We start from the raw sequence: 72,089 nt of genomic DNA on the forward strand, positions 1-72,089 counted from the left end.
GGTCATTTCCTGGTTCGCCTCCAGTTCTACATTTCTCATCATAGTCTCTTTCTATTTATTAATATCCTTTGTTAGATCATTGTCTTCTTCTTTCTCCTTCTCCACTAGATTTCCCTCCATTACCTGATCTACTTTTGTTATCTCTTCTTCTTCTTCGAGTACTTGGTACCTGTTCAGACTAGCCTGTAGCCCTTCTGTTTGATGTTGCTTTAGTCCCCTTTTGCCCCCTTTTCCTCTATGACCCATTTTTTGAAAGCTTTCAATATCTTTCATTGTGGTAGTTTTACTATCGTTCTCTATTTTACTGAGAGGGCAGTCCCTGAATAGGTGCCCATGCTCATGGCATCTGCGACATCTGAATGGAATATGTTCATAATCTACTGTTTGCACCCATTCTTCATCAAAAACTTCCAAGATGACCTCATCCAGTAGAGCTCCAGAGAGATCCATCTCCACACAAATTTCATGAAAAGGAAGTGTATTTTCCGCTTCTGGTGGCCTCAGAAGCTTTGACAAAACACCCTAATTTATTTCCTATGGAAGTTAACATTTCCGTTTTCCAGTAATCAAAAGGGAGGGAGTAGAGTCTTACCCAGTCCAGGACCGAAGAGAAAGTATCTCGCTCCGGGACAAAGTTCATCATCCACAGCCGCATGTAGAGGCCTGCTGCTGCATAGAAGTAGGGCCCTCCTTCAAACACCCTGTCTTTATCCTCAATATTTGTGAAGACCACAGTGAAGAATCCCTTTGACCCAAGATGTATGTCTATGCTTCCTTTAGGTTTCCAGTGATATTTAATCCATGTCTGTAATGCCTTTTTAGTGGGCCATAATCCCATGAATTTACAAATGATACCATATGTCTGCATGTGATCCTTGTGTGCCTGCAGAGTAGGATCATTCAGAACTACTCTGGGAATGGCCCTAGCTTTGGGTTTACATGGTCCCTTTTGTGCTTTCTTTTTTGCTCCCTGTTCCTTGTCTTCTTCCTCATTTTCTTTTGTGTTATTATTCTCCCTTGATTTGGTTCCCTCTTGCTCCTTTTCCATGCTCCTTTTCCCTTCTTTTGAAGGACATCTAACCTTTTCTATTGGTTTCTTACCTCGGTTGCCATGGCCTGCTTGTAGGAGGGAGTAGAGCTCCCTCCTTCGTGCCCTTCCATGGAGTTCAACACGTGCAAAAGCCTATAAACACTAGCTATTCATCCGCGTTTGCCCCCTCAACCCAACCTCCCCTGGTAGGATCCTTTATTATCATAACCAATAATGTTAATGTCATTAATAATAATATTATTATTAATTAAATTTTGTTAAATTTAATATTGTAACTTAAATGTTATTAATAATATTAATACTATTAGGTTAACAATTTCAAAAAATTATTATGATTAATAATATTACTAATATTAATTTTTTAAAGATAATTCACATTGTATATTAATACTTTTATTAATAATCATCACTATTAACATCGTTTAATGTTATTAATATTAATAATTAACATTAAGAATAATATTTATAAATATTAATACTAATAGAAGTAATATCAATATTCATATTTATATTAATTTATATTAATATTATTATTTAATATTTAAATTAGTATCAATTTTAATATATTGAATTAAAATTAAAATTAATATCAATAAATAATATTAAATCTTAATATTAAAATATTATGAATGTTAATAGTCATTAATAATGTTAACGTTTCAAATAATTGATATTACTTTCATATAATAATTAATATTAATATTTATGATATTTAATATTAAAATAAAACTAATGTTAATAGCCATTACTTATTAAATATAATGTTAAAATAATGTTAAAATAATAATGTTAGTAATAATCATTACTTAATATAAATATTGAATCTAGTACAAATTATATTAATTCTAATATTATTATAAACTCTAATATAAATTTTAATATAAATATATTATAATCATTAACCTCAATAAAAATATTAATATATATCTATTATTATTATTATTAAATTTCCTATTAAAATTTAATATTAAAAAAACGGAAAAACAAATATAAAAAATAAAACCAAACCTTAAAACCTAAAGTAATATAGAAACCTCTCTTAAGACCTTTATTGCAAAACCAAGCATGGATGAACTAAATAACTCATATTAACTCTAATATTATTAAACAATAAATGCTAATTATTCGAGATTCATTTTTTCTTAACCAAGTGAGATTTCAAAGCCTTTTAAGATTTTCCAGGTACAAATTGTAATTTTAATTTTACATGGTGAAAAAACAAAAAAATTAATTAGAAAATAAATTAAATATTTTGATATATAAATTTAAAATTTTAATCAAATTAATTTTTTTTTAAAGTAATATAGAAACCTCTCTTAAGACCTTTATTGCAAAACCAAGCATGGATGAACTAAATAACTCATATTAACTCTAATATTATTAAACAATAAATGCTAATTATTCGAGATTCATTTTTTCTTAACCAAGTGAGATTTCAAAGTCTTTTAAGATTTTCCAGGTACAAATTCTAATTTGAATTTTACATGGTGAAAAAAAAAAAAAAATATGTAATTAGAAAATAAATTATATATATGTAATTAGAAAATAAATTATATATTTTGATATATAAATTTAAAATTTTAATCAAATTAATTTTTTTTAAATTATGATTAATAAAATAAATAAAATATTTAATGTTTGAATTTAAAATTGTAATCAAATTAATTTATCTTTTTTCATATTTGTATGATAGGTATTTTTTTATTAATAACATTAAAGTTTTTTTTAAAGTTGATTACTAAAATATATTAAATTAAATTATTACATTTAACCGCTAGAAATTATTATATTAACTTATTAAAAATATATTATTATTATTATTATTATTATTATTATTAACCGAAACTTTAATAAACCTAATATAATATATTAGTAAATTTAATACTAAATTCAATATTAAAAAATAAAACCTCATATTAAAAAATAAACTTTGTAAATTTTTTTATATGCATGGTATATGTCAAATATTAGAGTGACATTTTAAATTTTGAAATATGTGATTTGTTTCAATGATGTAATTTATTAACTTTTTTTAAAGTTAATTGCTAAAATATATTAAATTTAAATTATTACATCAAATAATATTATTATCAAAAACATTCTTATACTAAATTCTTAAAAAAAATTATTATTATAATTATTATTAACCTATATTTTAATAAACATAAAATAATATATTAGTAAATCTAATAGTAAATCTTATATTAAAAAATAAACTTTGTAAATTGTTTACAAGCATGGTATATCTAAATATTAGCATGGCATTCTAAATTTTGCAATATCTAATTTGTTTAAATGGTGTAGCCTTACTTATTTTGTATTTTGAATTTAATTTATTGGGTTTGATATATTGCTAACATAAATAATTATTTCATTCAACTTATATTTTTTGTGTTGTTGTTGGTGTTCCCTAGACCATCCTCCTCCATAAAATTGAAAAATCAAAGAGTGACTAGATACATATTCATTTACAATACCAAGAACTTCAATATTTTTATGCCTTCCCCTCATAGTAATCAAAGATGTTTTTTCTATAACCATTTAGTTGAGCTATGACTTATTTGACAATTATTTATGTCACATATCTATCCTGTCTTAAGCATGTAAAAAAAATTTTTGTTATGATGTTTGTACCACCATTGACTTAATCGAATGCATTCATGCCATACATAGCATTTACTATATTATTTGCACCTTCCTAAGTTTAGTCTGGTGAACTTACGTTATTTGTATTTGGCATGTATATACCGCTGTTATCAAATCAATGGTTTAAGATATTGTGTAACCCATATGTCAATCACCATAATGATGACGGGTTGTATTATATTATATGTTTTAACATAAACCAACCAACATATACGCTGGCGCTTCCTCTGTTGGACATTTGGACTTACCTTTAATACTGCTGGACTGATCACGTGGTTTGAGCACGGCTCTACAGGCTGGATCCTTCCCGCGCCTTTACCTTGATCTTACCGCCATAATCGACAGTGTGAGATCTCATGGAAAGATCGAGGGCCGAGAGGATTCCACGTTTCAGGGTTGGACTTTATGTTTATAAACCCCTTGTTCCGGATTCTTTGCGATTTGGCTGGTCATTTGCAACGCTCCGACGCTCTGAGTATTCCTCCATTACCTCTGCATGTATGACTCTTTTCCCGGCGCCATTCCTCTGCCGCCGACTCTTGTCTACCTGCTTCATCTCCAAGGTGTCTTCGCTCCGTGGATGGAAACCTCTGAATTTGCGGGTAAGTTATACAGTTCTGATCGTTCTCATCGACTTTTCGAACAGTTTAGTTAATCTGTGAAATAACTATTGTATACCTGTTGTTTGACAGATGGTGGTAACCCTTTCAGGGTTCCTTTGGCGGTCTGCTCTTCTCGCCGGCGATAGTCTTCTGCTTAATCACAGGTACACCGCCATTTCCGCTTATCCTACAGTTATTACTCACGGTATACGTTTATCAGGTTATATTTGTCTATGGTTCACGTTTCCGGGTTTCTGTGTAAACCCCAGTCACCTTACACCTCCACCATTGACGCAGATGGCGGTCACAGGCCTTTGAGTTACGGGTCCATGCGTAGGGTTTGTCTTTTTATGGTGGAAGCTTTCTCTTTTCCACGGTGGTTGAGTCTGAGTCTCCAATCCATGAGACTGTACAGCTCGACTGGAACCGTGAAGCTACTGCACATTGATTTTGTAATGTTTCCTTTGTTTTGAGAGCGGATCTTCGCATACCCATCAAGTCTTCTAATGTAATAATCTGTGGACAGTAGACCATATGGGTTGACAGTCTTTAATATAGACTCGATGTCGGTTATCTATACAGTCTATTTTGCTTATTCATCATGAAATTTACTGTAAGGACTATCTTGGAACATTACACAGTTTGTGTACTTAAATTCCCATTCTGGGTTTTAGCTAATATTATTACATTTCGATGTATGACTGTATTTGTTCCTTTTATGGCCAGACATGAGAGTCTTCTTCATGTTTGCCCTGCATCTCGTTCTATAGATGTGAGGGCGAACACGGGGGTTAAGGCCTGATGCGAAAAGGCTTTCGGTTTTACTTTCAATTCTTGCATAGGTTTTATATACTATTTATTCATGATTGAGATATAGCTTCTGTGCGCCCTATGGAATCACTCTGTAGCTCTTGTTTACAATTTGTTATGAGTTATCCGGCTTATGTTTAGTTTCGCAACAGCTCTACTTTTCCCTCATGATTATACTATGCATACATATCGACCCGTATACTAGGGTACGATGGTTTCTCTGGTTGATATGGCTTGATTCCAACCGTTTGATTTTCAAGATACTGTCTGATGTTCATTAAAGGTCCTGTTTACAATATTATTGAAATGATGCTGTTAACTACAGCGGAAATAATACTGTTTGTTGTTAAAGATCGATTTCAGTCTATATACATATATATATATATATATATATATATATATATATATATATATATATATATATATATATATATATATATATATATATAGATATATATATATATCACGCTGTCACGTACTTAGCTTTTAAAGTTATGAAAAGTCTGTTCACAACGTCATCGCTCTGATTGATTATCATTTCTGCACACATGCACAGATTAGGCTAGGTTTCTTGGACTGTTAACCCTGAGGAATAATGGCAGAGTCCGGCTACGGCCTGCCGCGGAATTCTACTGAGTCATCCTTATCGCAGACTCGACTCGAAAGGAGTTTCTAGGGTTTGATACCGACTCTGGCGGCCCTCTGGCCTAATGACCTCGGAACTATCTACAGATATTCTTTTCTAATTACAGTTATAATGTCAAGAGTTCACTGACCCTCAAGGTTCTTTATATGGAAGAACCGGTCCTTCTACAGGACCTCGGGTCTGCTCGCAGGTTTACCCGACTTTTACATTTCAAACCTAGCTTAGCTATAATATATTCATACTATTTTAACAGCTATTTCCATAGTACAGTTTTGTGATTAACTATGGTATTTGTTAGCCATAACAGTCTGCCTTTCGATTCTTGTATAAACAGCTACAGCTATACTAACCTACCAGTAATTTAAAGACTCTGTTGCTATTAGCTATAGTTAACCATTTACCTGTACTGTATAAATAACTGCAGATACTTCAGGGTTTCAGTTACTTACCTATTTTCTCCTAGTAGGAAATCTCTTCAATAAGCCTCCTGTAAATTCCTGTATCAAGCTCGTTATCCACCCATCCGTGAGACTTGTCCTCCAGGACCTGAGTCTCCCCCCGAGCTTATGCTTACCGGATCCCAATTCTCAGTAAGACAGCACCTAGTGTCTTGACTATCTGGTCTCTACCAGACTTAGTCCAAAACCAGGTATGTTTTCTCTTTGTTTCTGTCTGTCACTACAGCACAGAAAGAAAACTCTCCACCCCTTTTCCTTTTTCCTCGAAATCCTTCCAGTTAAGGGAAGTGGTTATTTCCAGTTTCATTAACTGCTTTCCCTTTTGGGAGCCCCAATGTTTTTCTGAGTAATTCTTTTAAACACATTACTTTAATGCATACTTTAAAATTAACAGATTACTCTTTAAAAGAAAATAAGTTTCTCAATGTCATTCAGTTTTTACCACAGTAAACTTTTCAAATAATTACATTTACGGGGTCATCACATCTTCCCCCCCTGAGTTTGGACATCGTCCCGATGTCTCGTATTCTCAAACAGCTCCGGATAAGCCTTCCGAAAAAGCTCTTCATCTTCCCAAGTAGCCTCATCCGGCCCATAGTGCTGCCACTGCACTTTAATTTGGGTAATCACTCGCTTCCGCAGCTGCACTTCTCTCTTGTCGAGAATGTTCAGCGGCTTGACCAGGACCTCTCCTTCCGGTTCGACCTGCAAACAATAACAGTGTCAGTTTTCTATCTCTTGACACCTCTTCAATCAGTTCAATTGAAAGTAACTCTTACCCGTATATCTTGCCACTTGATCACATGCTTAGGGTCATAAATATACTTTTTAAGCATGGATACATGGAAGACATTATGAATTCTAATGTGGCTTGGTAAGGCTAGCTGATATGCTACTGGTCCAACTCTTGCCAAGACCTGAAAAGGTCCAAAATAACGAGGCGCGAGTTTGGCACAACTGCTCCATTGCAGAGTACTCTTCTTGGCTTGTATTCTTATATAAACGTGATCGCCCACCTGATACTCTTTAAACCTTCTTTTTCGATCTGCAAAGTTCTTTTGCCGATCCTGAGCGGCTTTCAAGTTAGCTCGCACTCTTTTGACCATGTCCTCCATTTCTTTGAGCATTTCAGGTCCCAACCTTAACTTATCCTCCAGGCCGCTCCAGTTTGAGGGCGTTCGAAATTTGCATCCATACAGGACTTCAAATGGAGACATTTGGACTGATGTATGATATCCGTTGTTATAAGCGAATTCCACCAGGTGTAGGTAATCTTCCCACTGAGTCGGTTTTTGCATTACACATGCTCTCAGCATGTCTTCCAACACCTGATTTACTCTCTCCGTCTGTCCATCAGTCTGGGGATGGTATGCTGTGCTAAAGTTCAACTGTGTACCCAGTTCTGCAAATAATGCTTTCCAGAAAGCGGATGTAAACTTTACATCCCGATCTGATATTATAGTCTTCGGAAGCCCGTGGAGTCTGAACACGTTCTGCATAAATATGTGTGCAATTTGGACTGCTTTGTAGGTCGATTGCACTGGAATGAAATGGGCTGCTTTACTCAGTTTATCAACTACCACCATAATAGAATCATTGTTCCTCTTTGTTCTAGGCAACCCAGTTATAAAATCCATGGATATAATTTCCCATTTCCATTCCGGAATTGGTAGGGGTTGCAATAGCCCAGCTGGATGCTGATGCTCTGTTTTGATTTGCTGGCATTCTAAACATCGCGCTAAATATTCAGCTACATGTCTTTTCATCCCTGGCTAGTAGTACTCCTTCCGAAGTGCAGCAAGCATTTTCTGGTATCCCGGATGACCTGAGTAGTGACTGGTATGAAACTCATTCAGAATTAAGTTTCTAAGATTATTGTCATTTGGTACAAACAGTCTTTGTTTGTAAAACAGCATTCCATCCTTGCTCACTTCATACCCTTGTTGGTTTTCCTGGCTGGAAAGCGACTTTTGTTGCTTCATTTGCTGATATTCGGCATCCAGGTTTGCTGCTGTTTTAATCTTTTCTTGCAAGGAGCTTTCCCACTTGCTGAGAGTGACTTCATATAAACATTGTACTTTTCGGCTTAAAGCGTCTGCTACGCGATTTTCCTTTCCCTTCAGATGCTTGATATCAAAATCGAATCCACTTAAGAAATCTGCCCAACGGGCTTGTCTTTCATTCAGAGTGGGCTGACTGAAATAGTTTATCAAGCTGTGATGGTCTGTTAATAACAGAAATTTCCTACCCAAAAGATAATGTCGCCACATTTTAAGGGCATGTATAACGGCTGCCAACTCCAAGTCATAGGCAGAATACTTCTGCTCATGTTCCTTCAGCTTCCTCGACTCATACGCGATAACTCTTCCTTCTTGCATTAGTACACCCCCAACGCCTTCCCGACTAGCATCAGTACATACAACATAATCCTTATTAGGATCAGCTATGCTTAGGACGGGAGCCGTAGTGAGTAGGTGTTTAAGTCGTTCAAAACTTTGCTGACATTCCAAAGTCCATTTGAATGCCCTTCCTTTCTTCTGTAAAGATGTGATAGGATATGCCACCCTCGAGAAACCCTCCACGAATCTTCTGTAGTACCCCGCTAACCCCATGAAAGATCTGATATCTGCCACATCTTTAGGCACAGGCCAATTCATTATGGTTTTAATTTTCTCAGGATCCACTGCAATCCCTTCCTTGGTGATCACATGGCCTAAATACTGAATCTCTTCTTTGTAGAAATCGCACTTGCTGAATTTAGCATACAGTTGATGCTCTCTCAGAGTCTGCAGCACTACTCGGAGGTGCTCCTCGTGTTCCTCCATGGAACGAGAATAGATCAGAATATCATCAATGAATATTAGTACAAACTTGTCTAAAAACTGATGGAACACGTTGTTCATCAAACACATGAACGTGGCGGGTGCGTTAGTCAATCCGAAAGGCAACACTACAGATTCGTAGTGTCCATATCAGGTTCTAAAAGCTGTTTTTGCAATATCTTCTTCTTTAATTCTGATCTGATGATAACCAGATCGCAGGTCGATTTTGGAGAATATTGTCACCCCCTTGACCTGGTCAAAAAGCTCATCAATTCGAGGTAAGGGGTATTTGTTTTTTATTGTAAGTTTGTTCAGCTGCCGGTAATCAATACACATTCGAAAGGTTCCATCTTTCTTCTTGACAAATAGCACCTGTGCTCCCCATGGAGACAAACTGGGACGGATATAATTTTTATCCAACAATTCTTGTAATTGCATTTTCAGCTCAGTCAACTCAGGTACACTCATCCTATAAGGTGTCCGCGAAACTGGGGCAGCACCTGGTACCAATTCAATGGTGAAGTCAATATCCCTTTTCGGAGGTAGTCCAGGAATCTCCTCCGGAAACACGTCCGCGAATTCCTTTATTATTAGAAGATGATCTAGCGGACTCCCTTTATCTTTTGTTTCTGCATAATTTACCTGAATGGCATACACTTGGCATCTTTTCCTAATGCATTTCACTAACTGGGATGCAGTGATAGGCCGGATCTGCACTGGCCGTTTAATTCCCTGCATCTCCTGTTCCATTCCCGAGTCATCCTTGAATCGTATAGCTTTCGTTTTGCAGTTCACTAAAGCCCAATGCTTTTCTAACCAATCCATCCCAATCAGAACGTCATAGGACCCAAGTGGAAGCATGTTCAGATCTGCTACCACCGGCTGTCCTGCCACCGTTATGGAACAGTTTCTGATTTTTGCCATTACTCGTCTTTTAGCCCCTGTAGCTAGCTGTACCAGCCACGGATTCTTGAATTTTTCAGGCTGCAATTTACACCTTTCAACTATCTTTGGACTAATGTAACTTAAAGTAGCTCCTGGGTCAATTAGAACAGAGATAGAAAGGTCTGAGATTTTACCTTCGAATTCTACCATGGTGGGCTGATATTCTGCCTGGCGGTCGTCCAAGGCTGCATTAATTTTGTGCACACTTCGTCCCACGTCGCCCACAGTTGATGCCTCGTGAATCTGAGAGATCTGATCAGTTCCCTTCCGCTGTGGGCAGTTCTTGACATAATGTGGTCCGCCATAGCCCCAACACTGTACTGGGGGTCTGGTTACTCCCTCATTATCCAATTTGATGGATGGCTCTCCCATCCTAGTTTCACTAACAGGCTTGGGCCTGAATGAGCTTCTTGGTGCTGCTCTGCCACTCTGGCCTTTGACACTTCCTTTAGCTCCACCAGCTCGGCCTCCTCTACCGTTTCCCACAATTTTACTACCTTTTTTCTCATTCCATTTCCTGTTGGAACTGTCCCCTTTCTGTTTGTTCTGTTGGTAGCACATTCTGGCTTTACGGATAGCTTCGTCCATGGTTCTGGGATTTTCAAATTCAATCCTTTCTCTCATATACATGGGCAAGCTGCTAACGAACCTCTGCACCTTTGCTTTTTCTTCCTTAAGGTAGGGTACATAGCGAAGCAAGGAGGTGAAACGATTAATGAACTCATCCATGGTCTGCTGTCCTAATCGCAGATCATGGAATTCTTTGGCTTTTTCATAATAAAAGCGCTCTGTCAGATATCTCTCTTTAAAATACTTTTGAAATTTTTCCCATGTTATGGTTCGCTCACTCACTCCCTTTACGATTTTCACTTCTTCCCACCACAATGTTGCCTTCCCTTGCAACTGAAAGATGGCCAATCTCGCCTTCAGGTTGTGGTCATATTCATATAGCTGAAAATATTTATTCATGTTGATCAGCCATGCTTCAGTTGCTTCCTCTTGCTCTCCATCGTAGTGTGGGGGTTTGATTTTCCGGAATTCTCCCTGCAATTCCACCTTCTGTCGCTTTGAAGTCTGTTGTTCAGAGGCATTATCAGATTGATCTTCTCCCTCTTCTGGAATCTCAGATTCTGCACGATAATGCTGCTCCTCCGTCATTCTCTGTTGCTCTGCACTAGGGTTGGCCAGTGGCGGGTTCTGTTTGTCAGACAAACTTTTTAATATCCTTTCCTGCTCCATTGTCAAACGTGCATTGTCTTCACGCAGCCGAGCCATTTCATTCTTCAGCTCTTGAACTGTTTCTAATATGGCCAGATTTGTACTACGGGTCTCCTCTCCCAGCTGCACCCACAATTCTGGGTTGTTTCCCGGATTCATTTTCCCTGTATTCACCTGGTCTGTTATAATCATAAAACAGTCAATCATTGTGAGCTTCTGGCACAATTTTTTTTTTTTTATCACCTTAATCATGAAATATCAATACTGTGAGGACTTTTCTTTTAAAGGAAAACATGCTATTCATATCCCAGAGGTCACAGTATAGCAACCCGGGCTCTGATACCAATTGTCACATATCTATCCTGTCTTAAGCATGTAAAAAAAAATTTTGTTATGATGTTTGTACCACCATTGACTTAATCGAATGCATTCATGCCATAAATAGCATTTACTATATTATTTGCACCTTCCTAAGTTTAGTCTGGTGAACTTACGTTATTTGTATTTGGCATGTATATACCGTTGTTATCAAATCAATGGTTTAAGATATTGTGTAACCCATATGTCAATCACCATAATGATGACGGGCTGTATTAGTACTATACCAAGGTTTATATATATTATATGTTTTAACATAAACCAACCAACATATACGCTGGCGCTTCCTCTGCTGGACATTTGGACTTACCTTTAATACTGCTGGACTGATCACGTGGTTTGAGCACGGCTCTACAGGTTGGATCCTTCCCGCGCCTTTACCTTGATCTTACCGCCATAATCGACGGTATGAGATCTCATGGAAAGATCGAGGGCCGAGAGGATTCCACGTTTCAGGGTTGGACTTTATGTTTATAAACCCTTGTTCCGGATTATTTGCGATTTGGCTGGGCATTTGCAGCGCTCCGCCGCTCTGGTTATTTCTCCATTACCTCTGCATGTACTCTCTTAACTCGGCGCCATTCCTCTGCTGCCGGTTCTTGTCTATCGGCTTCATCTCTAAGGTGTCTTCGCTCCGGATGGAAACCTCTGAGTTTGCAGGGTAAGTTATACAGTTCTGATCGTTCTCATCGACTTTTCGAACAGTTTAGTTAATCTGTGAAATAACTATTGTATACCTGTTGCTTGACAGATGGTGGTAACCTTCTCAGGGTCCCTTTGGCGGTTTGCTCTTCTCACCGACGTTAGTCTTCTAGTTAATTACAGGTACACTGCCATTTCCGCTTATCATACAGTTATTACTCATGATTATACATTTCTCAGGTTATATTTTTCCTATGGTTCATATTTCCGAGTTTATGTGTAAACCCCAGCCACCTTATACCTCCACCATTGACGCAGATGGCGATCACAGGCCTTTGAGTTACGGGTCCATGCGTAGGGTTTGATTTTTATGGTGGAAGCTTGCTCTTTTCCACGGTGGTTGAGTCTGAGTCTCCAATCCATGAGACTGTACAGCTCGACTGTGACCGTGAAGCTACTGCACATTGTGTTTTGTAATATCCCCTTTGTTTTGAGGGCGGATCTTCACATACCCATCAAGTTTTCTAATGTAATAATCTGTTGAAAATAGACCATATGGTTTGACAGTCTTGATATTAACACGATGCCGGTTATCTATACGGTCTATTTTCTTATTCCTCATGAAATCTCCTGTAAGGGTTGGCTTGGAGCATTACCCATTTTGTGTATCTTAAATTCCCGTTCTGGGTTTTAGCTAATATTATTACATTTTGATTTATGACTGTACTTGTTCCTTTTATAGCCAGACATGAGAGTTTTCAACGTGTTTGCCCTGCATCTCATTCTATAGATGTAAGGGCGAACACGGGGGTTAAGGCCTGATACGAAAGGGCTTTCGGTTTTACTTTCAAGTCTTGAATATGTTTTATATACTATTTACTCATGATTGAGATATAGCTTCTGTGCGCCCTATGGAATCACTCTGTAACTCTTGTTTACGAATTGTTATGAGTTATCTGGCTTATATTTAATTTCACAACAGTTCTACTTTTCCTTCATGATTATACTATTCATACGTGTCGACCCGTATACTAGGGTACGATGGTTCCTCTGGTTGATATGGCTTGATTCCAACCATTTGATTTTAAGATGCTGTCTGTTGCTTATGAAAAGGTCATGTTTACAATATAATTAAATGATGCTGTTATCTACAGCGGGAATAATACTGTTTTGATGTTAAAGATCGATTTCAGTCTATATACATATATATATATATCACGCTGTCACGTACTTAGCTTTTAAAGTTATGAAAAGTCTGTTCACAACGTCATCGCTCTGATTTGATTATCATTTCTGCACACATGCACAGATTAGGCTAGGTTTCTTGGACTGTTAACCCTGAGGAATAATGGCAGAGTCCGGCTACGGCCTGCCGAGGATTCTACTGAGTCATCCTTATGCAGACTCGACTCGAAAGGAGTTTCCAGGGTTTGATACCGACTCTGGCGGCCCTCTGGCCTAATGACCTGGGAACTATCTACAGAAATTCTTTTCTAGTTACAGCTATAATGTTAAGAGTTCTTTGACCCTCAAGGTTCTTTATGTGATAGAGCCGGTCCTTTTACAGGACCTCGGGTCTGCTCGCAGGTTACCCGACTTTTACACTTTAAACCTATCTTAGCTATAATATATTCGTACTATTTTAACAGCTATTTCCCATATTACAGTTTTGTGATTAACTATGGTATTTGTTAACCATAACAGTCTGCCCTTCAATTCTTGCATAAACAGCTACAACTATACTAACCTACCAGTAATTTAAAGACTCTGTTGCTGTTAGCTATAGTTAACCATTGACCTGTACTGTATAAATAACTGCAGATACTTCAGGGTTCAGTTACTTACCTGTTTGCTCCTAGTAGGAAATCTCTTCAATAAGCCTCCTGTAAATTCCTGTATCAAGCTCGTTATCCACCCATCCGTGAGACTTGTCCTCCGGGACCTGAGTCTCCCCCCGAGTTTATGCTTACCGGATCCCAATCCTCAGTAAGACAGCACCTAGTGTCTTGACTATCTGGTCTCTACCAGACTTAGTCCAAAACCAGGTATGTTTTCTCTTTGTTTCTGTCTGTCACTACAGCACAGAAAGAAAACTCTCCACCCCTTTTCCTTTTTCCTCGAAATCCTTCCAGTTAAGGGAAGTGGTTATTTCCAATTTCATTAACTGCTTTCCCTTTTGGGAGCCCCAATGTTTTTCTGAGTAATTCTTTTAAACACATTGCTTTAATGCATACTTTAAAATTAACAGATTACTCTTTAAAAGAAAATAAGTTTCTCAATGTCATTCAGTTTTTACCACAGTAAACTTTTCAAATAATTACATTTACGGGGTCATCACAATTTATTAGGAAATAATTAAATTCTATATCATTAAAATTAGAAGGGACTATTCCTTTGAATGCATTTGTAAATTTCTATATCTTCTTAGCCACTGGAGTGGGTTATAATATTAGGTTTTAGTTCTTATATAATACTAATATTATTTATATTAATATCACTCTATTCATTAATTAACTAAAATGCATAAACCAATCTTTGTTTTCATCAATGGGTAAAACCAATCTCTATTTTCATCAATGTTTGATAATTAAAATATCGCTTTTAGTTTCACTGAAAATTAGTTTTATAACCAATTTTATGTTTATATAAATCCAATCTTTAATAATATTATTATTAATACTTCCTTTTTAATATTAAAAATAATGAATTTAAAATAATCTTATATCATTAAAATTACAGGGGTTATTTTTTTTTTAAAGCATATGTAATTTTCTATTTGTCTATAGCTAATTGAGTGGGTTATAATATTATGTTTTAGTTTGCTATATAATACTAATATTATTTATATTATTATTTCCCTATTCATTACTTACCTAAAATAAGTTTTTACCCAGAACCAATAGATCTCTATTTTCATTAGCAATACAATATGTTTGATAATTACAATATTGAGTTTTAGTTTGATAGCAAAACCAATAATTGTAGATTGTTTCTATTTAACTTTTGCAAAGTTTTTAATGAACCAAAACTTATTAAATGTTGAGCAATTAATAATGTTGAACAGAGAGATATCAATCAAAGCCATTTGGGAAACCCAACCATGGCAGGAGGGAGTAAAATATAATTGCATGGTAAAATATAAATATACCAAACTAAAAATTGTGCTATATGTGGGATTGAATTCAAGTATTAACAATATTATGAACCATATAGTTTAACACGACCACCATAAATGGTTGAATATTAAAAAAAATAACCCAAATTCAATTTATATGGCAAAATATAAATGGTTGGCTTTAACTTTTCAACAATGAAATAATATGAGAACATTGTAAGGAAAAGTCACTGCACTGAATTTGAGCCAAGGCAGAAACTACTTTTACTCAACCAAACAATTGCAAATGCTTTACAATCACAACAAATACAAGCCAAACATATACAGAGCTAAGGGAGAAACTACTTTTAATGAACCCAACAATTGCAAATGCTTTACAATCACAACAAATACAAGCCAAACATATGCAAAGTGCTTGCATTGATCACCAAACAAAAGAACATTGTTTTCATTGCGATGAAATACAAATATCTTCTAGCCAAAAAGTTCCACATGACTATAAAAAATGCGCCTCTTCAAACCCAATACTTGTATAAAATTTATAACAACAAAAATTAATAAATGAAAAGTTAAAACCAAATGCATATTTATTAATTAATTTATTAAACTAACAAGAAAGTTATAATTTTTGGTATATAAATTGCATGCTCTTATAAATATATTGCTTTAGTTAATTCACAATTTTAACTATTTTAACCAGAACTAAGCTTAAATGTATGACTGCAATGACTATAAATGCATAAGTTTAACTTTTCAGCAATGAAAGAATTAGAACTAATAATCTTATAAACACATTCAAAATATTATTAGCAAAACAATTCAAAATATTATTAGAAAAAGGATTCACACAACATCAATCTTTAATCCCATGAATAATTCTATACATTAAAGAGAACATTATAAATAAAAGACACCATACTATTTTCAGTGAAGGAGAGAGGAATTATACTAAACCAAACAATTGCAGATCCCTTACAATAACAGTAAATGGGAGCCAAATAGTTGCGGATGGCTTCCACTTACCATGAAATAATGACACACTGTTTGCACTGCAAGAAAATAAACAAATCTTCTGGCAAGAAAGTCATAGAAAATTACAACAAATGCGACTCTTCACATCCACTACTTACATGAAAAATTTTAACAACAACAATCTAAAAAAAATCGTCAATGAAAAGGATTAAAAGGATAAAAACCAAATAGGTATTTACCGATTAATTATCAACCTAACAAGACACTTATAAATTTTACAAAGCTTTTTATGAACCAAAAATTATTAAATGTGTAAAATATTTTCATGAAACCAATTGAAACTAAGGCAAATTAACTAATTAATATGTCTTTGTTAAAAGAAAACGCACATAATAACAATCATGCTACAAGAACATGAAATGGTAATCGCATGGGATTATCAAAATAGTTCGTTGCAAGTAAAACTCTGAGTAATCTTGATCTAAGAAATACCGGTCAAAGCCATTTGGCAAACCCAACAATGGCACAAGGTCATGGGCATTTCACCATCAAAGCCATTTAAGACACGTTGCAATGGAGCATCTCATCGAGATGGCAAGATTGTAATCACAACTCACACATTAGAATAACAGACACAATTCAACACACAAAACCACCCGTTAAATTTTTACTTTTAATTTCATTATTCCCTAATTTTTATAACTGTTTCTATTTTTATCTAATCCCAATCCCAATACGTGGAAATACATAATAGGGTAGTAAATTTTTAATCAAAGTTTGGTAAAAAATTAATTTAAACATGGTTTAAACAAATGATTTAGATATGTAAGGAAGTTATCACTTTCAATTTCATCCATTGATAGAGTGGTTACAACTGGAATATACTTGCATCTTTTAATTTAAACCATCTAATCAAAAATATTAATTAGAAAAATGATTAAAGTGGCCATTCCAATAGGGGATGCCTATTAGCCTAATTATCTTTTCCACAAAAATTAATATTAAAAATTTCAATATATTGAAATAAAAATTTATCAAATTTTTTCATTTAAAAAAATTAAGGAAATTTTCATAAAAAGAAGTATTTGTTATTATTTTTGTCATTTTTTTTTTGAATTAATCATGTTTTTGAAAAATATCGAAACTTTTACACAAGTAAGCATTTTTATTTGGAAATATATAATTTTTTGAAATAATCATTTTTGTTTAGAAATATCCAAACTTTTACACAAGTTAGGCATTTTTATTTGGAAATATATAACTTTTTTAATTAATCATTTTTCTTTAGAAATATCCAAATTTTTAGATGAGCATTTTTATTTGGAAATATCCAAATTTTTACACAAGTAAAAACAATATCTAAATTATATAAAATAGAAAAAATAATATTTAGATTTTGTTTTTTTTATTATATCATGAAAAAAATTGTTATATTTTTATCTAATATAATTATACTTTTATTGAGATTATCAATACATGCAATATCATAACCATATTTATTAATGTGATTGATATAGGGGGATAGGCATATATCAATCACATGTATAATTACATTACTAAATGTGGTTGATATAGGCATATAGCTATATCAATCTATTAATAATTACTAAGTATATAGTAAAAATTTAATCTCAAAACCACCTTCTACACGTAATCAAAACCACATTTACTAATATGGTTAACTATTTATTATTAATAATAATTATGTATTTTTCACCATTAACTTATTTTCAATATTTAGTATATATTTATTAATTTAACTATCAATATCCTTCTTATATAATTATAATAATAATATATATTAAATTGAAATATAATTAAACTATCTTTTGTAATTATTATAATTATAAAGGGAAATGTATATTAATTTTAATAAATAATATATATAAGTATGTATTAATAATTAGTTAATTAATCATATATATATATATATATAGATATATAGATATATAGATATAGCTAAGATTATAACTCCTAATTTTATAAATTATATGTTTGATCTGGTTTGGATCACTATATTATTTGTCATCTATTTCAATGCATTTGGAGTGGAAAAATTGGAGGAATCAACTCATGGGACCATTCTTACTAGTGGGGCCTAGTTTGGTGAAACGAGGTCTGAAACCTTCCAGGAGCATTTTGAGGCATCAAATGATGTTTTTTGGGGATAAAAATTTACTGCTCTAGTACCACACCTTTTCATGTTGTCCTACACACATAGATCTTTCCAACGATGCAAGAAGCATGCTAATCAAAGTCTGTATGCAAAAGTTATGCCACTTAGAAGTTCACCTTCTTGTTTTCACACCTATAATTCAGGAGAATCCCACGTCAGCCCCCATTATTAATGGAAAAGGGGCTAGCCACGTGCTTTTGATGTAAAAGACTCTAGAAGAGTCTATATTATAACTCTACTTAAGAGTTGATGTAATCAGACTTAACCACTAGTAGGTTATCATGCTGTGTTATAACTAGGGCACTAGAAGGAAGAGGCATTCTATTCTTTCGATAGCATTTGGTTCCATAGCTAAGCAAAGATAGCTAGGAGAGATAGGAGGTAGAGCACAAAAAGATGATCTGTGCATTGTAGCAGCCTACTGGCCACATGCATTACTTTTTTGTACCTACAGCCTTATTTTCTAGACAAATAAATAAAGCGAATCAGCCTCACCTTCTAGTTGGGTTTTATCCCAAAAGGGTTTCCCATAGCATATTTTATGTCCTATGTGTGTGTGAGAGATTATTTTGTTGTTCTTTACTTTTCCACATAATTTTCATTTGCATGCATGCATTAATTACAGTTAAATTTACAGATCTAGAAGCCTGATAAAACTGTAATAGTGTCAAAATTTCAAAAATATTAATACATTATTATCATATTTGTTGTAACGAAATGTCCAGTAGAATATCCACTATAGTTTACGAATCATATGGTTCAGAGCAAGTTTATTTGGGTATTTTGTGGAGACTACAGGGATCTACGTTAGAGTGGCCAAAAATTCTCAAACCATAATCATGGCTAAGAAATCTGTAAACAAACCTCGTGATCCTTGAGAGATGAGGTTTATGTGACTGGAACAACAAGTCGTTAATATCAACTGTAATGTAAGCCTCCTAATAGCAGCCTTAAATAGAAAGTTCAGGATATTTGGAGAAGATGGGGGTTTGAATGTAGAGGACAAATCACAACGGGGATTAGAAGATCGAGGCGAAACAAAGAACCTAAAGAATATCAACCCAGTTCGGGTGCCATGGATCAATCCCTATTTAAATGGAATCAAAAATCGATATCAAGCCATATCACGAAAAGATCGACGCTCTGAAGCTAAATCACTAGTTACAGCTACCAAAAGTTTATTTTAGTGTCCATTAGATCGATGAAGGGAAAAAGATCTCATTCGCACAACTGAAATTAGAGGACCATGCATTGACTTGGTGGGAGAGCCGCATGGAAAGAACGAGGTTGGAGGGAGAACCTCCAGTGACTAAGAATATTTTAAAACCTTCATTAAGTCATAGTTTTATCTCATTGGGCACGTGGAGGATCAGTGGATCCGATGGCATTACTTCAAGTAAACATTGGGCCAAAGAATGCAGGAGTACACCACAGAATTCATAAAGATGGCTATAATGTTTGGTATCTCTCCAAATAACCCACATGTAGTCCTCAAGTATTTGGGGGATCTACACCACCATCAGTGTGAACAAGTGATGTCATTCAAGCCAAAATCAGTGGACGAGGCTTGTGTATAGTAACAATACCTAGAGAACATAGGTCCGAAAAGAGAACAATCAAGTGGAACGAAGCAAAAGGAGCAACAGGAAGCTTCTAAAGAGGTGAAGAAGAAGAAAAAAGGGGGAAAAGATAGAAATACAATAGCCACAACACACCACTACAAAGATCCTAGCAACCACTACAACCACTGCAACATTGATGTCCATACAAAGGAGAAGGGTTGTAAGTTGCATCTGGAGCTAAACCCGAAGAACAAGAAGAAATATAATAAGAAGAAGAATATCATGGCCATATATTTGAGCAACCAAGTTGAAACCATCTCAAACATGGATAAGAAGATTGCTTGTACATCAATGTAAAATGAGGTGAATCTGAGTAGCCTTCAACAACAGTAAGAGAAAGAAATGAACGAACTCTCCCATATAAAGATGCAGGTCAAGAAGACGAAGATTGATGCTCTGTTTGACTCAAGATCACAGGCGAATCTCAATTTCAGCAATAGTAGGAACTATTCCTCTTCCTGATCTAGCATGGAAGGCTCATAGAGTTTCAAATTCTCTATATTTACAACTCAGTAAATACGTATATATTGTGGTAAACTGTGTCAATAGGAATTATCACCCACCTTTTATAGTATCTCAAAGGGACCATACCTAAAAGCCTTGATTTTCTTACTAGGCCCTTGAAGCATCTCCTTATTCAACTATAGCCACACTCTATCTCCCACCTTGAACTATTTCTCTATTCTGTGTTAATCATGCCCGGCCTTATACTTATCCCATGACTTATGCATTATTTCTTGTACCTTTAGATGGATCTGCCTAATCTTCTCTTTACATGTTTCAGCCCTCAAAGCATCTCCTATAAGATATTCTTTCACTCCTTATTTCCGATATGAAATATCCAAAGGTGAAGATGGAAAATATCCAAAATAAGTCTCAAATGGGGACTTTCCTGTAGAAATATAGATTAATCTGTTGTAAGAATGTTGTATATATACCATATTCTTATACCAGGTATTCAGATTCTGTTGGTTGTATCCCTTAGAAGTTGCACCAAAGTCCTGTTGACTACTTTTTTCTATCCATCTGTCTGTGGATGGAATGTTTTAGATCTCTTCAACTTCATGTCCTTATTCTCCCACAATATAGTCCAAAGTGTGCTAACAAATCTTATATCCTTGTCTGAAATGATGCTCCTTAGTATCCCAAAGTGCACCCAGACCTGTCCAAAGAGAAAGTTTTCTTCTTCTTTTTCGTTGATGGTCTTTTTACAGGGCATCAGAACACACATCTTGCTAAGCCTATCAACTACCACAAACAAGTAGTCATGTCCTTTCCTAGTTGTTGATAAACCTATCACAAAGTACATGGAAATGATTTCCCAAGGATGAGTAGGTACAGGTAAGGGATGATATAGACCATGTTTTCTATTGATGGGCTTGTTGGTACAAAAAAGCATGCATCCTCTTATGAACCTAGCTAATAGCTCTTGTATCTTGTCCCAATAAACATACCTCTACAAGTTAATCGCAATCTTCCCTACACTAAATTTCCCTACAACTTTGGAGGTGCGAGCCTCTATTATCATATGCAATCACTCACATTTAGGAACACATAAATTATCCAGCCTATAGAGTAACCCATCCTAGAGATAGTATTCAACAATGTTGTCTCCATCGTGCACATGACTCTGACTCTATAAGTGTTTTTACACCTCCTTGAAGTCCTCATCATCTAAATATGATTCCATGTATGTGTCATGGGTGAATGGTTCCATGTGCATAAGATTCCCCAAAGTTGTAATCTTTGATGTGAGTGGCCTTGAAATCATGTTGACCAACTTGTTTTTATTTCCCTTCATATACTTGATCACCAAATGAAGTTGTTTTAAAAAAATCCATCCACTTGTAATGCCTGGTCTGCTATAGCTTACTCTGGGCATGCAACGACCAGTGATCTGTGTGGGTTATTGTCTCCTTTCCCATCGAATAGTTCTTCTTCTTCTTCACAACTTACACCATGACATAAAGCTACTTATCGTAGGTAGGGTAGTTAAGGACTACCCCATGAAATACTTCACAATGGTAGTATACAAGCCTTCCTCCCAGCATCAAGACAGCTCCCACACCATGCCCACTTTCATCTGTCTCCACTTCAAAGGGTCACTGCAAGTTTGGTAATGCCAGAACGAGTGCTTTATTGGTCTTCTTATTTAACTCCTTGAAAGCACTTTGCCAACCTTTTCCTCACTAAACGCTCTTACCACTTGTTGTTATGGTATGGAGTAGTGCTACTACTACTAAAAACAAGGCTATAAATTTCCTCTGGTACTTTTCTATCCCAAAAAAAATCATGACCTCAAAAACATTGGTAGGCACCAACCATTTCATGATGGCCTCCATCTTGGAAGGATCTATCCTCAGTTCTCCTCCACTGATCACATACCCCCAGATACACCAAGGACCACTGCACTAACTCACACTTCTTGATATTTGCTAGTAGTTGGTGCTTCTTCAATGTTTCGAGCACCTGCGTCAAACGTCAAATATTTTCCTCCCAGGTAGAACTATATACCAAAGTATCATCCAAATAGACAATAACAAATAAATCTATAAAAGGGCATAATACATCATTCATTAATATCATAAATGTAGTTGGTGCATGACATAGGCCAAATGGCATGACTAGCCACTCATACAAACCTTGCCTAGTTTTGAAGTTGGTCTTCCAAGGATCTTCTTCTTTGACTCGAACTTGGTGATATCTAGACTTCAAGTCCAACTTTGTGAAGTATTTTTCTTGCTACAACTGATCCATCAAATCATCTATCCTAGGCATGGGGTATTTTTTCTTAAGCATGATTTTGTTTAATGCCCTATAATCTATACACATCTGCCACGTCCCATCCTTCTTCAACACAATAATGATGGGTGACCTACATGATGATGTACTTGGTCAAATGAAACCCTATTCCAACAACTTCTAAAAATGTTTTTTCACCTCACTTCTTTCGATAAGATATTTCCTGTACAACCCAATATTCGACAATGGGGAGTCCAAAAATAGTTGGATATCATGCTCCAATTCTCTCTGAGGTGATAACCCTTCAGGTTCTCATAACACATCCCTGCATGCTTGTAAAAAATCCTCCAATTGTTGTTATTGTTTCTTAGTACACCCCTCCAAGAATGCCTTACCTCTTACTAACTCCTCTTCAGACTAAATTTTTCTTAAAAACAATAAAACATAGTTCTTGCTGGAACTGATTAATTTCTTGGCTTGCTTAGCCTTACCAGTGAAATTTTCAACTTTAATTTGTGCGCGTTGATGATGAATGCTTTTCCATCCTTGAAGAGTTTATATTGTTTTTGTATTCTCATGAATATTGCATCATGCATGTACATGTATGGACCCACAAAAAAGACTCCACATACATCAAGGGGAACCACATCTAGATTTAGATGATCAGGAAATTCCAACCCCAACTTCTTGACCAGCTTTGTTGCAATGATATTCGTCTCCAATCTTGAGTTAAATAGAGCAAATCTCTGTCCTCTTGACCTATATCTTTATATGGAAGAGTTTGGTCGTTTCTTTCTCTTCCTGTTTCTGAAGGCTACTCATATTCACCTCCTTTTGTACTGATGTACAAATGATCTTCTAATCCACACTTGAGCTTCTTTCATCTTGGTTACTCAAATCCATGGCCATGAGATTCTTCTTCTTATTATCTTTCTTCTTATTCTTCGAGTTTATCTCTGAATGCAACTTCCAAATGTTATCCTCTATATAGCCATCAATGTTGTAGTGGTTTCTCGGATATTTTAACTATCGTGTCAGCTATAATCTATTTATTACAAGGTATCAAAATACACATTTTACTGAACATGTCCACAACCACATACAGATAATCATGACCTTTCCTAGATTTCGGTAGTCCTCCAACAAAATCCATGGAAACACTTTCCCAAGGGTGAGAAGGAATTGGTAATGGAGTGTACAAGCCTAGTTTTCTATTGCTGGGCTTGCTTTTAGCACACATAGTACACCCTTTTACATATCTAGAAACTCTCTCATTCATTTTCGGCCAATAACAAAATCTTTGCAGCTGTGCAACTGTTTTACTTACCCCAAAGTGACCTGATATCAAAGAAGTGTGTGCCTCTCTAATTATCTTTACTCTCTCTATTTGTGGAATGCAGAGTTCCCATAATGATATAAGAGTCGGTCCTTCACATGATAGTCTAATTCTTCTAAACCTTTGCCTTGACTCAAAGTTGCATATACATCCTTAAAGTCCATATCCTGAGCATATTATTCTATGTATCTTTCATGTAGCACATAATTATGCTTAAGTGTGGTAGATGTATTTATAAGGGGTCTAGATAACATGTCTGCAACCGTGCTATGTATGCCCTTTTTATATCTGATGACTAAGTGAAACTGTTGTAGAAAACCCATCCATCTGTAATGTCTTGATTACTGCAACTTAGTTTGGGAGTGTAGGTATTGAAGTGGTTGATGATCAGTATGTATTACTGTCTCTTTTCCCATTAAGTAATGTTTCCACTTTCTCACACTCTAAACTAATGCATACAATTCTTTATCATATGTAGGATAGTTAACTATTGCAGGATTAAAAGTCTCAGAATGATAGCATATGGGTTTACCGTGTTGTGTCAACACTGCTCCCATGGCATAGTCACTGGCATCTGTTTGGATTTCAAACGGTCTTTGTAGGTGAGGAAGCGCTATTACAGGTGTTGTACTGATCTTTTCTTTTGAGGTGTCGAAGGCTTTTTGATGTTTGCCTCCCCACTGAAACACCTTGTTCAATCCTATCAAAGCATGTAAGGGAGATGCAATTGAGGAAAAATTGGAAATGAACTTCCTACAATATTGTGTTGCTCCTAATAAGCTTCTCACTTCTGTAGCAGACTTAGGTTTAGGCTAGTTTACAATGACTGCCACTTTAGAGGGATCTCTTTTCAATTCACCACCCCTTACTATATGACCCAAATAATTTAGAGAGGTTTTTCCAAATTCACATTTGGAGAGTTTAACATAAATTTTTTCTCTTTTCAAAACATCTAATGTATTCTTAACATGCTTTAAGTGTTCCTCCCACGTTTTACTAAAAATCAGAATGTCAACCAGATACACAATAACGAAATCATAAAGAAAAGGTTTGAGAACATCATTCATTAATCTCATGAAAGTAGGAGGGGCATTGGTCAAGCCAAAAGGCATAACCAACCACTCATACAATCCCTACTTTATTTTGAAAGCAGTCTTCCATGCATCTTGCTCTGCAACTCTGACCTGATGGTATCCACTATGCAAATCCAGCTTGGTGAAATAAACAACTTCCTTTAATTGATCTAAAATATCATCTATGCGAGGAAGGGGATAATGATTTTTGATTGTTATCTTATGCAGTGCTCGATAGTCAATGCACATTCTCCACGAGCCATCTTTCTTTCTCACCAAAACGATTGGTGACCCACGCAGTGATGTGGTAGGCTCAATGAACCCCTTCTCGAGCAACTCCTGCACCTGCTTCTTGATTTCAGCATTCTTTAAAGCAGATAACCTGTACTTCCCAATGTTAGGCAATGGAATATCTTGCTACAAAATAATGTCATGTACTATTTCCTTTTTGGGTGGCAAACCTTTAGGTTCTTGAAATAGAACATCATACTCTGAAACAATCTTTTCTATATCAGCTTGCTGCTGAGCATCACAGCCTTCAAATACATTGGTTTTATCAGGTTTCTTTTCATTTACAAACATTAGTAAGAATTGTTTGCATGAATTTATCATTCTTTTCATCTGCCCATAATTTATGAGAGTATTATTATTCTTGAGCTTATGATCTCTTACAAAATATTCGATTCCATATTTAACAAGTAGATACTTGTTCTCAGCTCTATAGAAAATAGCCTTTCTATCATACAAGTAAGGACTTCCTAAAACAATTGCACATATATCCAAAGGAATTATGTCTACCTCAACCTCATCTACAAATGCTGATCCAAAAGAAAATTCGAGTTTGCACTGTCTAGTCACTTGTAGTTGTGCTTTATCATTCAACCATCCTAATGAGTATCGTTTCTTGTGAGGTGTAGTTGTTAATCCCAATTTCTTTACAATTGCTTCAGAAATCAAATTTACTTGTGAGCCACTATCAAACAAAGTATCAATCTTTTGATTTTTGGAAATAAATCAAATATGGAAAAGCTCATGTCTTTTTCTCTCATGTTCTTCATCAATAACAGATTGAGCAGAATTACTAGTAGATTCTTTAGAATTCTTACCTTTTATACCTATGGCTACAATGATTGTTTCATCTCTTGAGTCTGACCCCAAATATTTCTGAATAGTTGCAGTAGTCTTCTTCTTCTTGCCCTCAGACTTCTTAGGTCTCAGCTCTGGATGCAGAATCCAGTAGTGCTCGTCGTCATGCCCATCCATTTTACAGTGAGTGCATGAAGCTTTGCTTTTCTGTGCAGTGTTAGCCTTCCTTGCTTTCCACTTATGCTTTCCTTTCTCCTTGCTCTTGCTTACAATGGGTTGGGATGGTCCCCCAACTTCTAGATTTCCATTCTTTCCTCTAGCTTCTAGATGAGTAGCTTGTACAGATACCTCATCTATACTAATGGGATTAGACATGAGGATGATAGGCCTCATGTAGCTGTGTAGACCAGCAATGTACTTCAAAGGAGTCTCTGGTGAGTCTAATGAGATCCCTAGAATCAATGCTCTCTTTCTAAATTCTTGAGTGTACCCTTGCTCACTTTGCCCTTTCAATTGCTGAAGAGTTTGCCAACTCATGATGGCTTGTTGCATGTAGGCCAATGGATAGAACTGCTTCTTGATTGTAGAAACAAAGTCACTCCAGACAGAGATAGTCTTCCCATGTCTCTTCATGTCAGTTTTGGTTCTGCCTTCCCACCAAACCAAGCCAGTGCCTCCTAGGCATAGGCTTGCTAGCTGAATTTTGCTCTTGTTTGAGTTGATGTTTTGCACTCTGCAATACACATCAATTTGTCTAATCCAATTGTCTAACTTTTCAACATTTAATTCTCCATCATATATAGGAAAATCAAATTTAACATCTAGCTTGATCAAAAGATGCTTTCTTATTATGCACAGGGCTATTAAGAGGTGTGAGAAAGCTTTCCTCTTTCCCTTTTCCTTTTGAGTGGTCATGGGAATGAGACTCATCTTCTTCTTTATCTTGTTTAGAACCTGATGAATCTTCAGTCTTATGTTTTCTAAACTCTCTGTACATTTCTTCTACCATAGACTTTATAGCTAGGAAACTCTTTATGAATTGAGGGTCTGGCCCCACAGAACCTTCCTCTGACATTGTCTTCCGAGGATAGACTCTTCCAATTTCAGGATTAGTTTCCACCAACTCTCCTTATCCTAATTTGAGCTTTGATCTAGTGAGCATTCAACAGCTAAACCAAAATAAGCTTGTCCAACCTTATAGCCTTGAGCTCTGATACCACTTGATCTGATAATCACCCTATGAGTGACCTCAGTTAAAGATTTATTATTACAGATTCATTTGTTGGTGTGTCTAAGTTATTTAAGCAACGGATCGATCAGATTGCCAATACATAGACACTTGAAAGGAAAGACAGTAAAGGAATACAGTGAGCAAATACAAGAACACAAGAAATTAATAAGGAGTTCACTCTATTCTCCAGGGCTACATCTCCAAGCCCGCTTCAGTGGTGGCCTTATTTTATTGTGTTTCAAGCAGAGAATTAAAATGCAGGAGCTCAAAATGAGTCACCTGAAATAGATTTGCTTGGAAAGGTGGTTCTTGGATTCCCCAATCCACTGGAGTGCACAAATTCATTTGCCTACTAGCTCTGTGACCTACTGGTCTACAATGGGAAGAGCCCAATGTGGTGCTCAGCTCGGACAGATCCTCAATGGGATGGCTTGAATCTTCAAGCTCTCTGGTGCTCGATGCTGTCGCTGGTCAGCTTGGCCTTCTGTCCTCCCTCTACTTTGCTTTACTGCCTTCTTCCTTGGTTTCTGTCTCTCTGTGTTCAGTCCTCCTCTTCGGTTCTCTGACTAACTAACTTCCTCGTGTTGTATTCTGTCTCTCTATTCATGGCTTTTAGCCATTCGTCTCCAAGACCATTCGATTCCTCTTCTGCCTCTGTCGATTCACCTTTTGCAGTTGTGCTTGGAGTTCCCTATTCGGCATCATCATCAACGCTCAGTGAGTGGCCACATGTCCTCCTCTAAATGGCGCCAGCCTGCTTCATCAGTTCATTTCTTCAATTACGTTGTGGATGAAGTCTTTCCTCCACCGCGGTGGTCAAACAGACTCCAAATCTTTCTAAAATATGGCGTATTCCCTTGTCGATTTCACTTCCTCCCTCAGGCGCGATCTCAGTTGTCTGATCTGGGTCCCCATATCCAACGCCATATGCACATTTCGCGCGGTTGAATTGCTCAACCTTTAGTGCGCAATCAACAGTGGTTTTGTCTCACCTCCACTTGCCACTCATCGATCAATGAATGGAATCACTCCACTTTCATCTGAAACCTCTTACCGTTTGAGGGCACCCTGATCAAAACCTCTGATTTCCAGAGCGCGGGTCCCGCCTTTATGCTTTCAACGCTTTTTCCTTTCCGCCCGCGGTTCTCTGGCTTCCCATGCATCCATGTGCATGGGCTTCCTCCTTCATGGCCCTGTTCGCCCAGTGATGTGCGATTAGTGCTAGGCACCTCTGTTTCCCAATCCGGGGCTCCCAAGGGATAATTTGACCTCCTGTGTAGTCCTCGTTGTTCCACGTTGGCTGCCATTGCCACTGGTTCAAGGTGTTTTTGATTGCTGTTTGGATTCTTTAGATATTTGTTTTGACCTGATACAGTGATGGTTCTTTGATAATTTTCTATGGATCCAAGCTGGATCAGGCACTCTCTTGACATGCATAATAGACTTATTTGCAAAACTGGTCTAGCCTCAATTTGACATTTTGTTTTCTCTATCATTGATTAGTTTATTGTCTATTACATATTTGAGTCAATAGAGTCATTTAGCATATTGAGAAATCATTTTGACGTATGTCTTGCAAGTGAACTTGTAATCTTTATTTGTTCCCTTGAAAACTATTTTGTTGTTCTCTCTAAGGAGAGTAAATTATGTTTCTCTTAACATCTTTTTCTTCAACTGCTCAATGTTTTCTAAGTATTCTTTAGTGTCCTTTTACAAAGGAAAACAACAATATCTAATGAATATTATAGGATCGATGTACCGTTTTATACTTTTTCTGGGTGTTAGCAATTCATCGAGTGTCCAACTAGTTGTCGAGGTTGAACGAACTGCTTTTTATAGAGAAAAAGATGTTGGAATGCATTCAACACTTCCTTGTGCCCTTGGAAAGGTAATCTAAATGTGAATGTCTAGTCAATTACAGTTTTGTTATGGAGATCAATTTCATCGAATGAACATCCTTGTTATTTGTACAAGTGGCAATTGAGGTACCCTATGTTTTGAGTCAGTTCGTAGTCTATGCCATCTTGGTCTACTCTATGATTTCTTTTAAGTGGACAGCTCCCAAGTTCTTATGGTTCCTCTTCGTTATGTTCTTCACTTTTCTATATTATACATATTATGGAATGATGATAGTAGCCTTGAATCCAAGTTACCATATTTTTGCAATCAGTTCATCAGCTTTTTATTCTTCATGGAATCTCTTCTGTGGTTTCATTATTCCTCGACTTGCAAGGCCATATTTTCAATTCTTGATCCCTTCTTCAATTTTTTCTTCCGGTAATGATTTGAATTGCAATGTTGACTGCAGTTGGCGATCCCCCTATTGAGTGATCCTAACAAGGTAAATTATCTGGTTGAGTTTTGAAAACAAAAAATGCATGTATGGTGGAGATGGTACTACTAGGAAACTCTTGTTTCTTGGACACTCTATCATCTGATTGCTTCATAGTTGGGTGATGTAGAAACCGAGATGGAGATCTCAAATGGGGAAGTGAAGGTGGGCACATTCATAAAATCTTATTTCGGGATGAGACATGACTTTTTAGGAATTGTAGGACTGGTGATGTTGTGTATCCCCATTGTCTTTTCTTTGTTCTTTGCTCTGGTCATCAAACACTTCAACTTCAAGAAAAGATAGACATCCCTTGAAACGCTCATCAAATATATTTTATATTATTTTCCTTGATGAGTCTGCTTAATAATCCTTGGCTAAAGGGTATACAGGAAACTGTTAAGCTTGAGTTGCAGTGAGATGAATGTGTGTCATTGTAAACTTCTATTTTTTATAACTATGCTATTGTAAATTTAGGTTTTGAATTGTTGTTAGGATGTTATCTTATAGCCTAGTTGTTCCTATATATGTAGCAACATGCTTCAAGATATGTTGTTTTGTCTCAGTTGAGTGAAATGACTCCACTAATCACTTTGCAATACAACACTATTTATACACTACTTTCATAAACAACAATGGCTATACACTACTGGTTATGAAAGGCATGCAAATATATAACCATCCTCATTTTATAGAGCTATACTCTACCACTTATTTATATTATAGAATCTTTGAACTGAGAGCATACTAGGAATAAATCTAATTTTTGATAAAACCGCCTTCCACTTTTCCTATTTATCATGGGGATTTTCCCATTTATTATACATATAAATTTAGGGGGGTTCTTAAAATTTTCCCTGCCGTCAGTATCACTAACTTTTCCATTAATGAGTTTCTTAATCCCAAACTCAACGTCTTCCAAAGAGAAGAGATCCTCCTCTATAGGAGTTTTCAAGATGGTTCCCATGGCATTAAGAAAATCCTAAAGATTCTTAAGATAGATTTCCCAGTTGTTTAATAGGATCAAATTATTTTCTCTTGTTTTACGAACAAGAATTTTCCTCCAAAACATTTTGGGCTCAACTTTAGAAAGGTGAAGGAGATGTTCTTGCCTCCTATTTATATATGATATTTTCTTCATTTTTATAATAGCTTTGTATGTACATATTTTTTCAAGCTTTACAGTTTTGTTAGCAGAATCTCTAATTGATTTTCTCACAATTTTACATTAATTATCCTACCAATGGTTGGAAGTTGTATTGTTCTTTCCATAAGACACGTTGGTAGGGAACTTGTTAATGTAAGTGGAAAGGGTTGTAGTAAAATTCTAGTACATGTGACCCATGTTATCTATATATGTTAAGAAATCTAAATCCCTATTTAAATTCTTTAAGAAGAGATCTATTTTAGTATTGTCAAAACTGATATGCCTTTGACTGTCACAATTTTCTTGCATGTGACTAGTGTGAATGTCAAGGTTTAGAGTTAAGGTTAGAGGTCTATGGTTAAAATCAGACTTATGGTATTTTAGGATGTCAAAATTTACAATGTGATTGAGAACATTGATAGCAGATTACATAATCCACAACACTACTGCAAAGCATTAGAATACAGGTCAATTCTCTAATGGTTTTCCACTTATTTATTCCATTACAAATTATCAGGTTTTAGGAACTACATAACTTGATTAGCTCTATATAAAAAATGTTATTGATTTGTCTTCAAAATTTCTTTTGAATCTACTGGCTAGGTCAAAGTACTCATTTAACTAAAGAGGATTAGGGTGAGAGATGTTACTAAGGAGAGTAGTTTGGTTACTAGTAGTTCTAACATTGAAATCCCCTAACAAGAGGATGTTACCTTCCTTCCTTAGACTATGAACACCATGTTATAAGGTAATGGAAGGACGATTTTTATCTAGGTTATTTTTCTTATAGGAGGTTGAGTTGATAGGACAAAAATAACAAATTGCAAGATAAATCTTGTCAGCATTAGAGTTAGAAATTTTGATCCATATGTATCGATTCAGGGTCGCAGAAATATGAGGTAAAATATTGTAATTTACTCAATCTTTTCCCTTACCCCCACTTGATAAATATTGAGAAAACCATTATAATGAGGGTATATTGTAATTTACTCAATCTTTTCCCTCACCCCCACTTGATAAATATGGAGAAAACCATTATAATGAGGGTAGAGTTAGAGGGGAATGTTCAGTAAATATTATAATTTACCTAATATATCTCCCATCCTTTCATAGAGAGTATTTGGAAAAGAATAATTTAATTATAATATTATTTTTTTTCTAATAATATATAAGGTAGGGGTGGTGGTGGAGGCAAAAATTTGGTAAAGAAGGTCGGAGAGGAGGAATATTTGGAAAAATAGAGTCCCCCCACCCCTATGAGGGAGGAGTAGGGCGGTGCAAGAAAAATATATGAGATATAATGCCAGAGTGGGGGTAATAATTTACCTAATATCTCCCTTGACCTCCACCCTTATGTCATGCATTTTTCCCATTAATCCATTCTCCACTGCTTAGCTCCAACCCTATGAAAATAGGGGATTATATTTTTCCTATTATTAAGTGTCACCCCACCCTTTTAACCCAATATTTATTCTCACCTCCACCCTTATCTCGTATATCTTTCTTATTATTTCCCTGCCTAGCCTCAACCCATAAAGGTGAGGGGTTATATTTTTCTCATCCGCCCCAACCCTAATCTTCATATATGAAGATTATATCTAAATCCATATGAGAGAAAAATAATAAAGAAAATATTACATTTTGTCCATTATTTTATCCCACTCTCTCACACATATATATATATGAGAAATATTGAGTAAAATATGCTAGGTAACATGTGTAATTTGTTTTACCTAATATTTTCCTTTCTCCCTTCTTTTTTATAAAGGTGTGAGAGATTAATAAAAATAAAGGATTTATAAAGGTGTGAGAGATTAATAAAAATAAAGGATTTATGAGCCTGAGGACATGTGAAAAATATTGAGTAAAATACGCTACATGTATGTTTTACTCCCTATTTATTCCCTCCACCCATTTTTAAATGAAAAAGTTTATAAAAATTAAAAAAAAAAAAAAAAAAAACCAATAAAAATGGGGATGGGGATAAACAATAATATGTGAAAAAATATGAGTAAAATACGCTACATGTATGTTTTACTCCATATTTATTCCCTCCACCCATTTTTAAATGAAAACCAATAAATATGGGGATAAACGATAATATTGGTAAAATATATATATATTTATATGACTTAGTTTATTTTACCCAATATATGCCCCTATTTTGAACAGCCATTCATTTGTTCCGGATATGTTTGCTGTTTCCACGGGTCAGAATTTTTGTAGTTGTTGGAGTGTATACTATCCTTTCATTTTTTCCACGGAGAAATTTAAGGCATATGAACGTAATTGATGTGATATAGAAATCTTGGACCGTATGTGAAGATCAATTCATGTCTTGCACGGAGAAACTGAGCGCATGTGAAAGTAATTGATGATGTTTGATGTTTTCATGGGTCAGAATTCTCGGAGTGTATCTTACGATCCATTCATTTGTTCCACGGAGAAATTTAGCGCATGCGAAAGTAATTGACGTCTGATGTTTCTTGACTCCTCTTTTAAGTCTCTTTTGTTGAATTCTTGGAGTGTGTTAAGATCCATTCATTTGTTCTACGGTTAAATTTAGCGCATGTGAAAGTAACTAATGTGTGATCATGGAGTGTATGTTGACGATACATTTATTTGTTTCACGGAAAATCTTATCGCATGTTCCATGGAGAAATTTAGGACACGTGAACACGTAACTACGCGTGATGTTTCCATGGCTCAGAGTTCTCTTTATACCTTCTCCTTTGTAGAATTCACGCACTGTATATTAAGATCCATTCATTTGTTCCGGGGTGAAATATCAGATCAGAAAACCCATGTATTAAGATCTGACATCTATGTATTCTGAAGATCCATTCATGTATGTATTACATCCATTCATTTGCTCCGGGGAGAAATTTAGCTAATGTGAAAGAATCTATTGTCCATGGCAATATCAGATAAGCAAAAGCATAAGCTTGCATCCAATTATTCTAAATATCCATTCATCTACGTATTACATCCATTCATTCGCTCTGGGGACAAATTTCAATTATTCTAAATATTCATTCTTCTTCGTATTAAATCGATATTTGCTCTAAGAAGAAATTTAGCTGATGTGAAAGAATCGACTGGTGCTTGCCTGGCGCAATCAGTGAACTAAATAACAAAGATTCATCTAATTTATGAAATAGTCGTAGTCCTCCCGTTATGAATCGATGGACAGAATAGAAAACCAAATTGCTAAAGCAGTTAAACGCACGAAATGACTTGCTCTTCTAATTCAAATTACTTAAATTCCTTGAAAATGGAAAGATAGACACAAAATCTCATGACTCGTCGACCGAGCCTATTGAACGATATTAGAAAGTTAATAATGGTCACTCCTTGAACACGCTATTTTCTTTAAATTTTGATTTTATAAACTACCTGAAACTACAAATTGCCCATTGGTGTATGTCTTAGCTAGCTTACAACTCTTAAATTTTGTTTATGAAACTCAAAACACAGATCAATAATTTTGTGAATATGTCAATTTTTTCAATTTATAACATTAGTGGATTTCTCATTAACACATATATTTTTTTTTATAAATTTACTATTGAGTTGTTGTCATGATACACTTTTAGATGGTCCTTATTCTTTTTCTTTTTTAGATCATCAAATAATTTATGTAACCAAACTTTTCAAACTATGATTGTTTTGACTACATATGTACTTCAACTAATGAGATTGTAACAATTGATTTGAACCAAAATGGAAAATATATCTTGAAGTACTCTTATAGTCATTTGTAGCACCTACAAAATCACTATTAGTATATCCAATTAGGAGATTATCATTAGTGCTAGAGTATAATATATCATATCTTGTTGTTCTAACAAAATATCTTAGAATTCGTTTTTATTTTCCAAATAAGAGTCTTTTGGAGATTTCATGAACCTAGTAATCAAATTAATAGCATATGTAATGTCTAGTCTAGTGATAATGAGATACATAAGACTATCAACCAATCTTTTTAGTAAAGTTGGATCTATGTTAGATCCTATTTATACTTTGTTAAGCTTTGTTCATATTGTAGTTGAAGTTCGTGCTAGTTTTCAATTCATCATCCTGAACCTCTTTAGCACATCCGTAGCATACCTTACTTGATTTTATTTTTTATCTGAATTTGATTGAATGACTTCAATTTCAAAAAGGAACCTCATTAATTCCAAATGAGTGATTTCAAATTCTTGCTTCATAGTTAATTTCTACTAATAGATTCCTTGTGAAGATCATATCATCAACACACAAACAAATAAAAAAAAATTACATCTAATTGAATGACCTAAATATCAAGAAGTAACCTCATTAATTCCAAATCAGTGATTTCAAATTCTTGCTTCATAGTTAATTTCTACCAATAGATTCCTTGTGAAAATCATATCATCAACACACAAACAAATAATTAGAATTTTTCCTTGCTCATTCAACTTTGTATACAATGTAGGCTCATTGTTGCTTTGCTAAACCCACCACAAATCACATATGAATCAATCATGCTATACCAAGCTTTAGGAGTTTGCTTAAGTCCATAGAGATATTTTTCAGCTTGTATACCTTAGCTTTGTCTTCATTTATGACATATCCTAGTCGTTGCTCTAAATATACTTTTTCCTAAACATTGTTATTTAAGAAGAGTGAATTTACGTCCATCTAATAAAATTTTCATTTTTTTTTACTTACTATGACTAAGACACATTTAACATGTAACATCTAAGCTGACAAGTAAACAATGCAAAATTTGAATTCACATAAAAACCTTCATAAAATTCTCTCAAACTTCTAGTCTTTCTAGACTTTAAGGAATTAATTGTAGCATTAGACTCAGTACTTGATTGAGTGGTAGGAGTAGACTAATTAGTTAGAGTAAATGATTCACCTTGAATATAATGTCTTGAATTTCTTGTTGGAGTATTTCTAATTTATGAATGGGTTTGTGAACCTTGCTATCCTCCTTGAACAAATTATTACCAATATCTTTGTTATTGAGTTATAAAATCTATATCAGTTGGAGTGATCACTATACGCAATAAAAATGTACTTTCCCTTCTGTCATCTAAATTCCTTCTCAACTCTTTGGTCACATGGCCACATGAGCATATGCCACACAACCATGAGCATATGCCACACAACCAAATACTTTGAAGTATGCCACATTGCAAATAATATATTTCCACACTTCGTGGAACTTTATTGTTCACAATTTAAGTGAGATATTCGTTCAAAATATAAACTTAACAAGTTATTGCTTCTCTTAAAAAAAACGTTTAATATATTTTTTTCCCTTCAATATGTTTCCGTGGTTTTATTCTTCCTCTTAGCTACACCATTTTATTGTAGTGTGTACACTGTTCTAAACTATCTTTCGATACCATGTTGCTTGTAGAAGTTATGAAAATCTTTTAAATCATACTTACCCCATGTTGCTTATAGATATAAAATACTTTAGTCGTTTTCATGTGTCAGATTCGTTATTTCCTGAGTCTGTCAGTTAGCCCCCTCATGCGTAGGTAGCGTATGAAAAGTATAAAGGCGGAGGGCGTGGTCCCGAGGGCTAAACCCGACTCCAAGAGTAGGCCCAGGAGGCTGTAAACACCTTTCAAGCTGTAATTCCCCAGATAAATTCAGAATCTTGACACTATATCATCAACAGATAGGAAAGCCTTCTTTAATACACAGCTCATTGAGGATATACGTGGGTTCCTGACCCGTGGTACAGCCGAGAAAGGAAAAAGCAATACTACCAAACTGTTCCTCTCTATTGGCAAATGAAAACCCTATAGGGCAAGGTTTTTATTGGGAAGAAGGGAAAGAGCTACAGTGTCTTTGTAGACCTAGAAGATGTGAAATGGGAGTAGAGAAACCAAAGGTCTTTTAGGAAACAAATGGACATGCGGCTTGCTCAAATTGAGAGACATATCCCATGCGTCATTGTGGTATCAACTCCTCTAGGATCTAGTGTGCAAGATCTCGCACCTATTACCTCCTTTGGTTCCTAGTTTTCTCATGATATTTGTCAAGTTTTTGTGTTGTCATTCTAGTGTAGAATCCCTTGTTATGCTTAAGGTGTTAAAACTCTCAGAATTTTGGATTATCTTCCATAATATATATTGGTGATGGAATGATTACTATTGTATTGGATTTAATGATTTTGTGAGATAATACAAAATTTCAGCTTAAAAAGAAACACCCTAAAATTTAAACATTTGGTTTAAATTACTTTCCATATTTCTATTAATATGTATATAAATTTCCAAAATTTTAATTTCATTATAATAATGGGGATTTAAAGATTATTAATAAAATATTTTTAGTAATAATCATAATAGAGAGTTACATTTATCTTAAAAATACTTTTCTTTTACTTTTCAATTTAATTAAAAAAATTAAAATTAAATTATATATAATAAAATAAAATAAGTTATAGCGTTTTTTTAACCTAATAATTATATTTTAACTAATTTAACACATTTAAATAATAAAAATCTATTAACAAAATTTCATAATTAATTCTTTTATTATATATTTTAAATACACATCTATCTAATTTTATATTAAATTTTTATAATAATAATAATTCACAACAAAATTGTAACCATCGATATCTACAAATTTTCACCCAATTACTGCTATAGTCAATTTGTTGCCAAGTAATTTTACTGAAGCTAGGATTCTTAAACGGGAATTTACCACTGCGTTTACTTAGGATCACTCCACCATTAACAAGGATGAAATCACGGATCGGAAGATGCCATAATTTTGAGATGAGAAGTAATCCAAATTACAACTAAGATGTTAATGTCACTCTCACATTTATGAATTGCAATTTCTCTTCTACGTCTGTAATTATGTACCGACTATTTTAACCGTTCCAAAAATTCGGCATTCTTCGGAGTCATTCCTGTGTTATTCCTCCCTCCTTCCTCAATACGAGGTCTTATTTTCTCGGTCATTTCCCTGTTATTCCTCTTCCGTTCCGAAAGAGGAATATTTTAACGATACGAAATCTCCGTGGTCACAAGTTCACTTATAAGAATTTTACAATAAGAAACGTAGTCCTTCAATGCTCTTGCCAAGATTTTCGAAGGGTGCTTTTAGGGCTAACAATTCTTTGAAGGATAACTGCACCCAACACTGCACTCTCTTTCATTAATTTGATAGATGTTTTGTGGCTATAGATCACTTGAGTATGTATTAATATCCATCATCTATTTATCCTTTCCCAGAAGGAATTTACCTCCACCCAAAGAAACGACTAATGATGCTAATACCATGGTGCAGACTCCTCCTGATAGCCTGCACCTCCCTCTTTATACCACTTATTCCTGCACAGGCCGAGGCCGATGAGGATGATCGACACACCACTTTCATCTTCGATGGATTTAATGGAACCCGCCTGATCTTGGAAGAGGAGGCTTCTGTCATCGGATCCAAATCCGCACTCGCTCTCACAGAGCACTCGCATTTTGTGATCGGCCGCGCGCTCTATTCAATTCCCGTGCAGGTGAAAAGCAACGAAACTCATTTTTCGTTTAGCACCACCTTCGTTTTTTCCATGGTGCATCCTCCCTCTAACGAAGGAGGACATGGACTAGCCTTCATCATGATGCCCCACAAATCTCTCATTGGCGCTATCGCATCCCAGTATTTGGGCTTGTTTGACCTCACAACCATGGGGCAGCCGTACAATCACTTATTTGCAGTGGAGTTCGATACGTGGATGAATCCGGAATTCAATGATCCCGACGCCAACCACGTGGGTGTAGACGTCGACAGCCTCATCTCGGTGCAGACCCAGCCTGCCGGATATTGGGATGGGGAGGACAGGTTCCATGGATTGAGCCTCAAGAGTGGACGGAACATACAGGCCTGGATCGATTACAATCATCCTCAAAGCCAACTCAACATTACTATCATGTTGGCCGGCTCGCCGAGACCACAAAAGTCGCTGATATCTCTGAAAATCGATCTGGGCAAAGTTATACGAGAGAAGATGTTCGTTGGCTTTTCAGCAGCCACAGGAGCCTTGGTGGAAGACCATTACGTTCTGGCATGGAGCTTCACCACCCAAGGCACGGCGCCGCCCCTCGATGTGTCGCGTCTCCCTTCATTTGCTAACATGTATTCCAAACGTCTGGACCCGGGATTCATAGCTGGCGTTACTGTGGCTACCTTGGTTCTCTTCTTGATGGCGATTGGGGCGGTCCTGTTTCTCAAAAGAGAAAAAAATAGGGAGACGATGGAAGAATGGGAGGAAGAGTACTGGCCCCATAGATTCACTTACAAAGAGCTCAGCATCGCCACCAGCAGATTCCGGGGTGATAACGTTTTGGGACAAGGAGGTTTTGGTAAGGTTTACAAGGGCGTTCTCCCAAGCAGCGGCCAAGAAGTCGCGGTGAAATGCATAACGAAGGAGTTCACCGAAGGAATGAAAGGGTTCGTCGCAGAGATCTCGAGCATGGGGCGTCTACAGCACCGGAATCTGGTCCATCTCCGGGGCTGGTGCCGGAGGGAAAAGCAATTATTCATAGTTTATGACTATATGCCCAACGGCAGCTTGGATAATCTCATATTCGGGAACCCAACCATAGTCCTGCCGTGGCCTCGGCGATACGCGATATTGAAAGGCGTGGCGGAGGGACTGCTGTACCTGCACGAGGAAGGGGAGAAAATGGTCATCCACAGAGACATCGAGGCAAGCAACGTGCTTCTGGATTCCGAGCTCAACGGACGGCTAGGAGATTTTGGCCTCGCTCGACTGCATGATCAGAGCGAGAATCCTAAGACGACTCATGTGGTCGGAACACTGGGGTACATAGCGCCGGAGCTCATATACACGGGGAAGGCGACTCCCAGCTCGGATGTATTCAGTTTCGGGGTTCTGCTGTTGGAAGTAGCATGCGGGAGGAGGCCCGTGGATCTGTCGAAGTACGCTGAGCAAACGAATTTAGTGGAGTGGGCATGGGAGCTGTACAGCGAGGACAGGCTACTGGAGGCATCGGATCCAAAGCTGGGGAAGGACGGATATGATGTGGGCGAGATGGAGAAGGTGCTGAAATTGGGGTTGTTGTGTTGTCACCCAGAGCCGGAGAACAGGCTGCGCATGCGCCATGCCTGCCAAATACTGGAAGGCGAAGCTCCTCTTCCGGACATCTGCATGGCTTCGTTAAACGTCAGTGTTATGGGTTCTTTAACCAACAGCTTGTCTTTCTCCGTTATGTTACTCAGAAGTGAGGAGAAAGACGTCGACTAAAAGGCTATCAGAAGGAATATGCTCGATCCCGCTTCCGCTAATTCAAATTGCAAAATGTTCCGAAGGTCGAATCCTATATTCGACGGTCTACAGAATTTATTTTTCATCGGATCTTCAAGATAACCCTAACAAAAGATTTATACGCAATTTCATATGAAGGCATGGAATATATTTTTGTTTTACGTTTATTAATGCAAATGAAAATGTTGTCTTTCCTTCAACAAAAAGCATCCAACACACTTTCATAATATATATGAAAAATAATGTAGTATTATTTATATATTTATTATCAAATATTATTTTTATGTCTAAGAAAGTTTTTTCTCTTTCTATGAAAATGTTGTTTTTCCTTTATTCAACAAAATTTCATTATATATATGTAAAATAATGTTATATTATTTATATATTTATTATATGTGAGGGAAAAAAATTATATTGTTTTTTAAGGAGAAAATGTTTAATTTTATAAAATTATAAATAGAATTTATCACAAGTAAAATTTATTTAAAAATAAAAATATAAAAAAAGTTTGTATGCCAACACACAGAGAAGAGTATGGAGCCCAAGTGTGACACCCCCAAATTTTTTTTCTTTGTAAATTGGCTTTTGTGCAGCATCGCCCAAACAATTAACTTTATTCATTTTTAACTATTTTCCAAACTACGCCTAACATTCGTTCTTTTAACCATTAATATTAATGTGCGGAAACCATTAATATAACATTCAACAACAGAGAAGACACCTTAACCATATGTAGAATAATAATCTTTTATTATATTTTTCAAAGTTTACAATTTCACCGGGAGGCAAAGCTCAACCGACTTTTACACGAGAAACTTGGCTGTCATGCAGCTCGACCTCCGATCGTTGCACCGTTCAGCTCAACCCAACTTTCGTGTCGTTTGCCCAACTCGGGCGCCGCTACCCGTGTCGTCGTGCCACCCAACTTGGGCACCTTTGCACGTCCGTCACACCTTGTTTACAACCCAACACTCGTCGTTTATTGTTTCTCCCCACCAGGCACTCCTACCCGCGGGTCACCCTACATGAGTCGTTCAGCCCAACCGCGTTTTGTTCGGCTAGTGCACACGCCCATGTCACCCTGCCCGAAACTCTTCACACGGTTTTCTGCCTTCGTTTCGCTCATCGTGCGGGCTCATCCACACCTCCACTCTGCTCCTCACCGTAGAACCGTTGTGTGAGAGCTCGCACTTCGCTTATCTCTTCCATCGAATCACTGTCGAATTCTTATACCCTTCATTCATCGTGTGGGGGCACTCGGCTGACCCACTGAACTTTCCAACTCATGTCGGTTCATCCTTGACTCATCGGCCCACTTGTTAATTTAACTCACCCATCGTCAAGTCGGGTCGTGTGTGTGGTGCACCCTCACGGGACCACTCACCCACTATAAGTCCGTGAGACCTAGCTTGTCGTCCACACTTGCTCGTCCACTCGCTAACTGCAACTCGCCCTCGCGCCTGTGTCTCGGCCTTGCTAGCTCGCCGATTCGCCTGTTTTCACTGTTTAGGCATGCCCGGTGGGCGCGCCCGTGCCACCCAACTGTCGCAACAACCGCAGGGCGTTACATCCTCCCCCACCTAAGGTCATTGTCGTCCTCGACAATCTGGCTATCCTTCGTAGCTTCTTGTCGTACTTCACAATCTTTCGCTTCCACTTCCAAAGTGAGTCCTCTGTTTCCCAGCTATCCTCCTTCGGTGCATCCTTCCATCTGACAAGAAATTCCCATCTTATGTGACTCCCAATCCCTGTTGTCCGAGATTTCAAAATCTTATCCATCTCAAGGTTTGGCCTGTCAACAATCATGGCTGGTCCCCTTGGTGGTTCCACTCTCTCTGGATGTTCTGCATCAAGTCTGCATTTCTTCAACTGACTGATATGGAAAACTGGATGTTTCATATGCATATGGTGCGGAAGCTCCAACTCATAGGCAACCTCCCCCACTCGCTTCTTAACTCGGAATGGCCCCTCATACTTCCTTGTCAATGATCTCGCAGTCCCCTTAGGTGGCTGAAACTGATCTCTGGTAATCTTGAGGAACACCATATCTCCCACACTGAAGTGTGCATCCCGTCTATCCTTATCTGCCCATTTCTTCATTCTCCTTGTAGCTTCATGCAAGCACACCCGTGCTAACTCCAAGGTCTCATCCCAAGCCTTCATGAACTTCTTCGCATGAGGACTTCTCAAAAAACCTCCTGTCACTACAGTATGCAGTGTGACTGGCATCTACCCATTTACCAACTCAAATGGACTATACCCTATCGCAGAACTCTTTTGTATGTTGTAGCTGAACTGAGCTACATCCAAGAGTTCAAGCCAATTCTTCTGATCAGCCGTCACATAATGTCTCAAGTAATCCTCCAGCAATGCGTTGATCCTCTCGATCTGCCCATCTGTCTACGGATGGTAACTCGAACTCATCAACAAATCTGTCCCGACTAGCTTGAACAATGTGGTCCAAAATCTACCTGTAAATTGCGGATCTCGGTCTGATACAATGCTCAACAGCATTCCCCAATACTTCACTATGTTCTTGAAGAACAGCTTTGTAGTCCTCTCAGCTCCATAAGGTATCTTTGTTGGAACAAAGACAACATACTTGGAAAAACAATCAACCATGACCATGATCCCATTACACCCCTGTACTTGCGGTAACTGAGTGATGAAGTACATCGAGACACTCATCCATGTTCTCTCAGGAATTGGTAAAGGCTGCAACAGACCTTCTTGCCTCTGAGTATTCGATTTGTCCTGCTGACAAATGATGCACGTATGTACATACTCCTCCACATGCTCTCTCATCTTCTACCAAAAGAATCCTCTCTGAAATAATGTCAAAGAATGACGTTGCCCTGGGTGGCCAGCCCACGAAGAATCATGGCATTCCTTCAAAAGGTGCCTCCTAAGCCTTGATGACTTTGTAACATAGAGTCGGTTTCTAAAGAACAAGAATCCATCTCGCAGAAAGAACCTACATGTCTTCCCCTCCTTTATCTGCTTCACTATATTCTGCGCCTGAGTATCGGTCTCAATGCTTTCCATGATCTTATTCTACATCTCTTCTATCAGTTGTACTCGACTCCTACTTCGTGCTACCCGGTCTTCTTCTCCCTCCAATGCTGCTAGTTGTCCTTTCCTACTAAGGGAATTTGCCACTGCATTGAGTCTTCCTGGCCTGTATTCAATAGTCATGTCGAACTCTACCAAGAAGTCTTGCCACCGAGCTTGCTTCGCTGACAGCTTTAGTTGTGATGGAAATTAACTTGTTGCAACGTTGTCCGTCTTGACAACAAAAGGCTTCCTAATCAAGTAATGCCTCCATAAATACAAACAGTGAATGATCGCAGTCATCTCCTTCTCATGGATCGGATACCTCCGTTCTCTATCCTACAACTTCCGACTTTCATATGCCATTGGATGCCCATCCTGGATAAGAACCCCTCCTATGGCAAAACTTTAAGCATCTGTGTGTACCTCAAACAGTCGCTTAAAGTCCAGCAACTTTAGTATCGGTGTTGTAACCATCCTCTTTTTCAAATCATCAAATGCCTTTTGACATTTATCTATCCAAATCCATCTCTTGTCTTTCTTCAGTAGGTCTGTCAGTGATGATATCACCTTGGAGTACCCCTCTACAAACTTTCGTTGGTAGTTGGTCATGCCAAAAAATAGCCTCATATCATGGACATTCTTCGGTTCAACCCAGTCCTCGATTGCCTTCACCCTGTTCACTCCATCCGTATGTACCCTTGACCCATTATGTGTCCAAGGAACAGAATCTCAGTTTGAGCGAACATACACTTAGACTTCTTCAAGTACAACTGGTTCTTCTTCAGCGCCTTGAACACCCATTCCAAGTGCTTCTTATGATCCTCCATGTTATCATTGTACACTACTATAGCGTCCAAGTACACTACTACGAACGAATCCATGTATGGATGTAGAACATCATTCATCAAAGTGCAAAATGTAGCAGGAGCATTGTACAACCCGAATGGCATAACAAGGAATTCAAAGCTACCATACCTTGTTACTATCACGGTCTTCCTTTCATCTCCTTCAGCTATTCACACCTCATAATACCCATGCCTCATGTTCATCTTGGAAAACACTCGGGCTTTTGCAAGCTTATCGAAGCAATCTGCAGCTAATGACAAAGGATACCTATTCTTTATCGTTTTCTTGATGAGAGCACGATAATCATAGCACATCAATAGCTCATTCGTATCTTTCTTTCACTGGAACAATACTGGAGCTCCATAGGGGGACCTTGAAGGATTGATGAAACCTGCATTAGTAAACTCCTTTAACTATCATTTCAACTCCTCTAACTCAGGTCCTGACAACCGATAAGGAGCTTTAGCTGGAGGTTGCTTCCCTGGCTCAAGCTTGATGCTATGGTCCACTGCACGCCTTGGTGGAAGCTTCTTTTGTAGCTCATCGGGCATCAAATCTGCATACTTAGTCAGCTCCTCGGAAATCTCAGCTGGAATAGGCGTCCCCACTCCATCATCACCTTCGAATTCTTTGATTACAGCCGCATATGTCTCCACGTCTGACTCCCACATAGCCTTCTCCAAACTTAGTGTAGAAACATGCTGCACCTTGACTTCCTTCCTTTGCTTATGAGTAGGCAAAGTCCAAGTCTGTGACTTTCCAATCAGCATAACCTCATCGTAGAAGGGGACAATAATTGCCTTATTGCCCTTCAAGAAATCCTGCCCCAATATCATGTCAAAATCATTCATCTCCATCACCGTGAAGTCCAACTGACCTTGCCAGTCTTTAATTTGCACAGGCACTTCGTGTGCCAAACCTGCTACTTTAGCTCTTGAGTTCATTGCCTTGACTTCCACATTTGATGGGAAAATATTCAGTCCAACTTCCCTTGCTAACTGTGTCATCATGAAGTTATGTGTGGCCCCTGTGTCCACCAGTGCTTGAATGGTCTTGCCATGAACCACCAAGTCTACGAAACCCAGACTATGAATCCATGATTTCTCCATAACATTCGTCTGCACATTTTCCTCGTATTTGCAATTCCCTCTGATACCACTTGTCATGCCCCCAATTATTTTTTCATAAATTAACTTTCATGCGGCATCGGCCAAACAATTAACTTTATTAATCATTAACTATTTCCCAAACTACAACTAACATTTGTTCTTTTAACCATTAATATTAATGGGCAGAAACCATTAATATAACATTCAACAGTAGAGAATACACCTTAACCATATGCAAAATAATAATCTTTTATTATATTGTTCAAAGTTTACAATTTCACCAGGAGGCAAAGCTCAACCGACTTTTACACGAGAAACTTCGTTGTTGTGCAGCTCGACCTCCGGTCGCTACACCGTATAGCTCAACCCAACTTTCGTGTCGTTTGCCCAACTCGGGCATCGCTACCCATGTCACCCTGCCACCTAACTCGGGCACCTTCACACGTCCGTCGCACCTTGTTTACAACCTAACAGTCGTCGTTTATTGTTTCTCCCTACCGGGAGCTCCTACCCTCGGGTCACCCTACATGAGTCATTCAGCCCAATCGCGTTTCATTCGACAGGCGCACACGCCCGTGTTGCCCTGCCCGAAACTCTTTGCATGGTTTTTTGCCTTCATTTCGCCCATTGTGTGGGTTCATCCGCACCTCTGCCTTGCTCCTCACTGCAAAACTTTTGTGTGAGAGCTCGCACTTCGCTTGTCTCTTCCATCGAATCACCACTGAGTTCTTATACCCTTCATTCGTCGTGTGGGGGCGCTCAGCTGACCCACTGAACTTTCCAACTCGCGTCGGTTCATCCTTGACTCGTCGACCCACTTGTTAAGTTAACTCACCCATCGTCAAGTTGGCTCGTGGGTGTGGTGCGCCCTCGCAGGACCGCTCACGCACTATAAGTCCGCGCGACCTAGCTTGTCGTCCACACTTGCTGGTCCGCTAGCCAACCACAACTCGCCCTTACTCCCGTGTCTTGCCCTTGCTAGCTCGTCGGTTCACCCGTTTTCACTGTTTAGGCGCGCCCACCGCTCGACTGTCGCAACAACCGTAGGGCGTAACGCAAGGCAACTTAACAAGCTTCTTAAGCAAGCTACCAATATAATTTGAGAATTATATTGGTGAATCTCAATAAGGTATATTAAATAATTTGGGTAAAACTAAATTGAATATTTGATTTTTTTTCTTTATCATAGTTAATTCTAATTCAAATTTAAATTGGAATTTCATGTAACTACAACAAAAGGCAAAACAATCGAATTGGATCTCAGAATTAATTATGTGATCAATATTTTAGCCTTAAACTCATACGTGAAAGTTATTTGCAACCGAGAAACAATTTCATGAATCACACTACACCAACCAAAAGGTAATTTCACGAATCAAGCCAAACCAACCAAAGAGTTGACAAGAACAACAAACATCAGACATCAGCATGGCCTTGGCCTGTGCTTTGATTCATTAGGGCAAAAACAATGTGCTTAATGTGCTTTGATTCATCAGGTGAAAAACAATGTGCTTAATGTTTATAATGCCGTGATAAATTTGTGTTTGTTTATTATCCCATCCATATCTTCAATGGCAGCTTCATCCATATATCTGGTTTTGCCCACCCCAACATTTCAAATGAGCACATCAATAAGTCTCTATTGACATTATTTTTGCATTGCATCTTAAGAGTTTCATGGCAAGCCACGTCAGCAATATGCAAGAAAAAATTGAAAATTCAAACTTCGCCTCTGCAAATACCCAATTCCAATAATGATACAAATACCCAATTCCAATAACAATACAGATATTCCCAAGGACATGTAGAGACAAAAATTCTATTTTCTCTATACGAAGTCCAATGTCGTTGAAACCACTCTCAAACACGCTAAAACAAATAATGGTAATATTAATGAAACAAATAATAGTAATTTATTTGTCTTTCCTTTTTATCATTTTACTTCTAAGAATTTAACATTACCATTACAGAGCATCCAAAGAGAGTCCATGAAGTGCCTAGGAATCATAGAAGGAGAGTCCATGAAGTTCTTAGGGAGAATCCAGGGAGCACCTTTGGAGTATGCACCTTGCCTCTGGGAGTGTCCTTAGGAGTGCCATGCTCCTAAGTTGGTAGGGAGAATGCCCAAAATATTCGAAGTGTGTTCCCAAGAGCACTTCCTAAGTGACATCACATAATTTGAGGGTTGGGAGTGATGGGGAGAGAGTGGTTCTTGCAACACTAGTCGAGAGAAATAGAGAGATGAAAGTAAGTTAGGGGAGATCTCAAATGTATGTCACAGGGTCTTAGTTGGTTCCCATGGTGGTACATTTGCAACCCACGTTTTCTCTATAAAATTTTAAATCTACATTTCATGTTTACATTAATAGTTAAAGGAACCATTTTATATATAGATCTTAGTTTGAATGGTTTCTTTTCCTAGCCATAACAAGGGCCATAAAACAATGATAAGCATATTATAATATACACATGAACTTATCCTAATAATATTCTTTCATAGCTAGTAATAAAGTAACCAGGTTCATTGCATATCAAGAAAGTGTGTACCTTCAAAATTAAGTGTGTCCTAACTGTTCAAGCTTCATAGACTTTGATGGGTAAAATGAATTGAAAAACATCAATATACAGGTGATTAGGTCAAACAAATCATAATTGGAAACCTTTTTCAGAAATGACTTCTTTTAAGATAGAAATCTTGTCCTCTACTCTAAGATGATACCTTTTAGAACATAAAAGACAAGAAAATCTCAACATTACCTCACTAAGGGTTAATAAATGCTAATGAAGATCCATTTTATCATATTTTCCTGCAAAATCTATCTGTGATATGCTCTGAAGTAGGACAATGTGTCAAATGAATAACTTTGGCCTCTATATAATGTCGAATCAAATGATATTTAGTGTTAACATGCTTGCTTCAATCATGAAAATTGGGATTCTTGGTCCAGTTAATTGAAGAAGAGTTGTCAATAAGTAGTGAAGTTGAAGCCATTTTTTTCTCCTGCAAGTCTTCAAGTATTTTGTGAAACCAAATGATTTCTTTTGTAGCTTGAGCTACTGCAACATATTCAACATCGATGGTAGAATCATCTGGAACAAACTACTTGCATGATCTCCAATTGATGGTTGTTGATCCAAGGCTCGTCAAATAACAAGAAGTAGAGACCCCATTCTCCTTATCTCCATCAAAATCAAACTCTGAATAGCCGATGAGATGGAAATCTGCAGCTTTGGAATATTTGATGCTAAACGTTTGAGTTCATTTCAAATACTTGAGCACTCGCTTTACCGCATTCTAATGACATTCACATGGCTAATGCATGAACCTGGAATGTATCCCTACAACAAAACCTATGTCAAGTTGAGTAGTATTTAGAAAATTCAAACTTCCAACAAGTTGCCTATACTTTGTTGTATCGTCAAACATACTTCCTTCAGTGAAAGTAAGCCTCAAATTTTGCTCCATAGGAGTAGTAATAGGGTTACAGTCCTCCATTCCAAATATGTCCAATATTTGTCCAACATACTTCTTATGAGAAATAAAAATATATTTGGGTTTCTGATCAACTCCAATTCCTAAATAATAATGCAATAAACTCAAATCTTTCATGTCAAAAACTTTCAATAATTCTCTTTTAGGATACGCTATATAGTCATCATTGTTTCGTGCGATCATCAAATCATCTACATACACAACCAAATATACAATTGAGTTTCCAATCTTCTTAACAAGAAGAGTTTTGTTATCCAGATAAAATAACTTATAACTCAAATTGAGAAGTTTCTCAGTTAATTTTTCATACCATGCATGAGATTCTTGTTTCAGTCCATACAAAGCCTTAACCAACTTACATACATTTTTCTCTTTTCCTTTGATAGAAAAACCTTTAGGATGAAACATATAAACATCCTCTTTCAAATCGCCATTCAAAAATGTTGTTTTAACGTCCATATGGTGTATCTTCCAGTTATTATGAGCTACAAGAGAACAATATTCTAACTGTGCCCCATTTTGTTGTAGGTGCAAATGTCTATGTGTAGTCAACACATTCCTTTTGAGTGTAGGCTTTTGCTACAAGCCTTGCATTGTATTTATCAAGTGAACCATTTGTCTTGTACTTGATATTATATGCCCATTTGCAACCAATAGGTTTGATGTCAGTAGGAGGACCCGCTAACCTCCAAGTTCCATTCTTAATAAGTGCATCATACTTCGTTTTCATTGCATCCTTCCATTCATCACAATTAGCATCTTCTTGAAAACAACTAGATTCTCTAATTGTATAATGGTTGAATTCATAGTAATGAGAAACATTACTTGAATTATATTTAGAAGAGTTTTTTGTTTAAAAATCGTCATACTTGCTTGGAACTTTTCAAGCACGTGTAGGTCTTCGTAAAGGTTGTTGAAGTGGTTGTGATGGATCTAGAATGGGAACCCCCTCCCTTCAGTATGTGTAACATCATTATTAGATTCAAAATAGAATTTTTTGGATGCAAATTTCTCCAATTGAGTCAATTTCCTATGAACAATGGACTTACCTTTATCTGACTCAAGAAAAATAACATCTCTAGAAAGAATGAACTTCTTATTTTCTTTGTCATATAGCCTGTATGCTTTGGAAGTATTAGAATAACCCAAAAATATACATTTTTGACTTCTTTCACCTAATTTATTTCATTTTTTCTTAGGAATCAAAGAATAACACTTAGATCCAAAAACTCTAAAATGCTGAATAGTTGGGAGTCTATCATACCAAAGTTCATAAGGAGTTTAGTTGTTTATAACATAAGAAGGACAACAATTTCTAATATAAGTGACACAAAGAATTGCTTCTCCCAAAAACATTACCTTCACATTCTTAAAGAACATCATAGATCTAATCATATTATGCAAAGTTCTATTCATATGTTCTGCAATGCCATTCTATTGTGGATGATAAGGTACAGTAGTTTGATGTTTGATTCCACTGTCCTTCAGATATTGTTCAAAGACATGAGAAGTATAATTGTCATCGTTATTAGTTCTGAGAATGCCTATATTTTATTGAGTTTCATTTTTAATCATCAAATGAAAAGTTTTAAAAACTTCAAACACTTGTGACTTCTCTTTCAACAAATACACCCAACACATTCTCGAGTAATCATCAATAAATGTCAGCACATATTTATTTCCATTGGCATTTGCAACGAGAATAGGTCCACATAAATCTAAATGTATGAGACCTAATTTTTGTGAAGATTTAAAAGAAGAACTATGAAAAGGTTGTTTACAATGTTTTCCTGAAATACAAATGTCACAAGGTGTAATCTTTCTTGGAAATGTAGGAAGACCTTTAATACCTTGTTTTTTCATAATTCTGATGCTGCCATAAATGATGTGACCAAAATGAGCATGCCACAACAATTTGCGAGATATGATATCACTTTGTTGTGCCAAAAGAGTAGAACTTTCACGAGAATTAGTAGATGAAGTACCATTCAATTTTAAAAATGTACCTTCTTCTAGACAAGTCATAATAACTTCATGATCAGATGTTCTTCGTATCTCGATGATGCCATCAAATATATGAATAGAATGCCGTTGTTGTCGAATAGGATAAGAGACATCAAATTTTGATGAAACCATGGAATATAAAGTACATCATGTAGAACATAATCTGCAAGATTCAATATCTTCAAATAAATAGACTCAACGCGAGATGGTTTAATATGAGGCTTGTCAGCAAAGTAAACAACACCATCAATATCATCACTGAAAGTTTCAAAAAAATCTCGCATACATTTCATATGACAGGTGGCTCTTGAATTGATCTGAAATGGAGAAAATTAGTAATGTTGTGCTAGTTCCCCATTCAGAATAAAACCAAAGATGCTTATCATTTGCTTATCAAATGCTTAAGGATTCAATATTTTTGCTTAATTAACTAATTCCCATGAGAGTTTTTTATGTAAATGTTATAAACTATTTAACATAAAACATATGCTGAACAAAAACAAAATAACAACAAAGAACATCAAAATACAACACACAACATAGATATTTGATGACGAGTTCACCCCTCCTGGGCTACGTCTCCTTGGTCTAACTTCCAATGCTTGGGCCTCTCTATTATTCTCAAATAACAACAAAAGTGTGTTTGCATTGCTCAAATGCCCATGAAACCTATCTCAATGAATTCAAAATCATCAAAAATGGCTATCTATCCTCTTTTTGCATCCCATTTGGATAAGAACTGAAGAAGTTATGACTTCTCCTAGCTCTCCCATTATTTGTTCCACAAATTGCTCCAAAACCAACATAATCCCACAAAATTCACTCCAAAATTTGTTAAGTGAGCGAGAATTTGGTCGTGCTGAGGGCCATAACCTGTCGACCGTATCGCAAATCACAATCGGCAAGTGTTGCGGGCTCTTATGGTCCGTGAATAGAAAACCAGTGATTTGCGATTGCAATATTGCAGACCCGACGGGATATTAAATCACAACCTATAGTGGCATCGAGCCTAGGGCCTTATTGCTCATCGCAATTGACAATCGGTGCAGGAACATAATCGACAGTATGGCGTACCCATTGAGACATTAAACTGTGACACATAAAAGTATCATGTCTGAGAAGTCTATCGCAATCACACCTTTATCGGTGGTAATCATAATTATAAGCGGGGTTTTGGTGCGATATGTGATTATTGCAAACGCAACCGAACCTGTCGGGGGCCGATTCTTAACATGCGTCCTTTGTTTTTCCCCGATATGTGATATGTGGGACCTAATGGCACCCTGCCACTTGGAGCTTCCCCATTCACTGCAACCTTTGCCATGTCATCCAATCCTGCCACATGTCCAAGTCAAACTTGAACTTTGACTTGCTCTAACTTCTGCATAGGAGCTTGGATTTGAGTTTCATTCACACCGTTGAATTCAGAATGACAATCTCTTCGATCTTAAGCTGAGTTTGACAAAATTCTGACACTTTTATTTTTGAGCATAAACTTGAGCACCTGGTTACTCCTCCCCACTGGAAGTCTTTTGGACCCCAAAAGATTATATTCAGTTATTGAACAAATGAGGGTACTCTTCCCTCACCTTCCCCACTTCAATTCATTTGGCCTTTGATGGATTTGTACCTTTGAGACCCACTCGAAGATAATCAAAATTTCCCCTCTTTGATGACGTCATTCTTCTGTCAAGTATGATGTCTTGCTAAAGCTCATCAAGAAATTCTGGAGAACAATCTTCAATTGATGGAATCTGTACAATTTCTCCTTGATCTTCAATCAAAGGAGTCTCATACAATCTCAAATTTTCAACTTTAACAACGGAATAAATTTGCATATATGAAGGCAAATATAGCTTGGAAGCATTATTACCAGTCTTTTCCAGAATTCTAAATGGACCCTAACAGATTGGTTTCAGTTTTTTACCTTCACCTTCTAGCCTTTCCTTTCTAATGTATAGCCAAAATTTATCACCTACTTGAAACTGATGATCCACATGATGCTTATCATGCCTTGCTTTATACTCGCCTTGACTCTTTTCTGATTGCTCTTGAACTATTTGGTGAATCAACTGAATTTGCTCATTGAATTTATTTTCTCTGTCGATGTCACTATGTCCATCTACAACTACATATTTCTCAAAGATGAAATCCAAAGGCAATTTAGGCAAATAACCAAGACATGCCTCAAAAGGCGAAGTTAGAGTAGAAGAGTGTTTTTCTTGGTTGTAAGCATGCTGAATATAATGCAATTGTTCATCCCACAACTTAGGATGTTTGCTGCAATATCCTTTTAGAAAATGAATAATTTTCCTGTTAACCACTTCAGTTTGACCATCTGTTTGTGGATGGAATGTTGTACTTTTATTCAACTTAGTGTCCATCAAGTTCCATAAACTTGACCAAAAATTTCCAACAAATTGGGAATCACGATCACTTACAATAGAAGTAGGTAATCCAAAATGAACCCATACATTTTGAAAGAGAAGTTGAGCTGTTTGTTCAACTATAAGTTGTTTTTTTACAAGGCATTAATATGCACATCTTGCTGAACCTATCCACAACTACGTACAAATAATCATGACCTTTTTTTGATAAAGGAAGACCTCCTACAAAATCAATAGAAACACTCTACCATGGACGTGAAGGTACTGGAAGTGGTGTGTACAATCCTAGTTTCCTATTACTAGGCTTACTCACTGCACACAATGAACAACCTCTCATAAAACGCGACACACTTTCAAGCATACGAGGTCAGTAAAAATATCTCTGAATATTTGCCACTATTTTACTTACACCGAAATGTCCAGCAATAAGAGAAGTGTGCACTTCCCTTGTGACATTTACTATCTCTCCCTGTGGAACACAAAGTTTTCCCAAATGATACAACAGATTATCATGTACATGGAAATCTAATTCCTCAACTTGGTGGCCTTGACTCAAGATTGAATATACCTCTTGAAAGTCAGCATCATTTGCATATTGTTCAACATAACTTTCAGGGAAACCATAAATATTCTTGAGTAAAATGGCCACATTAACAATTGGTCTAGAAATCATATCAACAACTATGTTATAAATACCTTTCTTGTACTCGATTACCAAGTCGAATTGTTGTACAAATCCCATCCAACAAAAGTGCTTGATTGTTGCAATTTTGTTTGAGAATGCAGATATTGCAAATGTTGATGATTGGTGTGAATAATGGTTTCTTTTCCCATCAAATAATGCTTCCATTTCTTCACACTTTGCACCAATGTGTAAAGCTCTTTATCATACGTAGTATAGTTAATAACAACACCATTAAAAATCTCAGGATGAAATGAAATGGGCTTACCATGATGTAAAAGAACTACACCCATGGCATAGTCACTTGCATCTGTTTGTATTCAGATGGTTTCTTCAAATATGCCATGCTAAAACTGGGGTTGAATTGATATTTTGTTTTAAAGAATCAAATTATTTTTTCTGTTTCTCTCCCCACTAGAATACAACCTTTGTGCTGGTCAAAGCATGTAGTGGACTTGCTATGGAAGAGAAATTGGAAATGAACATCCTCCAATACTACGTTGCTCCCATAAAACTCCTTACTTCTGTGACTGATTTGGGTATTGCCAATTCACAGTGATTGAAACTTTAGAGACGTCAATCTTCCACTCACCTCCTCCAACTATGTGGCCCAAATATAGTAAGGAAGTTTTCTCGAATTCACATTTAGACATCTTCAAAAATAACTATTCTCTTTTCAAGAAATCCAACACTTTTCTCATGATTTGCTGAATATCAAAATATCATCTAAATATACAATTACAAACTCATCAAGAAAGGATATTAAAACATCATTCATAACTCTCATGAATGTAACTAGAGTGTTGCAAAGACCTAAAGGCATAACCAGCCACTCAAACAATCCGTGTTTGGTTTTAAAAGTAGTCTTCCAAATATCCTCCTCATTTATTCTAAGTTGATGATATCCACTTCTCAAGTCTAATTTAGTGAAATATTTTGCATTCTTCAACTAATCTAGCAAATCATCTATTATGGGTAGTGGGTATCGATTCTTTATGGTAATTTTATTCAAATCTCGATAATCTACACACATGCACCAGGTGCCATCTTTCTTGGGTACCAAAACAACTGGTGAACCACATGGCGAAGTAGAGAGATGAATTACACCTTCATCTAATAATTCATGGACTTGTTTCTTAATTTCTAAACTTTCCAGAATAGACATTCAATACATACCAATGTTTGGGAGTGGATATTCTTGCTGAAGCTGAATTTCATGTTGAATTCCCCTTTTTGGTGACAATCCCTTTGGTTCTAGAAACATGTCTCCATATTGATTGACCACATCAACCAATTCAACTTTCATCTTCACATCATAGCCTGCAAAGGATTCATGCTTCATGTCATTCTTTTGCTTGATCATAAAGAGCATGAGACTCTTGCTCGCATTGACCAGTAGTTTCATTTTCCCTGCACTTGCCAAAGATAGATTAAGCTTCCTATGATGGTCTCTCACAATATACTCCACTCCATCTTTGAAAAAATGATATTTGTTCTCAAATCTATGGAAAACGACTTTCCCATCATACAAATATGGGCTTCCCAACACAATTCCAGAAATAACCAGCGACAATATATCTAATTTGACTTCATCAATGAAATTGGGAGTAACAGAAAACCTGAAAACGCATTTCCTTATGACCTAAAGATTTGCATCCTTGGTTATCCAACCCAATGGATACGGTTTATGATGAGGCATGGTTTCCAGATTCAATTTCTTGACTAAGTCTGTAGAAATTAAACTTTCCTAAGATCCACTGTCAAATAACGTATCAATATTGGTGTGTTTGGAAGTAACTCTAATATGGAACAACTCAATTCTATTTTCCTAATTTGAAGCGTTATTGGAGTTATTTGTTGATTTGGTGCTTGCCACGGCTTCCTCTTTTCTTGCTTTTTCCACAGATTTTCCTTTAGTGGTTGTGGCTGCAATCTTTGCTTCATCACCTGATTCTGAAACCAAGTCTTGTTGTACATCAGCATTTGTCTTCAGTTTCCATTTATTTTTAGACTTCTTCGGTCATAATTCTGGATGAAGCTTCCAGCAATGCGCTTCATCATAGCCCTCTTTGGAACAATTCTTACACATGGGTTTCTTCCCTTCTTTCCTAACATAATCATTTTTCTTCTGCTTTCCTTTTAATTTCTTCCATTTTTCACCTCTCTCGAATGACTTCTTCTTACCTTCTTCTTGTACATTTTTCCCTCTTGCTTTGAGGTGTGTACCTTGAACACATACCTCATCAAGATTCGTGGGATTAAACATAAGAATGGTATGTCAAAGATAACTATGAAAACCTCCTATATATTTCAGCAAAGTATCTTATGACTGCAAGTCTACTCCTAACATAAGAGATCTTCTCCTAAACTATTGAGTATACTCTTGCACATTTTCACCCTTTAACTATCTGAAATTTTTCCGATTCATGATAGCTTTGTGCATATGGGGTAAAGGGTATAATTGTCTTTTTATAGCAGCAATGAAATTAGACCAAGTAAGAGAGATCTTACCATGTTTTTTGATCTCATCTTGAGTCCTTGCTTCCCACCAAATGAGTGTTGCACCCTCCATTCTCAATGAAGCCAACTAAATTTTGATATCATCCTCTTGAAGGTTCTGAATTCTACAATACACCTCCAATTGACGAATCCAATTATCCAACTTCTCTGCATTCACTTCACCATTGTACATAGGCAACTCGAATTTAACATCAAGCTTTAGAAAAGGTGATTTACCAGTTCCTTTTGCAGAATGATGATGAGTATGAGTATGGGTTGTCATAGTGGAAGAGTGTGAAGATGCTTTTGAAGTAGAAGATGAAGAAGATTGTGGAGAGTGTGGAGGTTTATCTCTATTCCCATTGCCTCTTTTTCCATTACCTCCTCTTGAAGAACCTTCTCTTTGGGAGGTTTGGAACTTTCTCCTTGCAATCTTCTATTCCTCTCTTCATAGAGGACCTTCACCATCTCTGTCATATCAAAGAAATCCTTTCCGAAGGTCTTCTCATCTTCTGTCATGATTGTAGGTTCTCCTTCATGAAACATAGTCTCTGAAAACTCAACTACAACTTCTGCAACTTGAGGATGTATTGGTGTATAAGACTTTGGAAACCTTTCTCTTCTTCCCCTTGAGCCAACTATAGGGCTTTCAACCATCTTCCCTTCTCCTCTTTTGAGTTTTAACTTTGTAAGCATGACATAAACTTGCAAACAATTAAATCCTTCTTTCACAAAGAAAATATAGTAAGAAAAAACCAGTGCTCTGATACCAACTTGATCTGAAATAAAGCAGATTAGTAATGTTCTGCTAATTCCCCATTCAGAATAAAACCCAAGATGTTTATCATTTTCTTATCAAGTGCTTAAGTATTCAATATTTTTTCTTAATTAACTAGTTCCCATGAGAGTTTCTTATGTAAATGTTATAAAAAATTTAACATAAAACATGTGTTGAACAACAGGAAAATAACAACAAAGAACATCAAAATACAACATACAACACAAAGATTTGATGAGGATTTCACCCCTCTTGGGCTATGTCTCCTTAATCCAACTTCCAATGCTTGGGCCTCTCTATTATGCTCAAATTAAAACAAAAGTGTGTTTACAATAATCAAATGCCTCTGAACCTTGTCTCAATGAGTTCAAAATCCCAAAAATGGCTATCTTGCCTCTTTTTTCATCCCATTTGGATAAGAACTGAAGAATTTATGACTTTTCCTAGTTCTCCCACTATTTGTTCCACAAATTGCTCCAAAACCGACATAATCAGACAAATTCGCTCCAAAATACACCAATTGAGTGAGAATTTAGCCACGTCGTAGGCTATAACCTATTGGCCATATCGCAAATTGCAATCAGCAAGTGTTGAGTGCTTTTATGGTCTGTGGATAGAAAACGGGCGATTTGTTATTGCGATATTGTGGACCCGACAGGATATTAAATCACAACCTATAGTGGCATTGCATTCGGGGTCTTATCATTCACCGCAATTGGAAATCGGCTTGGGAACATAATTGGTGGTATGGCAGACCCGCTGGGAGATTGAGCTATAACACATAAAAGTATCATGTTTGGGCAGTCTATCGCAATCAAAACTTTATCGATGGTAATCTAAATATCAGTGGGGTTTTGGTGCGATATGCGATTATCGCAAATCGCAACCCAACCTGTTGGGGGCTGATTCTTAACTTGTTTCCTTTGTTTTTCCCCAATATGCGATATGCGAGACCTAGTGGCACCCTGCCACTTGGTGCTTCTCCATTCACTGCGACCTCTGCCATGTCATCCAATCCTGCCACTTGTCCAAGTCAAACCTGAACTTTGACTTGCTCTAACTTCTGTATATGAGCTCGGATTTAAGTGCCACTCACAATGTTGAATTCAGAATGACAAGCTCTTTGATCTGAAGCTTAGTTTGATAAAATTATGACATTTTGATTTTTGAACATAAACTTGACATTTTGATTTTTGATTTTTGATCATGAATCCAAAATCCAACTATTTATCCATGAAGAAAATGTAGCCTTGAAAACATCATTAATATTAAAATTGCAGTGAACAACAATGTAATGTGCAAATTCTGATGATTTTCCCTTATCTAGTGGTAGTTGATCTTTCTTTTCATTCAACTGTTATTTCCTTTCACTGACTTTGTCCCAAGGGATTTTATAGTTAATAGTATTATAACCAATTTTACCACATCTAAAACATTTGATCGTTGATCTATCATTAAAATTCCTTTGTTGTCTATCTCACTGATTATTTTTGGCCCCCTATTCCTCTATAATTTCTCCTACCATGGCCTCTACTACTTTTATCACCTCTTAGCGTGAGACTTATGATCCTTTTGTACAAGGCACAAATTTTCTATATTGGAGTTAGATAAAGCCTCTTTCTTCCCAAAGGCCTTTTCTTTCTCAGCTATTTTGTTTATACATTTATCAAATGTAATGTATTTTAACTACTCACTAGCTTGAAGAGATTCCAAATAGTGTGAATAGACAGGGTGAAGGAATTTTATAAAAGTTGCACGCTATAAATATACTTCAATTCAAGTGGCTTTTATATCATGAAAAATGGCTTTTATTTTAGAAGCACTCTTCAATGGATCATTATCTTTCATCTCCAAATTGAACAACTTCAACAACAACTAAATAATTTCAAGTTCTGAGTGCGAATCATACAATTCTTTCAACTTCTTTAATGCTTTGAATGCAGTATCACAAGAAACAATATATCGTTTTACCTCTTCTTTCACTGATTCAGTTATTAATGCCTATGCCTTGTTGTCTTTTGTCTCACAAATTGCACGTTGATTATCATTATCCTGCGGCTCTAGTGCAATTTCTTTTCCTTCTTTATATGTTCTGCCTTGACAAACTTCCCACAAATCATTAAAAACAATGTCAAACCACTGTGGATCATTCTACTTTCTGCTAAGAATAACTCCAACTATGGAGACTATTGAAGTCACAATTATTTTGTAGCAAAATAAACTCTTCAAATAAATCCTTTTTAAATACATGCAATAGGCAAAATATTATAAATTCTTTTTTCTCTTTTTCTTTAAATAAATAAATAAATGATTATGGTCTGATAGAGGATTTCAAAAATAACTTAGAAAAGGTTTAGGTTCAAATCTCAGCATCTATTTTCGATTTTATCTTCAATTTATGAAAAATATCATAAAATAAACTGACCATGCCACTGTTTTTATTTTCTCTTAAAAAATTCAAACTACACAAACAACAAACTTATACTGACCATGCCACTGTTTTTTTTTTCAAAATTTAAAATATCATCACGCCACGGATTGAAACAACATAAACAACGCATGCATACATTTTTTTTCTCAATTTTACTTAAGGCTTCATCAAATTCTTGCTAAGAGGGAGAGTTGAGAAGTGTAGCAAGAAAGACTCAATTTGAGTTAAGCCTTCATCAAATTGAGAAAATTTGAAATTTCCACATCAACAGACAACTTGGAGGTAGTTAACTGAGGTGACATAACTCTCATCATTCAGCTAGCTCAGTAAATTTTAGTTAGTGGGCTTGGAGATTAGTTTTCATATGTTGATTGCTAATTTATAGCAATCCAGTTCAATTATTTCTAGTTGTACTCAGTTAAACTAGTTCTAATAGTCAATAGAACTAGTTGGAGGTCAGTTGTGCAGTGAGACAATAATCTAACTTAGAGATCATCCAATTAACTGATAAATTAACCAAAAATATCTCATTCATGCAAGGAATTTGAATTTCTCACCTGTGGAGGATATTCCATTGCAGTGTAACATCAGTTTGCGACTAGTCTTGAGTGTAAAAGTGTTGCATGCAATTAATGATCAATTCTTCGGAATTGCGCAATCATTTTGGAGGAAATTCCTAAAGAATAGGGGCAAATGATATATATGGTGGTGGAAGCCCAGGTACACCTATTGATATTATGGTTTCTCAAGAAGACTTGGATTTTCAAGGTTTATATTTGGAATATAATATGATCATAGAAGAATTTATTACGAAAATTTCTTCTTTGGCCCACTATCCCGTGTATATTGAGAAGTGTAGCAAGAAGGCTCAATTTGACTTTTCCTTGGTCAAATTGAGAAAATTAGAAAAAGTGAGAGACAATTAAATTCATGAAACCAAGAAATACATGACGTAAATCCAAGAGTACATCGAATCAAGTATCCAAAAAATGCCAGATCGAATTCATAATTTGCAAGAAAGAAGATGAGAAGACCATAAAGTAAATTTTCAAAATGAAGTCCGAGGGACCTCGTAGGAGACTACGATGTCATGTTACACATTTCGCTAGTATAATGTGTAATGGATGACAAATGCCTTTCCCATACTACTCTCAGCTTCAACGCAACTATAAAAACACCCCAACACAACTAACATGGCTTCCATCCTTGTGCCTAACCATTTCTTTTAGATTTTTTACAAGAAATTTGCATTTTAATCATTTAGGAATTTCGACACTTTCCCTCAAATACAGAGAATTTCATACCACTTCAATGTATTTTCATTATTTGTAATTAATCCATCCCCTTAAAGGCATTCTTCAATTCCACACATGCCTATGCCTAATTTCTTTAGTTCTTCCAGCGATTCAACATTTTTCAGGTCATTTTTTAGGATCTTAAAATATGGATTTCCATTTTTTTCCCACACGATGCTTCTGACTAGCACTACAGTAGGCATTCTGGAACCCACTAGAGGAGGATTACAATAAAATGTAGTCCAATCACAATGGTCAAAAGAATCCCTTCAACTGAAATTCAATAGTATAGATATCTACTCCACCAAATTCACTCGAGTTAGAACTGATTCCAACTGCATGAAATCACCCATTTGCAAGAGAGCGACATCCCACATGTAAGAAACATGTGTATGAGAATTTGAACTTCAATTAAAAATATCAGTATAAATTTATTTTAAATATGCATTTAATATGAGTTTAGAAATTAAAAAAATATCAGTATAGATTTATATTAAATACGGATTTAATAGAATTTTAAAGAGATTTAATTTTTTCATTTGTAAATATTTTTATGAATTGACATTATTTAAATGTTTTATATAGTTATTTAATTTTTATTTTTATTTTTAAATTATTTTAATTTAGATGAGCAAAATATTAATTTTGATGAAAGAGAGACAAACTTAAGCTCTAGAATAAGACGCTCAATAACCAACCATGGAACCAAAACACTTATTGACAATAACATTATATATTTAATAGTAGCTTTACTGTTCTTGGCCATTTTGTACAAAAAGCCTCCAACTTTCCACGCAATTTGTTTAAAGGTTTCAGATTAGGTTTCTGGATTTTCAGTGTCTTCTGCATTTAAGCATAGAATTGAGGTTTCCCACTGCAATAAACTTAAGAGGGTTTGCATAACAATCTCCAACAATAAGAGTGTTGTTAAATGTTAGTTTATTAAACAAAGATGAATCATGTACATAAGATTTCTATATCTCGCTTTCACAAGTGTTTTTCTAAATGACACAACTGGTCGCTAAATAAACCCTCCATGATTGAGAGTTCATATATCAAACATTGAATTCCATTTGAAGATTTGTAACATAAATTTGTATCCTTAAATGTACCTTGAATCCCCTTCCGTGGCACTTTCCACCTTTGATTGAAGTCATTTGCGCTGCATTCTGAACCAAATTTAATATTAAAAAGGTTTTCCAACAGATGGAGTAAACACATTCCTCTAAAACGTATAGGAAATCGCACTAGATGGGCTCTTCATTTTTTTTCATTTGTCTACCGTGGCAAGGATTATAGCGTTGAGCTTGAGAACCATAGCGGAGTACAAGTTGAGTTAGTTGTGATTCAGAGATTTTAGGGCTTTTTATATACAAATGGACTCCCACACATATAACTATCAAATACGTCACCATCCATATAACGGAATTTACTTGTTGGGGGCAGAGTTGGAATTTGGATTTCTTTTTGTTTGTCATACAATTTTTTTTTTGACGTTTTGGGTTCTTATGCTCTCCATCAAGAAACGTTATGTTTAAAATTTTGCCCTTCAAGAGTGATGTTCTTACAAAAAATTAACCCTTCACCAATAAAAGCTTAATTAAAAAATTACTCTTAAATAACATAATTATGTTAAAGTTTTCACATATTTTCCATAAGGAATAAAACAAAATGACCATAACAAACAAATGACTTATTAAATCTTGAATCTTGATTTGAAATTGCATGGAACACTCACAATAATTTTTTTGGAACTTGAAATCAAATGTCCTTGCCCTGAACATGCCATAGCATTTGTATATATGAGATATGACTAAGGATATCTTATGGGACATATAAGATGACAAACATAGTAAAACGATTGAATGTTATCAATGAAAACTCAAAAGTAGACTAATTAATATGATTTATGTTATGATTTTCTTAATCTAATATGTACTAGTGGATCTAAAGATCAAGTACATTTTACCTCATATATTTTAGCATTGCTTTAGATCATGGGATATACACTAATGTTAATAAGATTGAATGCATAGTATTTGAACCTTTTAAAAATTAAAAGACTAAAATTATAATAAATGGACATTGTCGATCTCTTAACATCATGTTATCAGATTTCCTATATTATTACATTATTAGAGATAAAACACTTATAAGTATTAAATGTGGAAAAAGCATGCTCTGATCAAATCCTTCCTTCTATTTATCACTAAAATGTAGTGAAATCAATATATAAAAATAAAAAAAGTCAACTTGTAGTAAAGTGACATTGAATACAATATTGTATCTAACTAGTTTATGCTTTTAGGCAAAAGAGTTTTATTGAAAATTAAAAATAATATTCACCTTGGTGTATTATTTAGAGATTATACACTTTAATCTAACTTGTAAGCATATCAACTAAAAATTAAATATTTTTAAAATATAATACTTTGACAACTACAATTGTGGAGGTTTCAACAAAAATTGTTGAACATTTGAAACATGTTTATTTTTTTAATTGAAAGTATATAATCAGTCCTGGGTAGAGTACTTACCATAACATACCACCAACGTCCAGTTTTTAGATCCATCTAATAAGTGAAATTCATTTGACAACAAATTATTAGTTGATACATATACATACTATTCCAAATAATGGTTTACTCCAAAATCCAATTACACCAAATTGATGTCACAACATACAAGTTTCTAAATTCCATTGGTCTCAAGTTGTCCATAAGCTATGCATTACATCCAAAGAAAGAGGGGGATTGGATATATGTGCAAAAGAATATGCTCATATTTAAATGCATCTTGAGAAGCATAAAGAGAGATGCTATGTCATAGTAGCAAAATTCTCCAATATAAATGTGTCATATATTTTATTGCATTGTTAAAAAGGTTGGTAAGATGTGGGACACCTACCTATATGAGATGCAAATGGATAAAAAAAAAATCAACATCTCAGTCTCCAATATGTGGTGTAGTGGCCTTCACTATTATAGAACTTTATTCTTTTAAGATTAATTTTACATAAAAATGTAATACTTTGAGCTTAATTATACTAGATAAAAATATATCGTGTTGGACTTCAAATTTATTTTGTCATACAAATGTTTATGCTTTGGATTCTTTATATTTTTAATCATTATCTATGTTTAATAGGTTTGAGATTAAAATAAATATATACTTTTTAAAATGTTGGGGAAATAAGATTTGAAAGGATTTGTATACTCTTGTTTGCACCTAAACAAAGCAAGGGGCACTCTATAATATACTCAAATATGGATTAAGCATAATGTGACTAGTTTATATTATGTAACATTAATAAACTTAAAAAAATATAAATTTAGTTTAGATTAAAACAAATATATCAAAATAATAAATAATTATTGTTTTTATAATTGAATTATCTTCCTTTCAAATATTATAATAAGAGAATTTTTGGATTTGATTTTTTTGGCCACTTGGTAGATCCCCATTTAAGATGGATCTAAATTAGTTTAATTATTAATTATAATTTGTTGTTAACTTTTTTTTTTTAATTATTTATTTAATTTTATTTTGACTAAATCAAATGTTATAAAGGAAATTATAACTTCTCTACCATATTAGAGAGTGCTTTGCTCACAAATATTTTAGAAAAGAAGGAAATCTTCATTTTCTCAAAAAATATATATGGTAACAAAAAAAATAGTATTTACATCAAAACCAATTTATTAAATAAAAATTTCATTACTCAAATACAATATTAAAAAAATATCCCCATTTAATTGATGTTATTTTATTGATTATTTAATTTAAAAAAATCCATCTAAATATATTAGAATCGTTATTATTAATAATTAAATTATTTCTTATTCACTAAAAGAAATATAGAATCAATGTAAACTTATCCACACATAAGCATTATCACTTACAACAAGACCATTATAAACACAAATACCAAATGGAAGTCGTTGAAAGGTGGGAGACAAACGTTGCCGGAGGCCGGACAAGTGGCCCTATCGAGGATAACAAGCGTCCCACAACTCAGTCTACTACCTTTGCTTCCGCTTTCTTTCGTGAATGACGGTTTCAACAAAAAGTTAACCATCAAAAATAAGTCTTGAACCATTCCAAACACGTCTAGGAAAACGGGTTTCAAATATTTCTGACCATCAAAGACGGTTAAAATGCATTATGACGGTCAAAGTTGTAGGGTATGATAAAGGGAAATATTTTTATTTGTAATTGTTATGGTAGTAATATTACGTTTTTATTTTGGTAAAATAATATAGAAATAGAGACGATGTATGTAATAATTATGTATAATAAAAAATATTTATACAATAATTATGTATAATAAGTGTGAGATAAAGATGATTTATGAGTTAATTTATGCCAATAATTTAGAAGTTAATTTTAAGAACATAAATTTATAAATTAATGTGATATCATGTTTTTTTCACTTTAACATCCAGCGTCGTTTTTCACGTGTATTTTACTAAAATTGAATGGTGAATTTAAAATTGAGAATATGTTTTTTTCTCAACATAACTTTATATTTATTAGGGGCAATTTTGACCTTTACAATTTAAGCAAATCAACTTTCTTAATTTTTTCAATTTACTATGTTTGGACAATTCATGTAATTTTATATAAATTAGACAAACCATTTTTTCATTGATATTATTCTATGAATTCATTAGGAATTTTGTTGAAAGATAGAATTCCATGTGAGTGATGGAAAATTTGACAATGGAATTTTGTTCTTGATTTTTTGCCCATTTTAAGAAGACTATAGGATCTAAATTTAAAAAAAAAAATATACTAATTCATATGTTTGTTGTACTTGTTAGTTAGTCATATTTTTATTCTTGGACTATAATAGTCATTTATGTTAATCATTTTTAATTTTATCACTTATTATCTAGTCATAGTGTTTAGTCCTAGACGTAATTAGTCATTTAAGTTAGTCACTTTTAGTTGGGCCACTGATTATCTAGTCGTATAATTTATCCTTAGACTAAATTAGTCATTTTTAGTTGGGTCACTTAAAATTATTCAAATTTAGTAGTAATTCACTTGAAATATTTGTGGTTACTAACTTTTTTAGTCACACAGACACTAATATCTCATTTTGTACTAGTGAGAGTTTGGAGGAAATATATATATATATATATATATATATATATATATATATATATATATATATATATATATATATATTTTACCCCATTCCTCTAACAGTCTAAGGGGTTGGGTGATGTTATACATATGTTGTTAGAGCATATGCTTCTAAATCCACTGTTACATATTTTTGTGCTTCTCAATTTTTTTTTTTTCAATCTCCCAAGTGCTAGTGTAGTGTTGGGTGGCAGAAACACCTCTTTGGATACCCACTTTCAAGCTTGGACAAGAAAAATGAGATGACTTTCTATCCCCTCAATTGTTACAACATTTGTTGTTACAACATCCGCTATAATGGTCATTGTTTCAGTAGTTTCAATAGTCGCAGTTATTATAGCATCACCTTTTACAACATTTTCAATATTTTCAATAATAGTTAATGTTACAACATCAGCTGCTATAACATTTTCAATATATTTAACATTGACATGCTATTATGGAATTTGTTCTTACAACATCTGCTTTGCAATCCATTTTTACTTCTGTTTGTGCTTCTCAATTTTTTTATTGACCCACCAAGTGCTGGTGTGTTGTTGGGTGACAAAAACACCTTTTTGGTTGCCCACTTTCAAGCTTTGACATGCAAGATGAAATGGCTTATTGTTACAACATCCGTTGTTACATCATATGTTATGAAATTTGTTGTTACAACATCCATCATTACATCATCTTCTTTTCAATCCGTTGTTACCTATGTTTGTGCTTCTCAAATTATTTTCTTAATTCCCCAAGTATTGGTGTAGTGTTGGGTGGTAGAAACACCTCTTTGGTTCCCCACTTTCAAGTTTTGGAAAGCAAGATGAAATAACTTTCTACCCCCTCAATTGTTACAACATCTACTATTACATCTGTTGTTACAACATCTTTTGTTACAACATCCGCTATAATGGTCACTGTTTCAGTAGTTTCAATAGTAGCAGTTGTTATAGCATCAACTTTTATGACAATTTTAACATTTTTATAATATTTTCAATAGATTTAACATTGACCTACTATTATGGCATATGTTGTTACATAATCTACTATTACAACATCCGATGTTATATCATATGCTTCTCAATTCATTGTTACCTATGTTTATGCTTCTCAATTTGTTTTCTTGATCCCCCAAGTGTTGATGTAGTGTTTGGTGATGAAAACACCTCTTTGGTTTCCCACTTTCAAGATCCAAGAAGCAAAATGAAATGGCTTGTTGTTATAACTTTCGTTGTTACTGTATCCGTTGTTATAGCATCTTACTTGTAACTTGAAATTTTATTATCGTATGTGCACTTTGATATGATATAATATGATTATTGTTTCATGTCATATGTTTTAATATTAGATATATAATAGAGAAATTAATTTTTGCATGAAATAAATAATAACTTTTCATTGTAATTTACTTTTTTTACAGAACAAGGATCTTCCAAAAGATTTGAATGATCCTCATCACATAGATCTAGATCATGTTGGCTCTGATGCTGAGATGGCAGATGATGCTCATGATGACACAAATATAGATGACAATGAGGCCAATGTTGATACAAAAGATGATGAATATGATGATGATGATGATGAAATTGTTGATAGCAGCTAGTGACAGTCATGATCATATAGATTACATCATGGATCATTTTTCATATATTGTTATGATGTTGATTCTCATGGTTACTATCATATGTATCATTTTCACAACCTCCTATACTATATTATTGAGTTGTATCTTTTTGACATGTATCATTTCGAATTATATCATTTGGACATGACATATCATATTTACTTGTATCATTTTGTCTTACATAATTCATCATTTTTATTTATATCATTTGTAAATGATGTATCATTTTAACTTATGTCGACTGTTGGACATGCGTCATTTTCACATGTTAATTTTTTTTTAAAAGGAATGAGTACATTTTTATTAACTAAACAAGAATATGGTGAGTGCCATTACATTCAAAAGCATCACAATTTCCAGAGTCCTCCAAAATTGCTCCAACCATTATCTTAGGGTATGCAATAATTTTTTTCTCCAAATTTACTACATCATTCTTCTTGTAATTTCTCCAAAATACCCCATTGATACTTACATACCTGCATATATAATATACCTAGCTATTACTATGAAATTAACTACCTGATTCCCTCCACATTGTTTTGGATGAGTTCGTCTATAGTAGCCCTATTTGTTTCCTTTTGCTTAAACAATTCCACTTCTCCTTGCTTCCCCTGCTCCTTCTCCAACTCGTGATGATCAAGATACATTAGAGAGAGAGCTTTTCCCTCACCTACCACCATATCTTGTTCACTGCTATCATCAAGGTCAAATATTTCTTTTAAAACTGAAACAAATGCATTCTCCACATTGACTTCAGATTTCTCCACGTTATAATCACTTCTATCTTGGATATAATTACCTCCATCGCCACATGCACAATTTAAACATCTGTTTTTCAAACCTTCCAACTGACTCATTACGTGGGTGAAATGAGAGGGAGCCTGAAAAAAAAAATTCCCACCTATCCTATAGATAATATCCTTGATTTCATGCTTAAATGCCTAGTCAATATTATTTGGGGAGCCACCAATGCCATTTCGTAACGAGGAGGCCATGATATCTTCAGCTCGAAAAGAATCTATGGAGAGCTACTCTGCGTGAATTGTGCAAAACCATCCTCTTACAGCGAGACTTGAACTCCAAAATAACGGTTGGGGGAGTCCCTTCAAGTTTAATGTAGTTCACACTAACAATTGTGAATTCATTACTTCTTCGTCTAGAATATAAGAATACACAGTCGAACTGAGATGTTCTTCCTCAACCACAACAATATTTAATCCTTTGTTGACAACATCGCACCTGGCCATATATTTGACATTAATCCTTTCTTTTAACCATTTTTTGGATGAATGGCCCATAATCATGCTGGAGCGATCACCAATGAGATTTTGTACCATGAAATGACTACCAAATTTAAGCAACCTTAGTCAGTAAGATTATCCTCCTTAATTACTCTTAAACATCTCAAGGTCCTCGAGTTATGAGAAATCATGGTATGCGACATATAGTTGTTATGTCACCCTCCTTTATCAACTCACTTTGAACCAAATTGAAGCCTTTATTGGCTTGATTGTTATCACCTAAAAAATGACCAACTAGCCATTTCTAACTAGGTGGATTGAAATACACAATGTAGGATTAATTTTACCATAGTAAAATTACTTTCACCATAGGAAATAATTTAGTAAACCATTTTTATTAATTTATTTTTGTTTATAATAAAAAATCCCATGAGAATAATTGAATAAATCACTATTTATTTAATTTTCTCTAGACAAAATTATTAAATCATTATTCAATAATTATTTCTTAACACATTTGACCAAATCACCTTGGAATAACTAAATAAATCACTATTTATTTATTATTCGTTAGTCTTATTTTTGGAATAATTGTTAAACCATTATTTAATAATTATTTCAAATTCACACTTTTCTTACCTCACAAAGTGATTAATAAATCATTTTATATGTTAATTACTTTAGCCATTTTCTACATAAATATATTTGACCACTTTGAATATCTTTTACCTCTCCAAAAAATATAATAAAGTATTCTTAACGGTTAGATTTTTATTTGGTCAACAATAATTCATTATTTTCAAATTCCTAATTTAGCCTAATAATTTGTTATAAATAATAGGGTTTTCCATTCATTCTTCACCATGATCATTATCATTGTCAGCATTATAATCTCATAAAATTTGAGCTACCACTTGAGTTCCATATTACTTTTTAGGTTTTCTACATATTGAAAGAGAGAAACTATTGGAAACAGTGATAATACTGAGAGGGGGGGTGAATCAGTATTAAGGATAACTTTAAACTCTTATGCCTATTTACTTTTATTATTCAATCTTTGCACCCATCCATATAATCAATGGAAATATGTAATATGGCAGCAACATGAAATCAGCAGACAAGAATACACACCATGAGTATCATACACATGAGACATAAGGTTTTTATACGGAAACCTTTTCAGGAAAATGTTGGGTTGTGTTATATTCTTTCCATGACTAGCCCCGGTAGTTGAATGGGGGGGTTTAGAGGTGAGGCGGGACGGAGCACCCCCTTCATTGTGCCAATGTGCATCAGGTGTAAGTTTTAACCCCGTACAGAAATTACATGCATACGAATTCTAAAACACAAAAAATAAACAATGCGAGAGCATAACACATAAAACATATATACACAGAGATTTTCCCCTGGACCCCAAAATCGAGACTACCAACTTAATTTTTCATTATGTTCCTTTCAATGTTACAATATATATTTATACATGCCGAAGCATCCAATACCATGGACCGAAAACCATCGCGTCCAAAACCATGGACCGAAAACTATCGCGTCCAAAACCATGTGCGAAAATCATGCAAAAAACCATAGGTAGGTCTGCTCAACCTAATATAGGGTCCAAAAACAAAATTTTCTGGGGCACTGCCCCATACCCCATAGAGTGGGGTTACTTGCAACCCTCAAACCCCCTGTGACCCCCCCCGGCTACGCAATCGGTGTAACGAAGGGGGGGCTCCGCCCCCCTTCTAACCCCCTGGTTAACTACGTGGGCTAATCGTGGAAGGAATATAACACGACCCAACATTCTCCCACTTGTTGTTTTCTTTCCACAGGGGGCCATAAGAGAGCTTAGTCATTTATCCAGCCCTGCAATGCCCACTATTTCTCTACACCAAGAGAACTTCCAAGAGCTCAAATATTTTTTCAATGCATCTGCAGTATTCTTCAAAGTGTCCACTTTTACTAGCAACACTTTTTTGTCTTCTATCATATCCCTCACAAAGTGATACTGAACATCAATGTGTTTTGTCTTTGAATGATATGTAGGGGTCTTTCCCAAGAAAATTTCACTTTGGCTATCATAATCTATCCTTATAGCTCCCTGTACTAACCCCATACTTGAACACAATCTTTGCAGCCAAACTGCTTCCTTGCTTGCATGAGTGGCTGCCATGTATTCTGCCTCTGTAGTTGATAGTGCCACTACAGATTGTTTCTTACTCATCCAACTGACTGCACCTCCAAATAGGTTAAACACATACCCACTTGTAGGTCTTCTTTGATCTGGATCTCCAGCCCAGTCTACATCAACAAAGCCATGAATATCCAACACTCTGTCCAATCCTAATCTTCCTTGGTAGCACAAACCATAATCACTAGTGCCACAAAAATACTTGAAAAGTCGCTTCACTATTGTCCAGTGCTCCTTCCCTGGTTTTGACATAAACCTACTCAATACTTCCACTGCATGTGGAATGTCTGGTCTAGTACAACCCATTGCATACATCCGGCTATCGACTGCACTTGCATATCGAACATGGGACATGTCCTCTTCCTCTTCTTATGTCTTGGGACATTGTTCAATAGATAAATTTACACCTACAGGAATAGGAACCTTCATCGGTTTACTATCCTGCATATTAAACCTCTGCAATATTGTCTCGACATACTTCCTCTGGTTTAACCAGAGTTTCCTCTTTGTCTGATCTCTTTTAATTTCCATGCCCAAAATATAGTTTGCAGCACCAAGATCTTTCATGTCAAATTTGGAGGACAAATGGGTCTTCAAGTCCTGGATAATTTCTTTGTCATTTCCAACCAAAAACATATCATCCACATAGAATACCAGATAAATAACACGGTCACCAATTAATTTAAAATACACATAGTGATCTTCTTTGCTTCTGGTGAAGCCAAGTCCCCGTATAAATGTATCAAATTTCTGATACCACATCCTTGGTGATTGTTTTAACCCATACAAAGACTTCTTTAACTTGCATACCAGTTCTTTCTTACCCTTCACCGCAAAGCCTTTAGGTTGCTTCTTGTAGTTCTCTTCCAGATCCTCGTGAAGAAATGTTGTCTTCACATCCATTTGTTCTACCTCAAAATCAAAAGAAGCAGCATGAGATAAAAATAATTTAATAGATGCTACCTTGGCAACAGGAGAAATAATATCACCAA

At 35.7% G+C, this 72,089-nt stretch overlaps 1 protein-coding gene, 1 long non-coding RNA gene and 1 pseudogene across 3 annotated transcripts; all 3 read left to right on the top strand.

Moving 5' to 3' along the window:
- Positions 1–4,023: 4,023 nt before the first annotated feature.
- Positions 4,024–12,975, top strand: LOC149160400 (uncharacterized). Of its 2 annotated transcripts, none has more exons than XM_089434214.1 (3): positions 4,024–4,299; positions 12,328–12,401; positions 12,509–12,975. In XM_089434214.1, the coding sequence occupies exons 1-3, from the start codon at positions 4,054–4,056 to the stop codon at positions 12,555–12,557; spliced, it is 369 nt and encodes a 122-aa protein (XP_089290340.1). In that variant the 5' UTR covers positions 4,024–4,053; the 3' UTR covers positions 12,558–12,975. The 2 variants fall into 2 exon arrangements, with proteins under 2 accessions (XP_089290340.1, XP_089290341.1); XM_089434215.1 differs by having other exon boundaries at positions 12,537–12,972.
- LOC149160401 (uncharacterized) lies at positions 4,381–5,130 on the top strand. The gene is made up of 2 exons (XR_016261240.1): positions 4,381–4,463; positions 4,597–5,130. It is a non-coding gene; the product is annotated as an uncharacterized LOC149160401 (long non-coding RNA).
- Positions 12,976–38,140: 25,165 nt separating the features above from the next.
- On the top strand, positions 38,141–40,468 carry LOC149160402 (L-type lectin-domain containing receptor kinase IV.1 pseudogene; annotated as a pseudogene).
- The last annotated feature ends 31,621 nt before the right edge of the window (positions 40,469–72,089 follow it).

The sequence above is a fragment of the Pinus tabuliformis genome, chromosome 5_2 (assembly GCF_031772625.1).
Source record: "Pinus tabuliformis cultivar Carrire ecotype Pingquan chromosome 5_2, CPIR1, whole genome shotgun sequence".
NCBI classification, from domain to species: domain Eukaryota; kingdom Viridiplantae; phylum Streptophyta; class Pinopsida; order Pinales; family Pinaceae; genus Pinus; species Pinus tabuliformis.

Coding starts and splice junctions, on each gene's coding strand:
- LOC149160400 (XM_089434214.1), top strand. CDS start 4,054: ATGGAAAGATCGAGGGCCGAGAGGATTCCACGTTTCAGGGTTGGACTT. Junction 4,300..12,327: donor GGAAACCTCTGAATTTGCGG/GTAAGTTATACA, acceptor GTTGCTTGACAG/ATGGTGGTAACCTTCTCAGG. Junction 12,402..12,508: donor AGTCTTCTAGTTAATTACAG/GTACACTGCCAT, acceptor TGTAAACCCCAG/CCACCTTATACCTCCACCAT.